The sequence below is a fragment of the Arachis stenosperma genome, chromosome 7, assembly GCF_014773155.1.
Source record: "Arachis stenosperma cultivar V10309 chromosome 7, arast.V10309.gnm1.PFL2, whole genome shotgun sequence".
In the NCBI taxonomy this organism is placed as follows: Eukaryota; Viridiplantae; Streptophyta; class Magnoliopsida; order Fabales; family Fabaceae; genus Arachis; species Arachis stenosperma.
Genome location: NC_080383.1, coordinates 30,641,826 through 30,713,914, shown reverse-complemented (window position 1 = coordinate 30,713,914; position 72,089 = coordinate 30,641,826). Strand labels below are relative to the sequence as shown.

General features: G+C 33.7%; 2 protein-coding genes and 3 pseudogenes across 3 annotated transcripts; all 5 read left to right on the top strand.

The window, feature by feature from the left end:
• The first annotated feature begins 3,391 nt into the window (after positions 1-3,391).
• LOC130940233 (uncharacterized) lies at positions 3,392-6,754 on the top strand (annotated as a pseudogene).
• Positions 6,755-11,296: 4,542 nt separating this feature from the next.
• Positions 11,297-13,556, top strand: LOC130941350 (probable NAD(P)H dehydrogenase (quinone) FQR1-like 3). 2 transcript variants are annotated; one of them, XM_057869825.1, is made up of 5 exons: positions 11,297-11,331; positions 12,114-12,177; positions 12,320-12,413; positions 12,535-12,800; positions 13,073-13,555. In XM_057869825.1, exons 2-5 carry the CDS (start codon positions 12,152-12,154, stop codon positions 13,296-13,298), a joined length of 612 nt encoding a protein of 203 aa, XP_057725808.1. In that variant the 5' UTR covers positions 11,297-11,331; positions 12,114-12,151; the 3' UTR covers positions 13,299-13,555. The 2 variants fall into 2 exon arrangements, with proteins under 2 accessions (XP_057725808.1, XP_057725809.1); XM_057869826.1 differs by lacking the exon at positions 11,297-11,331 and adding an exon at positions 11,508-11,525 and having other exon boundaries at positions 13,073-13,556.
• A 36,599-nt stretch (positions 13,557-50,155) lies between these two features.
• Positions 50,156-52,494, top strand: LOC130940375 (UDP-glycosyltransferase 71K1-like). The gene is made up of 2 exons (XM_057868488.1): positions 50,156-51,657; positions 52,262-52,494. The coding sequence occupies exons 1-2, from the start codon at positions 50,226-50,228 to the stop codon at positions 52,279-52,281; spliced, it is 1,452 nt and encodes a 483-aa protein (XP_057724471.1). The 5' UTR covers positions 50,156-50,225; the 3' UTR covers positions 52,282-52,494.
• On the top strand, positions 52,474-54,017 carry LOC130940377 (UDP-glycosyltransferase 71K1-like; annotated as a pseudogene).
• Positions 53,522-56,191, top strand: LOC130940376 (UDP-glycosyltransferase 71K1-like; annotated as a pseudogene).
• The last annotated feature ends 15,898 nt before the right edge of the window (positions 56,192-72,089 follow it).

Here is a 72,089-nt window from a genome sequence, read left to right as displayed (position 1 = left end):
CTAACAAAGCTGGTTATATTTCCAGATGCTTCCCCATCTGACACCTATCAGTTTTTCCAGTATGGATTAATTGATACAATTTTAATTTTTAATGACTTGAAAATTATTAGTGAGTTTCCTGCAGGATTCATTGATGCAGTAAAGAGATTTAAAAATATGATTGACAACGTAAATCCAAGGGATATATCCCTAAAATTTACGAATAGTCAACCTATTTTTAATGAAGAAGAAGAATGCTTGGTTCCAACACATCAAGTAATCTTCATGTCCGTCTTCCCAGGAAATTTTCAACCAATTGATCAAGTTCAAGATTTAACAATCTACAGTCATGAAGGAAGACTAGTCAGCACACTAGCAAGGGTCTTCGAAAGAACTCAAAAGATAACAAGGGAATCTCACACAAGAATCAATTATAAAAGCAGAAATACTTTGCTTGTGTCCAGTAAAAGGAATGAAATTGAAGAAAGAGAGATGAGACTCTTAGTGGAATTTGAATCAGCATTCTACAACTTATCTGGACTCTTAGAAAAGCTCTCCGAAGGGATAAAGAGGAATCTCTGCTATTTGATAAAAGACAGAGAAGACCACAAGTGCCAGCTATGTGTCTCAGAGTTATCTGAAGAAAGCAATAATGAAACGGGATCAAACCATAGAAAGCAGGAGGCTAAGAGTACTCATATGCTAGGAGAGCAAGGAGGAAGCTGCTGAGGCGATTCTATAGTTTGAAGAAGAATTCCCTTAGGAAAAACCAATTCTAAACTCCCCTCTGGAGTTAGTATCTACAATCTCCCCTCTGGAGATAAAAACATCTTATGTAAAATATACTAAATAAAGGAAGTTTTTCTCCAGAAAGGTACGCCTTTATCCTAATTTCTTAGTTATGAATTATTTAGAAAGCTTAGAATTAACAGAAGAATCTGATTATTATAGATTAACTGCTTTATTAGATAATGAAAGACAGGCTGTTCTAAAAACAGAATTAAATCTCAAATCAAATGAAAATTTCAATAAACAAAATCTTTTAAAAGAAGTTTTTAATAGAAAAAATTAATATACTATGGAAAAATTCAACTTGAAGCCCCTATAAAGATAAAATCCGCCAATGGAGAACTTGAAATAGCTTTGATAAATGATGAAGAATTGAGTAAACAGATTGAGAAAATTAAGGATCAACAAAAAAGATCTAAAATTGGATGGATTCATATTAGTACTATACAAGTTAATCAAATCTACATATATGAAAGGAATTAATTCACCAATAAGCTTAGCAATCTGTGATAAAAGAATTACTGATGACCAATAGATCAAATAATTGGAATTGTTCATGGAAACTTGGCAAACATAAATGTTAAATTCAATGCCCATCTCGGATATGCTATACCTTTATCAACTGAAAACCTTGGAAGATCTATAAGTTTGGCTTATAAATTTCATAGAAAGAATCTAATGGAACAAGACGATGAACCTTTTTCAATTACATATGCAATAAATTATGCTTTAACAAATAGCCATCATAGTATAATATTTAAAAACAGAGAAAGAATTTATGTTGATGAATTATTTCAGAAAATTGTAAAACAGAAATACCAAAATATAAAGCTATTGAAAACCCAGTTCTATTATTAAAAGAACCATCAGAAAAATTAGTTTCATCAAATTTTCAAATAAGAGAATCTAAAATTAATAGCCCTTTAAGTTTATCCAAGTTAAAGATTAAAGAAGAAAATTCTGAAATAAAAGAATTAACAAAAAAGGTCGAAAATTAAATGAAACCCTAAACATTAAATTATGACAATAAATAAAGAAAAAATATATGTAACTTATCAAGACAAGAAACAGAGCTCTTTGAAAGAGAAAATCAATTGAATTATTTACAGTTTTCTGAAATAAATCAAAGAGCATTTGAAGCTCTAAAATAATTTATGACAAGTTAAAAAGAGAAGTCGAAGAACTAGAAAAATTAATAGAATCTCTAGAAATAGTGATGAATCAATGATAGAATTTGCAGAAATTTAAGATAAATAATGAAGCATACAAGATTGAAAGACAAGAAAATAAAATAAATAGGAAAAGGGCGAAAAAATTAAAAAGTAAAATAAAGGAGTATAAAAAGGAATTAAATAATCTTCAGTTCGAAATTAATGACCTTATAATAAAAAGGATAGAAATAAGAATAAATATAAACAAGTTGGAGCTAAACTTAAAAAATTTATAAATGCCTGGAAAACCATATTATGACTTAAAAGAATTAAAGCTGTTGAAAGAAAAAATGGAGAATGAAGTTGAAAAATTAAAAAGATATTTAGAAACAACAGAAAGTGTAGAAATAAAAGAGGTTTTTGAAGATTTGAAAAATTATATTAAAGAAAAAGACAAACAGATAAAAAATTTTATATACAATAATCCATGCAAAAAAGAATATTATAAACTAAAACAAGATTGAAAAACTATAAAAATGAAATCAGAATTAGTAATAGTAGAAATTGTCAATACTTTTTATAAAATTGTAAACTATAAAGTACCACCAACCAAATCTATACAAATTATAAACTTATTCGAAGCAAAATATAAAGAGTTAATAGAAATTACATCTAAAAATTGGTATCAGAGCCAAGTTAACGATTAAGGGTAACACTTTCTCTTTAAGTAACACTTTTAATGATACGCTTTTTCAGTCACAAAAGGACAAAAATCTGTACAGACACATTGTACACTAGATGGGCCCATATATCTTTAATGGCACTATCATTTATTTATGTGGCATATCATCTCCTGCATTGGGCAATTACACTAGAAGACAAATAAATAAATAAATAAGAAGTTGTCATGATTATCTTTAGTCTTGTATGCTTCTAGCTAGCCGAGACAATTTCTAATTGCACAAGTTATTATGGCTTCGTGGAAGCCAGAAGAAGTGGACAACAACTTACTTGAATAATTGAGTTAAATTTTTGTTTATCTAATTTGTTTATATTTCCTCAGCTTTAGCGGTATTAGCGGTTGGTTATATCCCTTATATTTTCTTATATCGACTCTGAAAATTGAGATTTAAATGTCTCACCATGGATTTGCATTTTTCTCCTGGTGAGTGTTTATACTTGATTTAGTAAAGTTTTTATTTCTTAAGATAATTAGTTTTTAAATTAAATTTCTAAATATATAATATCTATAGTTGATAATTTAAATTAAAAATAATTTTTAATAAATATAAATAATAATTATATTTAATAAAATATTTTTTAAAATTTAAAATATAATATTAAATACAAATATAAAAATAAATTTAAATATTTATTAATATATGAGATTATAATATAATTTTTAGTTTAGATAAATAAGTAAATTTTAAAATGTTATTCTTCAAATATTTTTAAAAGTATCTCAAATTTTTAAAATTTATAAATACAATCATCTATTTAATATACCAAATATAAAAGAGGTATTTGTACTTTTAAAAAAGAGTACAAATATTTTTTCAAAATATTTTACTAAATCAAACCTAATTTTATACAACCATGACTAAAAATTAGCTGCTAACACTACAAAAAATATTTCGAGTACCGTCAAATTTAACGTCTCGAGTTACAGTCGAGTTTATCGACAGATTTATGAAAAATTTTGTTATAAAATTCGTTACATCAATTAATTACCGACAGATTAACTTTTTCGACGATAAATACGTGAGTAATACTTGGCAGAAAATGGGAGGGAATAGGCACGAACTTTAATGTCGAATTTATCGTCGATAAAATCTAACAGTAAGCTATTTTAACTAAATGTTGCGTTTCGGAGACACGTAATGAGTGAAATCTGACGGTAATTAATCAAACTTAAAATTAAGGGCGCGAACGCTCTCCCCCTTCATTTCAAAAAGACTCTCTCTCTAAATCCCTCTTCTCCGTTTCTATCTCTACCCGTTCTCACCGCCGCTCCAACCCCGATCTCTCACCACCACTTCTCCCTCTCACAGAAACCAGCCATTTTTCCGTCGTCATCCAACATCGCTACCACTGCATCTCCCTCCGTCGCCGTCAGGTTCCATGTATCTTCCTTTTATATAAATTATAATTTAAAATTTATTTACATGTTATATATTAATGGTTTAATTACTCTGTTGGTCCCTATAGTTTCGCGAAATTTTCAATTAAGTCCCTATACTTTTTTTCCTTTTAATTGGATCCCTGCACTAATTTTTTTTTCAATTAGGTCCCTAACGTGACCAAACAGTTAGATTTAATGGAATATTCCGTTCCTAAATTAAAGATTCTCTAACTTTTTCTTAAATCTCTAATTCTCTTTCACACTTATTTTCTGAAAGACCAAAATAATCCTCCCACACTTAGAAAAAAAAAACTAGCTAGCCCTCAGTTGCTCTGTGGAGATCGCATTCACTATCATCTCCTACGTCGGTCCATCGTCTTCATCCATCTGTGGCATCGTCTGCAGCGGATGCTTGGTGGTCGGCCGTCCGTCGCCTCCTTCTCTCTACGTTGGTTTGTTCTGCGTTATTCTGTTCTGAGATCTTCTGCGCTATTTTTCCATCTAAGTCATCACCGTCCCTCCCGGTGCTTTGCCTCGCCTGACGTCGTTGCGCCGTACCGCACTGCACCGAGCCTCGCCGTGCCTGACCTCCGGTCTGGCCTCTTGTCCCCGCGCCGCGCCTCTCCTCGATCTCCCTGTATTCGATCTGTCACAAAACAGGTAACATATAGCATTTAATTTTTTTTCCAACTTTTAAAACTTGATGTAACATGTTCATGCTAATTTTAATTTTCAAAAAATATGGCATTGGTTGAGTACCTAATTTTTGAATTGATTTCTGAATTATTTTGATATAGTAATTTAGGATTTACAATATGAATATTTATATACAAAAATTTTGTTAATTGGTGAATTGACATATAAATTAATTTTTTGATGATGATGAATTTTGTTTATTGTTGATTGTTGATTGTTGTTGTTGGGATGATGCTGCTTTATTAAGACTTTGTTTCTCTTTTTTTTTTTAATGTAGTGATGGGAGATTCGGATTTTATTATCATGGTGGCAAGTTTAAGGTATTTTTACTGAATTTGGGTTTTGTTGGTGATGCAACAACAAGTGATGATTGAATTTTGTTTTAGTTTTTCAACTGTTGGATCAGAGGAGATGAAGGGACCAGGTGGCATGTGGGAAGGAAACAGTCAGATGGCTTTTATTTGTTTGAATTGCAAAGATCGGAAACATGTGGGTTTCTGTCAGCGTTGGATAATAATTCTTCTTAATAATGTCTTCCTCCCACTATACTAAGAATGGGAGAAATTTTATGCTTAAAACAACTAGTAGTCAAACGGCATCCTCTCTCGATTCTAATGCTTCAGGTACAATGTTGAGAAATCTTGATTGTTAAATACCTCTAATTTTGCTTATGCTTATTTTTGGTTGTCGCTTGTATATAATTTGACTTTATTTGATTAGGTAACCAGCATCTTGAATGACAAGGAGAATCAATTGATCTAGTTGTGAAGCTTAGTTTGCTAAAATTAGTTTTAATTGTACTAAAAAATTTTGATTATGAGTTTTGATTATGTATTTTATCTGTAATTAATTGATTATGTTAGAAATAAGGAAAGAGGTGAGATTGGAGATAAGGTGTTTGATTAAATGCCTTTGAAAGAGTTGAATTAATTATGAGTTCTGATTATGTATTTTATCTATAATTAATTGATTATGAGTTTGATTGATCATTGTCATAGAGGCATACAGGACTCTCAGAGATCGTGGTTCCTATCCTGCTACTCAGGTCGTGAGAGATTTCTAAGGCAAATTTGCATTTATTCTGTTTGACAGTGGTTCTAAAATCGCGTTTATTGCTGCAGTGAGTAATCCTTGGTCTATTTATTTTGCTCTCATATTTATTTGCCAGTAATTGGCTTCTATATGACTATACCCTGGGGTACAATGCATTTTCCTGCTCTTTCTCAGGATGCTGATGGGTGTGTTCCCTTCTTTTGGAGAGCTGATGCTGATGAAAATCTTGTTCTTGCAGATGAGAAAGAGGTTGTAACTAAGAGCTGTGGGACATCTTCTGCACCATTTTCTAAAGGTAATATTAAAATGATTTTATGTGAAAAATTGGTGACTATTTTATGCCTGCTGTGCTGAGTATTTTCTGTGAGAATTCACGTTTTAAAGATATGCTCGCGAAAAGTGAATTAAGGGGAAGAAGAGAAATTATTTATCCTCCTAGTGGTTCCTTTTAAGCATCTTAACTGAATGATAAAAGAACCTATTAGCTTTTAAAGTTTTCATAACATTGAAATTATATACTTCTTATTTTATTTAGCATTTAGAAGGATGTTTAGGAATTCTAGAATGCTATATCAATATCCTTTCTCGGGAAAGAAAGAAATTAAGAGTTGGTAACCCAAGAATGGAAAATGTAGGTACATAGATATTTTCTTTTTCCTCACCTACCTTTGTTTTTTATGGTTTACTTTGCAATATCTGTCCCATTTCAAGATCCTCTTATTATTCCAAATTATACATCATGCGGCAAAAAATAACTTGTATTGCTGCTTGTTTAGGATTCTTCTTTACAACATCTGGAGGTTTGAGCAATTTTGAGCATCCACTTAATGAGCTGAAGTCTATCCCAAGAATTGACAGTTCTGGTCAGATGTGTGGTGCAACTTTCAAAGTGGATGAGGCTAAGAAGGAATCAACTGGCAAATCAAGGGTTGGGAGTGCTGCTAACTGGTCGAATAATATCTAAATATGAATTCTGTTTAAACTAAGGCTCTTATTATATGCTAGACTCGGTTGAATTTTCATGTTCTAGTACTAAAAAATATGTTGATGTCAGAGCTAGATCATATAATTGTCAAGCCTATACCATACTTGGCTAGAGATGGTTTTGGAGTTGCATTCTCTTTCTTTTATATTGAGCCAAATGTAATATTACATTATCATAATGAATAATTGAAGGATGGAACTGAATTATATATATTTATTATTATTTTTTTTATTTTATTTTATCCATTCTTTTTTCTATGTTCTTAAGATAAGGTATTTTAAAAATTAAAAAAAAAAGATATTTTTGATACAATTTATATATAAATAAGCAAAAGAATGATAGTGACAAAATAAAATAAAATATTAGAATATCTTTCATGTTGTAGAATTATTGAAAAAGGATTATAGAAATATCTTTTATTGAATATTTATAGTTTTACCGAATTTTCAATTAGGTCCTTATATTTTTTTTCTTTTTAATTTGGTCCCTAAGAGTATACAAGTAATTTCACAATTTACTAATATTTTTTTAACGTTTAACGTTAAGAGGGACTAAATTGAAAAAAAAAATAATGTATAGGGACCCAATTAAAAGGAAAAAAAAAGTATAAGGACCTAATTGAAAATTTCGCAAAACTATAGGGACCAACAGATTAATTAAACCTATATTAATTTAGGAATTTAGGAGATGATTATTATATGCTAATTTAAGGTTTAGGGTTAACTTAGTGTAGGATTTGCGCTTTGGTTATCATATGGTAATTTAGGTTTTATTCGTATTTGTTATTAGTTATTATAAAATAGGATTTGTATTGATTACGTTAGATTTGTGTTGATTATTTTGGTTATTAAATTGGTTTGATGATGAAAAAATTAAAAAAAATTATATGGTTTAGTGTTTGTTTATTTTACAAAGTTAGATTGCTTTGAATATTTATTAAATGTACTGTGTATTTGAGTTGAATAGTAAAAATGATTGAAGTCTCTTGGTGGGTAGATTAGAATTTCAACCTTTGTATGTTGGTTTGGATGGATATTTTGTTTGGATGAAACACTTGAGGGGTGGAAAAATTCGAATTTTAGGGGAGATTCTGTCAAAATTTTTATAAGATTTTGAGTGAAATTGAATTAAAATTATGTTTTCGAAAGTTTTAGAATTATATTTAGAGTTGATAGATATTTGTATTTTGGGTTATTTGTTATAATTATTTGTTATTCATACATTTTCTCATATTTGTTATTTCTTGAATTTCTTCTTATATTATTATTTATTGGTGTTTGTTACATTACTAATATGTTTACTGTGTTGATTGTATTCATATGTTTAGAGTTGGTGAATTTAATTGTGTTTTGATTAGTGTTAGTAATATATTCGCTGTGCAGACATGATGATAGGTAGCAGAGGTAGGTCGAGTGGGTCACATTGTCGTGGTAGAGGGTGGAGATATCGAGAGATTCTTACATGCGATGCCGTCAGCTCCAACCTGACGGAAAAACTAGAGTAGTTCGATCGGTTGCGATAGCAGAGGAGTATAGCCAGCAGATGCGCGCTGGAGGCAACGACGTTGTTGGTTCCAGTGGAGACATTGCTGGTGAGGCACCGACGGGCAGCATCTCCTCCGCCACTGCAGCAGGAGGACCACAACGCCGACGCCGACGAAGATTACTGGAATCCGTAGAATTTAGGGTTGTACGCATTTTTGTTTGTCTATTTCATTGTATTCTACATTTGTGACATTTTATTTCATTCAAACCATTTATTTTTTTATAAAATAATTTCTTGACTTCTAGCGACGTTAAATTTAGCGTTTATAAAATTAGGGTTTATAAAATTAACATTTACTCTATATGTGGCTTAACTGTGCCAAAAAAAATTAGGATTTATAAAATTAACATTACCATAGAATTTATTACATATTACTAAAATATAGCTATACTCTATATTATATATTACTAATTAATTTGATAACTAAAATATGTCACATGACACTCTCTTATTAAAATTGAGAGGAAATATTTTCCTCCAAAATTAATAAATTTTCTTTCTACATTCTCTTATCTACTTCTCTATCTTTTTCTATTTCTCTCTATCATTTTCACGCTATATATAATTTATAATTTATATTTTATATTAGTAATTTGACAAATTAAAATATATCACCAGATATTATTTTATTACAATTAAACCAAAATTTTTTCTTTTAAAATTAACAAACTCCTTCTCTCATTCTTCTTCTTTATTTTTTTCTCTTTTTTCTCTCCTTCTTTATTTTTCTCTACTTTTCTATTCTACAAAAAATAAAATTAACAAAATAATATAATTCAAACAAAAATTATTATTATTATTATTATTATTATTATTATTATTATTATTATTATTATTATTATATGTATATTTTTTTATTTCATTTTAAATTTTCATTGCTTATCTTTTTTAATATATATTTTCACTTCTCTTTCTTCAAATATTTATTACATATAATTTTGAGAAAATACTAATGTGATTAAAAGTTAGAACCAAGGTTCAATTGTGAAAAATTTTTTGAGTTAATGTTATAATCATCAATATAATTTTTTTAAGCTAATATCTAATTATATTTTTGTATACATAAAGAGAATAAATATTATTTTTAATAATAAGCATAAAAATTGATTATTTTTATTTGTGCAAAAGAGTAACACCTAATCAAATGTAAAAGTATACACAATAAATTTATTCAAATTTTAGATAACAAATATTAATACTAATTATTAGTATAAAATTAAACTCTTTCACATGAAAATAATAACTAAAAATATTATTATTTAATTTTTTTTATCTAGGGAGACTATGGTTTTTTAGTCAACGGAGACTTTTGTCCCCTACGATCTTTTTGTAAAAATAGTTTGATTATATAAATCTTTTATGTTATAATCTATAATGTCAAAACAAAACCAATGTAATTTTAAAATATTTATATTCTCGTAATATTATTACGGGTAAAAATACTAGTTTATTCTATATGTGGCTAAACTGTGCCAAAAAAATTTAGGATTTATAAAATTAACATTATTGTGGGATTTACCGTGGGATAAATCCGACGGTAACATGGCACCTAAACACGTGAAACAGCGCCAAAGTTACCCTTGAATTTATCCGACGGTAACCATCAATACAATCTCGCTAAATTCATTGAAAAGACCGATGAAAAATTTATCGATAATTAACGTCGGACAATATAAATCTGATAGTAAATAATTTCCGGCGATGTTTATAATGCCAACTCAAGGACAACGGTAAATTCGACCATATTCTATTTAGTAGCGGATTTATTTTATAGATTTGATGATAAATCCAACGATGCTCAACATTTTTTTTGTAGTGTAAATTACTAATCACATAAAATATATATTAAAATATAAAATATAAAATAAATTAAATAATATATTTATACACAAATATATAATAATTAATTTGTAAGTGATTTTTTATGTGAAAATAATATTTTAAAATTTTATATTATCAAATCTATAAACTACAAAATCAATATGAAAAATGTGATGCTTAATTTTAAACTCAAATTTTAATTTCAAAAATCGTCAAAAAAAGCCTATTTAATTTGTATTGGTATTTTTTATTTTTATTTTTAATATTTATATTTTTAAGTTTTGTGAAAACTAATAGAAAGATATATTTTTTTAAATATTGTTTTAAATTGTAAAAGTAGAAAGTAAAAAACCTATTAAAAATAAAAGTAAAATAAAAAAACTTGAAAAAAGAGACTAATTTTCTTTTATATAAAAAAATTATTAATATTTTATTGAAAATAAAATTATTTAATAAAATTACAGGTAGATAAACACGTGTTATAACTTGTAAAATATATGTTGAATACGTATCAACATTTTGATAATACGTAAAATATATGTTAAACACATACCGTTATCTTAACAATATACAAGATATATATTATACACGTATCAACATCATAACGACACAAAATACATACACATCCACAATCTTATAATATACATTTTAAATATTAATATTCAAACAAAATATCATATTTATCTTCATATTGTAAATAATTTATAGAAGAAAGAAGACTTCTTCGTTTTGATTCCCAGGCCCCAGCCCTACCCTCAATGATGTCATTTTCCTTTTATAATCTATAATTTATAACACGTCAACAAGCTACTTTCAGGCTCTACCTTCCACGTAAAGTTCAGTTCTTTATCCAATTTTAACTCACCTCAACATATACCGAAAATCTATATTTTTCTTAAATTTATTGAAAATTAAGACAAAGTTTAAGGAATTAATAATTTTATTAAAATTTGACAGTATTTAATTAATAAAAAAATAATTTTATATTATTAGATAAAATTTTATATTATTAATAAATATTAATAATAATTAATTAATAATTATAAATCACAAAATTTATTATCTAAATTTTTTAAAAATTAATATATTTACTATTTAGCCAAGTATCCGTATAAATATTAATTAATTCAAAAGAATATATATCCTGAGTCCTGTGTGCTGCCCTTTCCGAGAATAACCAGACAGCAAAGGTTTGTCTTTCTCTCTCATTTCTAACTTCGTTTTGTTTTATGATGATGATCCTCATGCTGATGCCCCCTCTTTTTCTTTTTTTCTTTTTTTTTTTATGATTTTTCCTTTTTTCATTATTTGTTTGTGATGCTTATATGTGTGTGGGGTGTGTGTGAAACATCATCTCACTATTGCATGCTCTGAAGTTTGATTGGTTGGGTTTCTATTTTCTTTTGCTTTTCCCAACGAGTGATCACTTCTTAACTAAACTATGTGGTTTATACCATAATTTTCTTGGATGGAGATAGCTTGATCATGCTTTTCTTGTGTTCAACACACTCTTTGTTCTGTATATATATATATATATATATATATATATATATATATATATATATATATATATATATATATATATATATATATATTGTTCTGGTGTTTTAGATGACACTTGTTAATTTATTGTTTAAATTAATTTATTTGCAAATTTCAGAGACATACTTATCAAGTTCTTGTTCAATTGACATTAAATAGATAACACAAGTTAGTTCATTGTTAAATGAATTCAATTCAGTTTGTAAAATTCAGAAACCAAAATTTAGCAGCTACATTCTTCTTTGTATAAGTTCTTGTTTCAATTATTAGTCTATTAACATTTCAAATGGGCCATGTTTCTTGCTATGTTTGGATTTTTCATTTGCTAACTTTATGTACAGCAATCCTAAAATTTTAATAATCCAAAAAATATTCCGTATTTTGGGGGTCTTTTTAATCCACTTCAAATTCATGTCTTTTGGCAATTCAGGGCTAGTTCTATTAAGCAGTTGAGGCAACACTTTGAAGATGGCTGTTACCAAGGTCTTTGTTGTGTAAGCATATCTTCAACTGGTTCAATCCAAGCATTCACCAAAACAAGATGATGACATTGCAGATTTGAATGTTTTGGTTTTTTTTCCCCTTTCTTCTTTTTTTTTATAACTCTCAAGTATCAGATCACATCAATTTTTACAGGTATTACTCCATGTATGGACATGTAGATACTATGGCCAGAGAAGTTCTCAAAGGTGCCGCGGCAGTTGAAGGTGTTGAGGCAACACTATGGCGGGTGATTAATTTTTCTCAATACATTTGTTGTATGATAATAGCATAAAGTGATGTCATTTAATCCGTGTATAACAAGTAATTAGATCCCTTTGTTATGATCCTTTTGAGTTTGCTAAAATCAGGTACCCGAGACTCTCTCCGATCGAATATTGGAAAAGCTGAAGGCCCCTCCTAGGCCGGATGATGTAACGGACATCAAACCGGAACAACTTCTGGAAGCTGATGGTTTTATATTTGGTTTTCCTTCTCGATTCGGCATGATGCCAAGCCAACTGAAGGCATTTTTTGATGCCACTAGTGAGCTATGGGCCTCCCAAGCACTTGCTGGCAAGCCTGCTGGAATCTTTTGGAGTACTGGCTTTCACGGCGGAGGCCAGGAACTTTCAGCGTAAGTAAAATGAACTCTAAATGCTTCCTACTGTTGTTATCATTTCAATTTAGAACATAACAAACTTGTTCATTTGTTCTATCAGAATTGTTTTGATCAAACAGATAATTCTCATAATGTTGCTTGTCATGCCTCTTAACAATTGTATCTTCACTTTTCCAATGTGACCAAGACTATGAACTATATTCGTTAGTGACTAGTGATTCTTATGCTATGAAATTATGAATTTATTGAATTTAGTTTTCAATTTTCCTCTAAATCTTTAATTGCAGATTGACAGCAATAACTCAATTAGCTCATCATGGCATGCTTTTTGTGCCCCTTGGATACACATTTGGAAGTGGCATGTTTGAGATGGATGAGGTGAAAGGAGGCTCAGCATATGGTGCTGGAACCTTCGCCGGAGATGGAACTCGGCAACCTACCGAGCTAGAACTACAGCAGGCCTTTTACCAGGGTAAATATATGGCTGAAATTGCAAAAAAGCTAAAAATCTAACCTTCTGCTAACAAATTTATTCAAGAATGTCCTGTAGAGCATGTTGACAAACCATTAGACACACACGTTTGTGTCAAACCTTGCAAGACATATTAGCAACGTGTATATATATATATATGTTCTCAATTTCAAAATTGTAGTTTGTACTTCAGTTGGTGAAACATGAGTTAGACGAAGTTCTATGTTCAGATATGAAGAAACAAGTTCATTAAAACAACTTGTTCATGTTCATTTTTAATACACCAATAGCAACAATTTCAATGAAGAACTTATTGTTTACTTGTTTTACATTGATTCAGAGGAAAGAACAACTCCAAGAAATACGACCCCAAAAAAAGTAGTTATCAATTGTTACCCACCATATGACCAATAAGTTCTCTAACAGCATTGAAAGGTGATCCACCATTAATAACAGTTTTCCTAGCTATCTCTTTCATCTCTTGCACCTTCTTGTGCACAATATTATTATCTCTATCCATCAATTGTTTCGACCCTTTCTCTATCTCATTCGCCTTTACAATAAGACCTTTGAACTGATTTGGCTTGTTTGGGATGGACCAAAGCTTCCTTTGCTCCCAAAACAGAGAAAAACAACAGAAGTAGCTTCTTGGTCATCAAGAAATCTCAGTAGTTTCTCATGCTGTAATTGGTCTAGATTTGGCTGATGGTGACCTTTGAGCTCAATCAAAGGGCCAACAGAATAGATTGGAGGAACTCCTGTTTTGCCGTCGGATAGGCGATAATGCATCAAAAGCATACCTCTCCAACTCCTAGAAGGTATTAACAATTATTCCTTTGGTGTTTGTAAACCTCTGAGCAAGCCTGTAATAAGCCAATTATCCGCCATCTCTATCCAATGCAGGATTAGGTAGAACCTTTGAAGCGACTAGATTGGAGATACCCTGAACAAAGAAATCAGGATCAGAATCCGTGAACACATCATCGGTTCCACGGTTCTTGAGAGAAAGCATAAAAAAATAACATTTTATATATATATATATATATATATATATATATATATATATATATATATATATATATGTTTAAAAGAAAGAGCTCAATAGAGTAAGTGGAGTATAAGAAGAAAACAAACAAAACAAACTAAAATAGTTAAAGCAAAGAAACCAACGCTAAGAACACTCATAAATATCCTCCTGTCATCTTCGCCATTGCCATCAACGACCAAAGGGATCTGCTCCTAGCCACTCATTATAGTTCATAAAGGACTGATGGATAATCATGTCAATCCCTTTTTTTTATTCTGAAAAATCCTTCTATTTATTTCTAGCCGAATGTTCTAAATAATCGCATAGAAACATACCATCCACCTCTTGCATTCCACCTTACTAGTTGGTAGCTCAGTCCAACTTTGAAAATGTTCCTTTAGCGTTTTCGGACACGACCATAGACTTCCAACAAATGACAACCATGCACACTAAACCTGCTAAGAAAAATCACAACCAAGAAACAAGCGGTGACTATATTCAACACCTTTGTTGCATAACATACATACATCTTCCTGGTTTACCACCCCAAATCGACTCAGTCTCTCCTTCGTATTGACTCTTCCAGTAGTCAACACAAACCAAGAAAATAATTCTACTTTTGGTGGAACTAGACCTTTCCAAACTATCCTAGTAAAACTGTAGCTTGCTATATCCTCCGGAATCATTTCTGCCTGCATCACCTACACAAAGGAGTTAGTAGAAAATACACCTTGTTTATCAATCATCCACACAACTCTATCCTCTCTATCATAAGCAAGTTTGAACAGTCTTAAAGTTTCATGCAACTGGTTCACTAAATCCAACTCCCATTGAAAAAGTTCTCGCCTCCATTGGAAGTTCCATCTCCACTCTAACCCGTCCCAAAACGCACAAACCCCATTAATGGATCATTTTTGGTTTGAAATTGAGAAAAGCCTTAGAAATTGATCTTTCAGGGAGCCGCCACGCATCCATACATTCTTCTAGAACTGAGTCCCTCTCCCATCACCAATCTCCATAGATAACCCATTAATCATCTTTTGTCTTATTTGTTGATCCTTGAACTGTATATGGCAAATATCCTTCCCCCCCTGGCGGATAGGTAACACCTGGGATGACAGCATCACATTTGGGTTCAGGTAAAGAGCAAACCACCTTCTTCTATAAGGGACAATCCTCATTCGAGAAACGCCACCACCACTTAAATAGAAGGGCTGTGTTGCGCACCATGGCATCCCCAACGTCCAACCCACCAAACATTTTGGGAGCCTGCACCACCTCCCACCTAATCATTGCCATACCATTCCTACCATCATCCTTACTCCATAGAAATCTTTTCTATAAGAAAATCAGTTTCTCTACAACAGCCTTTGGCATTTTATATAAGCTCAAATAATAGACAGGGAGACTGTTCAGAGTAGATTTAATGAGCACTAACTTACCGGCTTTATTAAGTACCTTGGTTTTTCATATGCTTAGCTTCTCTTCCACTTTTTCTATGATGGGCTTCGAAGTCTTCACTAATCTCGATTTTGCTTCTAACTGGGATCTCTAAGTATTTCACTCGAAGAGAAGCTACCTTGCAACCCAATGCCCTACACATATGTTGTACCCACTAATCATCACAGTTAATTGGGATAAAGCTTGATTTATCAAAATTAACAGTCAGCTCCGATATTAGCTCAAAACAACGAAGGATTCTCTTGTAGTTCTTAATGGTCTCTTCCTCTAGGGGACAGAACAGAATAGTATCATCCGCAAACTGAAGATGCGACAACTCAATATGATCTCTATCCACCAGTAATGGTGATATGCGCCCGTTTCTTACCGCCTCCCTAAACATTCTATGTAGAACATCAATGATAAGTACAAATAGAAATGGAGACAACGGGTCACCCTGTCGCAGACCACTTTCCATCTTAAACATCTTAGATGGCGAGTTGTTTATCAGCACTGACATAGAAAACGTAGTTATGCACTCCATAACCCAATTCCTTCATTTTCACCGAAACCCCATCTTTTGCAACACAAGGTCTACAAATCTCCACTTGACTCTATCATATGTTTTTTGAAAGTCTAGCTTTATTATCACCACTTCCTTCTTTCTCAATTTAATCCATTGAACTATTTTGCATGCAATAAGAGCCACGTCATGAATCTTCCGCCCTTTGACAAAAGCACTTTGTATTTCATCTACTAGCCGTGGCATTATTGCTCGCATTCTCCTAACCAGTATTTTTGAATGACTTTATACACACAACCTACCATGCTGATCGGCCTAAGGTCTTTGATTTTCTTTGCACCAGTAAACTTAGGGGCCAGTGCCACCCAAGTGAGATTCGCATCTGTCGGTAATTTGGAAGTCAGGAAAAAATCCAATACCGCTGTCGTAAATTTAGAGCCAATTTTAGCCGAACACCTCTTTATGAAATTCATGTTGTACCCATCACTTCCTGGAGTTTTGGATGATTTATAATCCCACACTGCTTCTCTAACCTTCTCAAGAGTTGGTTGTACCTCCAAAGCTAAAGCATCCTCTTCACCAATCATTTCTACCAATTCGTCCCTGAACCCCACCAATGGAGACTCCTCCTGATGATACAAATTCTTATAAAACCTTCATGACCTTTAAAGCATCCTCGCATTCTTCCTAGAGAAACTGTCAAGACCTTTAATTTATCTGTGAAATGTGCCTCATCAAGTCCTCTCTATTCTTCCTTGACCATCCTCAGGAAACCTTCATGAGTAAACCACAAGTCAATATTTTGGAACGGTCTCGACCTATCTCTTAGTCTCTTAACTTCCACTATAATAGGACAGTGATCAGACAAACCCCTTGGACCACCTCGTAACCAAGTTTTTAAAAACGTCTCCAGCCATTCCAAGCTAATGAGAACCATATCGATACGGCTATAGGATCAACCTTTGAACCATGTAAACTTGCAGTCAGTAATCGGCAAGTCCACCACACCCATGTCATGTATCCAATTCTTGAAGTCTTCGGCTGACAGGGATAAACTATCAGTGCCTCGTCTTTCCTCCACCTATACATTCTCATTAAAGTCTCCCATAAAACAACAGGGAACCTGGCATAATCCAGTTATGTAGCTCAACTCCTCCCACACAAGAAATTTTTCATCTCTAACATGTGCACCATAAACCAAGATAAACGCACAATTAAAATTATTTTTCAACAACTCTCCTTTAACACACAACCATCTCTCCCTTTTATAACTATTTCTTATTTTAAAAAAATCATCATCCCATATTAACAACAACCCACCAGATGCACCATCAGACTCAACATAGTCCCACCCCGTGCAACTAATTCCCCAAATTTTTGGTATATCAAATTTAGTCATTATCTGTCTTTTAGTCTCCACCAAACTTAACATGTTTAATCTATATTTCCTCTTCAGGTCTTTTACCATCCTCATATTTTCATCACTCTTCAACCCCCTAATATTCCATGAAGTAATAAGCATTTCAAAAAATTATTGCACACCTTTTTATGAGTTTTGGGACTGCTCCGTCTTGCTTTTGCCTTCTGTTTTGCCAGCCTTCTTTTCTGAGCAGCTTCTTCATTTTGTTGTTGAAGAATAGCCATTATGTCATCTTCTTCATTGTATAGCACTGCTCCTGACTCCCTTGCTAATTTCCAGGTTCTTTTGTTTTCTACAAGCTACTCCTCCAATGTTAAAACCTTATTATCACTAGCTTCACCAACATTGGCATGTGCTGCGTCCTGCAGGTTGTCCTCATCATCATCGTATCCATCTTCGTCATTAATTACCGACAAATTTTTGTCAACAAATGCTTCCATTCCCAGCCTTGCAATACTAAATCCTTCCTTCTGTCCGCCATTGTGTGCAGAGTCATCAACGTCAGCATGTCCCTTTTTTGAACTGTCGTCCACGCTCAACATCCCTTGTAGCAAATCATCCCCTCCATCATGCTTGAATAATCTGCATCCCCCCACCTCCTCCGCATGTGTCCATGCTCGAGCCTCCTTATGCCCTCGCATCATGTGCCAATACCGGCGCATCACAATAGACGTGTGGTTCGTCTTCCAAGTGGCACCCATGCACAGTCAGAGTAGCCGCACCACCCTAGTCAAGTCGCCCTCCTCCTTACCAGTTCGCTCCTTCACCATTTGCCCGACCATTAACCACCAAGCTTTGTTCTGGCCAATGCACAGCCTCTGTACCAGTCGCCGTCACAATTTTTTCACCAGGGAGATGTCGTGCTTCTCCAGCCCTTGAAGCCGCACCCCTAACGCGTGCAAATCCCTAGGCGAAGAGGCTTCCGTCGCTGGTGAGGCGCTACCCCGCAGGATCAACATTCCCTGACCCGCTTGCTTTCGGACTGGCCCAATGTAGACCCGACCCCTCCGCATTATAACTAGCCCCTGATGAACTTTCGCTGCTCCAAACTGATGAGCTGCTTTGGAGCTTAGGCCATCCAGGCCCATTACGTTATAACAGTTTCTCATTCCATTGGAGGGCCCTTATTAGGTTCAAGCCCATTAACCCTTATTGCTCCCATGTGTAGCCCATTAGATTTAAAACCATAGTCCCATGGAATAGTCAACTCAGAATCCACTTTATTACTCACCTCATATCCTATAAAATTAGCCATGCCTTCAATACCACCATTATTAGATTGATAAGTTACCAGTTTCAATTGATTGTGACTTAAATTTTCATAACTCCACTTGTTCAAAATTGTTTCTGAAATTACCAATCTATCATCATCTTCAATCTCCTCCCCCCACACCTCGATAACCACTTTCGCTGCCTGATCTGCATTGCCCGTCAAATTTGTCGGCCTTAGCGATGTTATAATAGCATCATCACATTCCTTTGTAGGTATGTTCCTTGAGTGGTCACTGCTTCCCTTGTCAGCTTCCATCATTTCCACCTTACCATTCTCTCCATATGTTTCGCGTCCCACCTCTTTTACCAAAACGTCAAAGCCGCTGATGCCTATTGTGATATGGACACATTCATTGATCACATCCATCACATAGGTATCAATTTGTACACAGTCGACACTAAAAAAGATGCACGATTTTGTCGCGTTATCACACCCAACCACCTCACCCTATTGGCTTTCTAATCATCTGAAAGTATCCATAGACCATGCATGTAATGGGACCCCAAAGCATTCTAGCCACACCTTTCAAGTTTCACTTCTCTCTGACTAGTCCCACCTCCATACACTATGGAACAACTGTAGTAGGCTATTCATTTTGAATGTGTAAGCCTCTTCTGCATTCAAGAGGCTGTCAAAGGTCAACAGAACTTTATATGCACCCATTTCGCGCACCTGGATAACTTGAGGAAAATTCTTCACAACCGATACCTTCAGTGATCTGAAGTCAATAGCCTTCGTCGTTCCCCCAACTAGACTTTTCTACAACCAGTCTAAGTTTTCTTTCACCACCGCCACTTCCACCTTCTTCGTCCACCCATTCCCATGCGGATCTTAACTTTTTTTTCTCATTTGTTAAATCTTTGTTGGAGGTAGCTGTGATTTTCTGAGTCTCTTTTCTTTCTTTTGGCGTTTGACGAACCATAGTATTTCGAGTTTCATCTCGTGGATGAATTCTGTTCATATCTTTCAGCTCGATCATTCTCCTATATTTAGCTTTCCCCACAAACATAACATTGCCTCTCATTCTCGTACAATTTATCTTCGCAATAGCCTTCAAGGCCCCTCCTTTCGTAGTGTAACGTATAAATACAAAAATGTATATACAACTATTCTTTTGTTTTTTCGATAAGTATATATCATTTATGCGTCCAGTTCAACTAAACAACTGAAACAATTCTCTCTTCGATATGTCTTTCTTGGAGATTGTCCACAAAAATTGAGAAGGACTCGTTCTGCAAACGTCGATACTCTTCTCGATTCTAAACTCCAAAATCCTTAACCTGACCTATCGTTCTACCTTTCCTTATGTCTTTCACCCACTTTCTCTTTTTCCCTCTCTCTCTCATCTCTTTCTCAACCAAACACGTTATATATTTTATAAATTTATTTTTAATAAAGTACAAATATTTCTCTATGTTGTGCAAAAAAAGTTGAAACACATAATTTGAGTTGGAAAGAATTTTTTAAAGGTGAAGTCTAGGGTGTAGAAGGAAAATATTTTCTATACATGTATGTTGTTGCTGTCACCTTAAGATTTTGACAAATGTCTAAATAAAAGTTGGTTGAAGACAAATATTGCAGAAGCAGCTGACATAAAGAACATTTTCTCTGCTACTGGCACGTGATCACCTATGCTAAATTATGTTAATTAGTTTAGTTTAGCGTGAGTAATTAATTTAGAAGATATTGGGCTAGGAGTGTTTGGGCTTTTTAATTGTCAGTGTGATTGTTTTTTGCCATAGTGGGATTTGGTTTTCTGTTGTCTGAACTTGTTTGTTGGCTTGGATCCTAACCCAAAAAAAAAATAAAACACGGTAACATTGGTTAAAAAAAATAACAGCTTGACATTACGGGATAAGGAAATGTTATGTGGGTTTGGTTTAGGATTTTGTTGCAGGTTTTGAATGTTGGTGCAAGTGGTTTCACCATCCGCCCAGATCGGAGTGAAATTGGGGGATTTCGGCGTTGTCATTGCAGAGGGTTGGGAGAGGGAGACCGGTTTTTTCAGCTGTTGTCCATCTCGTATGCGGCGAAGGAATGGAGGTATGTGTTTCTTGTGAACTCTATTTATTCTTTGTGTGCATTGATTTCCATTATGTATCGGTGGAAGAAGAAATATTTTGAAGTTATAAAATTTTGAAAAAGTTAAAAGGTTTAACTTAAAGGATGCATACTATTAATTTGGGTTGTGTCTTTGTTTTTTAATTTATTTTGAAAACGACGAAAGAGAGGGTTTGTCATTCCCCTCTTTCTCTAGTGTTAAAGCATGTGTTATTTGTGGGTGTATATTGCAAAATTTATTTTATTTATACATTCCAAAATAATGGGTTGCCATGTCTGAAGATTTACACATAATAACATTATATATTTGAATGTATCTACATATTATTTAGTTGTGTCATATATTTAAATAATTAAAGCACTTATGTTTCTAACCTGGACATAACGATTAGACTTTGGAAGGTTAATTGATTTTTTATTTGGAATGTGTAAAGTATGAATGATTAGATTAAATATTCATTAGGAAACTCCTTTATTGTTAATGTATGTGAGGTTTGTATGTGTATCTTGCATAATTGGTTGTGTCATAATATATATAATATTTAAATAATTAAACTATTTATATTTTTAATCTAGACAAAATAATTAGACTATCAAAACATGATTTCTTTTTTATCTGGAGCTTTTAAAATATGAATGATTAAATTAAAATGATGTGTGGTTGAAGGGGTTGGATAATGTTCTGTTGAGTAATGGGTGGTTTGCTAATAAATGTTGTGGCATGGTTAGTTGAATTTTTCTATTTGTGAAGTAGCATGTTTGTGTGGTTTCCACTTAAGAATAATTTTAGCATGAGTGTATAGCAGATTCCCAAGACTTTGCAATTGGTTTTTATGTTCTTGCAATTGATTTTAATCAGATGGAATTCACAAAAGGAAATAAGGGTTGCGACACGATGGAAGGAAGCCAAAGGGATGAGGGGTGTAGGCCTGATGAGGAATTGGATAATGCATGCGGCGGTGACAACATGAATGGAGTATCGGATGAGTATCCATCCGATTATGCTGATGTATTCGGGTTGTCAGAACATGATATAATGAGAAAGGTCTTTCGAAGTGAGGAAAGAGCATATAATTTTTACAGTAAATTTGGCAGATGTCATGGATTCGGCGTGCGCAAGGGTGATTATGGAAAGGATGAAGAAGGAAATTTGATAAGGAGAAGGTTTTTTTGTAATAGGGCCGGACTGAGAGATGAGAAACACTTGAACAGGTTGGATAGAAAAAGGGGACACCGTCCTGAAACAAGGACTAATTGCTTGGCGAAGCTGTCGATTTATCTGGATAGGGAAAACTCAACATGGAAGGTTCGCAAAGTAATCTTGGATCACAATCATGAACTGACACCTCGAGGGATGGTGCACATGATTCCAAAATTCCGTCGTATATCGGATGCTGCAAAGGCAAACATAGATGGCATGCGTGGGTATGGTGTTTCAACATCAAAGATTTTGGGTTACATGGCTGGGGTTGCCGGAGGGTACTCTTTGTTGGGCTTTACAAAAAAGGATGCATACAACTACATTGATCACATGAGGCGGGCCAAGGTCGTTAATGGTGACTCGAATGCCGCTATTGTATATCTAGAGGGAAAGGCAGCGGCGGATCCAATGTCAATGGCTAGGTATAATGTTACAAATGATGGAATGTTGGCGAACATGTTCTGGGCTGATGGACCTTGCAGAGTAGACTATCAGTATTTTGGGGATGTGGTCGCCTTTGACTCAACATACAAGAAGAATAAGTACCAGCGCCCGTTAGTGATATTCTCTGGGTCAAACAATCATAAGCAAACCACGATATTTGGATTTGGATTGGTGCTAGACGAAACAATAGAAAGTTATACGTGGATGTTGGAGAATTTGTTGGAGGTGATGTGTAATAAGCAGCCTTCTGTTGTTGTAACTGATGGCGATGATGCGATGATTGCGGCAGTCAAAAAAGTGTTTCCAGAAGCTACTCATCGGTTGTGTGCATGGCACTTACAGAAGAATGTAACCTTGAATGGAGGCGAGCAGATGTTTCGTGAGATATTCTGTAAATGGCTTTATACTGACATGGAGGTAGATGACTTCGAGCTTGAATGGGAAGAAGCTTCTGAGGAATTTGGTCTACACGAAAAATGTTGGGCAAACCAAATGTACGAGAAAAGGCACATGTGGTGTAATGCGTACCTTCGTGGCAAGTTTTGTGCTGGATATCGCACAACATCTAGGTGTGAGGGAATAAATTCTCACATAAAGGGATTTTTGAACTCAAGACATAGTATTTTGGAATTGGTGCAAAATTTGGAGTTAGTAGTCCGAGAATACCGCAACAACGAGCTGGTTGCGCAATTCAATTCAATATATAGCACCCCTGTTCTAACAACGTGCCTGGATCCTATTGAGAGGTGCGCTGCAGATGTTTACACGAGAGCTATTTTTATACTAGTTAAGAAAGAGATTGACGGTGTTGGAGCGGTTAATTTTGTGAGTAAAAGGAGGGTCTCCACAACAATTGTATACACAATGGAAGAGTATGGTCATCCCACTACAATAAATATGGGCTTTAGCAACGCTAAATTTTGCAACGCCTTAAAACCGTTCTCTTAGATAGTTTTAGACAACGGTTTTTTATAGTGTTACTGTTGAATTCAATTTTTCATTATTTTATAGCAACAAACTAAAACCGTTCTCTTTGACTATTTTAAAGAACGGTTTTATAACCGTTACCATGATTTGGTTTTAAGCAACAGTTTTTTATTATTGTTTAAATAATTGTACAAAAGAAACGCATAAAAACCGTTGCCAAAATGCTACACTTTAAAACCGTTCTATTAAATGGTCTTAGACAACGGTTTTTACAGTGTTGCTGTTGAAGTTCAATTTTTCATTACATTATAGCAACAAAATAAAACGTTCTCTTTGACTATTTTAAAGAACGGTTTTTTAACTATTACAATAATTTTTTATCAAACAATAATTTTCTAATATTATTTAAATAATTATACAAATTTAAATAATTTTTTCTATAAATATTAAATTTGTAGAACACTCAAAATTATTATTATAAATATATTACAAATATTATTTATAAAAGAAATAAATTTAAAATAATTTATAACAATTATATATTTTTTGTTTCATTCCCGCTCTAAAATTTAAGATAATATTTTTTTAACACTTCAAAAAAATTTCAACAACCTCTCTTCAAAACAAAACATAGAGACTTGTCAATTTTTCCTCTCTCTACTAGTCCTAGTGCTCCATAGCCCACACCACTCATCATTAGAGCCATCATCGAACAATGCTAAACTTGTAACAACCCAAGTTTTTGAAAAATTAAATAATAATTTATTTATGATTTATTATATTTGTTGATAATTTTATTTTAAAAAAATTATTTCACTAAAATTATTTAAATAAAATTTTATGATACTTTAAATTTAAAAATAATTAAAAATTATATATAATTTTTATAATAGTTGGAGTTTAAATTAATTAGAATTTTTATATAATTTTTATTATAATTAAATTTTTGTATAATTAAAATTATAATTTCGATAATTAAAAAATATATAGAATTGTATAATTTAATGTAAGTAACTTCTATTATGAATAATTTATGATTTAATTTGAGTTTTTTATTTTTAAAAAATAATCTATTAAGAATGATTAAATTGATTTTATAAATATTTTGAGTTTAAATTAATTAATATTCTTGTATATTTTATTGTAATTGGTTATTTATATAATTTGAAATTAAAATTTTGGTGATAAAAAAATAAAGAGTTAAATAATTTATTTAAAATAATTAATATTTCGAGTTTAAACTGTATTTTATAAAGTATAATTAATCTGTTTATTTCATAATTTAAATTAAAAATAATTATTTAAACTCAACGATATATTAATAAATAACATTTTTAAATAATTTTAATAAAATACATTTAATTTCTAAAATTATTATTTTATCCTTTAATTTTATAAAAAAAATTATTTTATTCTTATACCCTTACAAAACCTTAATTTTTAAATCAGAAACCTAACCCAACTCCAATTACACTCACGCGAATATAGAGAGGGGAAATAAAAGAAAGGGAAAGAGGGAAGTGGGGGCTCGGGGAAGAAGGAGAGGGAAGAAAGAAGGGACGACACCGCCTAGGATCGCCACCATCGCTGTCGCCGGGGGAGAGGGGAAGAGCTGCGTCCGGGACAGGGAGAACCAGAGGGACCGTCGCTGCCATCATCGTGCGTCGCCATTGAGCACACGGACGAAAGGGAGACGCGAGCAGTGAGCGAGAGGAAGCTTCGTCCTCGTCGCCGTTCCGTCGCCACCGTTGAAGCCAGCCTCGTCGTCATCGCCGAAAGTGCGCTGTCGATTAGGGAAGGACGAAGAGGAATGCGAACGACTAGAGAAAGGGGAAGAAGAAGAACGCATGGTGGTGGGTGTTTTCCTTGACGTCACCGTCGCAGTTGTTGAAGCTCACCGTCGCCGCCGTGAGAGACGCTCCTTGCTGGCGCTGCTACTAGGGGTTTGGAGAGAATGGCCCTGTTCTTCCTCTGCCTCTGGGTTCTGCAAGTTGCTAGAGTCCTCTGCCGCTGGGAACCAACACTGGAGCTGCCCTAAGGTAAACTAACCCCTTCAGTAATTTTAGTTTGGTAAACAAATTTCCAAATGAACTACCAATCATTGCTTTTGCTGTTTAATATTTGAATCTGGTCTAAAGCAAAGGTTGTTACGTTATGCAGCTAGTGCTTTGCTCTTTACTGAAAAGGGTGTTGATCCATTCCTTGTTTCATGGAATCGGTAAGCACTGAAAAAATTTGTTTACTTAGGAATGCCCTGTTTGTTTGTATGGTCTTCAATTCTGAATGTAAATTTGCAACATGCATACTTTGGTTTTGGGACATCTGTAAAACAACTCAGTAAATTTGTTAAGATTCTATAGAGTTCCTTTAAAAGAAAAGCTTGCAGTTTGAGGGACTATAGCTAACTCTTGCAAACCATGAAAGAGAAGGGGACTCAACAGACAAAGGAAGGAGACCAAAAACTTGCTGATGGTGGAACCATACTTATTGTGTTCATTAGACTGTGAACTAAAAGCTAATAGCATAGAACTCGTACAAATAATATCATTTTGGATGTGTTTTAAGCTAATCATGTTTACCTTTATTTATTTGAATCTAGTTTTACTAATGCAAGTAAAATTATTGGATAGATGCATAACAAACAATAATGAGTTCTATCTAGAAAAATAGAATTAAAGAAGAAAAAAAAGTATGAAATTGATATATAAGATTTTTTTTAGAGGACTGAATCAGGAATATATCTTGACATTTTTGGATATTTATAGCATAATTCTTCCACAGGGACCCTGGGATTGGAAAGATTTCATTATGTAAAGCATTAGCTCAGAAATTATCGATTCGATTTAATTCAAGGTGCACTAACAACACAGTTAAAATTTTAATACAACATCTTCCAATGAGACAAGTAAATAAATTAACAAAAACTCACCAGTTTATTTTGTACTCAGATTCCCACAGTGCCAGCTTATTGAAGTGAATGCACATTCTTTATTGAGTAAATAGTTTTCTGAAAATGGTAAGCTGGTATGCATGTACAATAGTTATTAGAAGTACCAATGCTTGAATTTCCAATTTGTTATCACTTCAGAGGTTATTAATAGATGAACTGTTATTATGTTGTATTGTTGCACTGAATGCACAATTGTGTTTCCTTGTTGTTTAGGTTGCAAAACTTTTCCAAAAGATTCAAGAAATGGTAAAGAAGAAAGCAATCTAGTATTTGTTTTGATTGGTGAGGCAGAACAAAATTTAACTTAATGCTATATGCTTGTCATGTGTCCGCGTTGGGTTAAGTGTGTGGTCATGCAGATGAAGTCGAAAGCCTTGCTGCGGCCAGAAAAGCTGCTATATCCGGTTCAGATCCTTCAGATTCTATTCGGGTATACCAATCTCTCTGGTCCTTCCTGCAGGAAAATACCCATTTTCTTCCCCACTATTCCTTTTTTTCTTTCTATGTTTTTTTGAATAGTGTGTGAGAATGTTAAATATCATTTAAAAAAATGCAACCGAGAGATGTTGGATTTTCTTGGGTATTTGCGTAGTGTGTTAGTAATCCTTAAATATGAATATTTCAGGTTGTAAATGCATTACTAACTCAGATTGACAAGTTAAAATCATCTCCAAATGTGATAATCCTAACCACATCCAACATAACTACTACTATTGGTAAGCCTAAATCAAACTTCCATTCCTTCAATTATTAGCATTAGGCTTAACATTATATTTAATTTGCTAATTTTTTTGTTTACAGGAAAATCATTATGAAGGAGAGAAAGAACTTAATCACACAAATTGTGAAGATCAAATACTAGAGAGTAAAAATCACCAATTTGTGAAGATGATGAAGAATCTATTTGCTATTGTAATATATCAATCTCTTTTCTTTATGATTAGATATGGTTATGACTTAGACTCTTATTATGTGATTTTAAAGTATCTTAGTTTATTTGACTTCTAAAATGATAAAATCTCTTTTATAGGTTACAAATATGTATGAATGTTATAGAATACTTTAAAAATCAAATTTGATGGTAAATATTCAATTAGTTTTCTTTAGTAATTTGATTCAAATAATTAAGGTTATTTATCGACACTAAATTAAAAAAATAGTTGGAATATTAATTTTAATGCAACATGAGAAAATTATTGTAAATAAAAAATATATAACTATAAAAAATCGTTGTCAAAAGTCACAAAAGGAATGGTTTAAAACCGTTGCCAAAAAATAACACCAATGGTAACGCTTTAAAACCGTTGCCAAAAAAGACACCAACGGTAACGTTTTAAAACCGTTGGCTTTGTAAATAATAAAACTACAACAGTTTAAAACTGTTGCCTATTCAGTTATGGTTTTAAACCGTTGGATCATGAAAGAGAACGGTTTAAAACCGTTCCTTATCGAGTAATGGTTCGAAACCGTTGTTTAAAATTTTCTTTCAAAACCGTTGTCTATACTAGTAATTTTGGCAACGGTTTTTTTATTACTGTTGCCTTAGGTAAAAAACCGTTGCCTTTGAGCATTGGCAACGGCCGCATATACCACAGGTAAAAAACCGTTGCCAAAGCGTTGCCTAAAGTTTTGGGAACGGTTTTTCAATCTACGGCAACAGTTTTTTACCATTGCGAAAACCCTTATTTGTTGTAGTGTCCCGGCCACAACATTGTTACCTTATTTGATAGGACCATGACCAGAATGGAATGTCGGTGCCGATTCTGGGAGAAGGAGGGCTTTCCATGCAGGCACATGTTCTTTGTCATGAAGCACGAGCATTTAAAGGATATTCCAAATCGTTTAATTCTGAAGCGGTGGAGGAGGGACGCCAAGGCAATTGAAGAGTATGGCGATAAGTCCGACAACATGTTGAGCGAGAGAAGTTTTCTATTGCGGCATGGGGCACTCCATGCGGCATCACAGTGGATGTTATACCTTGGTTCAAAGAATCGAACTGTATTTAAGACTGCAATGGAGGGAATTCGCAGAATTTGTACTGACATCCATGCAATTCTTGGTCAACCGAATGAGGGAAGAAAAGCAAATGCGAACGAGGACATTCGGGATCCTGTTGTTGTTAGAACTAAAGGTGCTCCACGGTCCAAAGGCAAAAAGGGAAAGAAGAGGAGATGTACGTTCTGCAAAAGGACTGGCCACACAAAGCGGACATGTGTTGATAGGGTACGAAACCGATCCAAATGGGGTTTGCAAGAGGATGAAGAATCTGTCGAAATACCAGGGGCCAATGAGGTTCGTGCTTTATTAAGTACAATCTGGTTTTTTTTTTTTTTTTGCAGAATTTCATGTAATTTTAGAAAAAATGCAGGTTTGAATATATTTTTCAATATGGAATTTCAATATTGCATCTTGGCCCTTCGTTTTCTTAATTCCTTGTTGCAGCATAATTTTTTAATTAGGCCTTCTAGTGACATAATTGAATGTTTGGATGAAACATGTCTCACAGTTTCTGTATGGGGTTGTGGGGAATGTGGACATAATTTGATATAAAATCTGGCATGTATTTTTTTTCTATATAATCCCATGAATGCTAATTTAAAATTGTAGGTTTAGGGTATATTTATTAATATGGAATCTCAATAGTGCACCCTTAGCATTTCATTTGATTGATTTCTTGTTAAAGGAACCTTCGAGCGACCTGATTTAATGTATGGATGAAACATATATCATACTTTTTGTATGGGATTGTGGGGAATGTCTCCCTCAACTACTTATGCTGGGAGAATTAGCATTACTTTTGCCTGCTAAGTGAATGAAATTATGAGATAATGTTTTGGGGTGTGAAGTTGTTTTATAGCCAGCATATCTGAATTAACCGTGGTGAATGATCATTTGGGTTGACGTTGCAGAACTTTATAGGGCTACATGAAACAAGTCTGCCTCCGAGGTCAGAATCGGTGTATTCACGAGATGGAAAAAATGTTTTGGCAGAATTAAAATCCGTGGGAACTCAGGAGAGGATCGTCGGAACTGCACAAAGTGAGATTCTAGCATCTGTTGCAGATGCAGGCAGTTGCGACTATCACCAACAGGTACTCCCCTCGATTGCATATAATATTTATCAATTAGATTGGACGTGTTCCATTTATTCATCGGTTGAAGGGATTCGCAGGTACTAGATCTCCTGAAATCGCTGAATGCAACAATAGGCTCAGATGGCATTGAGAAGTCCCAGTGATGCTTCAGTTAGTGATTTTGTTTGTTTTTCTCAGGAGTCGGTGGGTGTTTAAAAGACTCTTTTCAGCTTTCTGTGCAACAATGTTGTTTAGGTGCAGCGCAGTTGAATATGCTAAGTACATGAGTTTTATTATTTGGCTTTTTTTGTAATTACGTTAGACTTTCAATGGCAAAACTTTGCTTACTGAAAGCAGAGATCATTATAGCCTTTACTTTAATTCACCAGCCGATAGATATTGGTTTTTTATTTTTTTTCCCCAAGGGTCAAGTTATGATCTAATGCTATTTTTAATAACAAAGACAAAAACCCACATCCACCGACTGATTATGAAGGTCTTTTAGTTATGTTAACACCTAAAAGTGAGAACTACTAATGTAATTAAATAACCTTTATTAATACAATTTAGTCTTTACAGTACTGGATTAAGTTCTCTGAATTACAATATAATCCAATAATTTCAATTAATCAGTGGAAAATTTTTTTTGCCTTTTCATGCTAATGACTACTGCAAATAATTCTAAATCTCTAAATGTGCATTGCAAGAATCTTTTTCCTTTTAAAATTAAGATTCATAGTAACTAATGAATCAAATAATGTTACTTATTCCAATAAAGGTATGCTAGTAATATTAAAACTGTTATACACATTATATTTTGGGTTCTGTCAACAACATGATAAAAACGATTTTTTAATTTTGGACATGTTATATGTGAAGTTTGAATATCTAAAAATTAAAAATCTAATGCTACTTTCAAATAACATAATCACTTCGTTGAAGTTACTTAATCCGCAGGACGTTGTGAAATCTTAACAATTTGAAACAGCAAAGTTACAAGGTTAAACATTGTTGTTCCGTGCCAAAAATAGCCAGTAATTAAATACCCAAAAGAATCTCATACCCATACGCCCATGATCAGGAGAAGCGCACAAATTCCCAAAAGATACACAGCAGAATCCATGATCTTGTGCTGATCAAGACGGATTCCAATAGTAATATATACTAACACAAAGTGTAGCAATTTCTAGTATGATTATATACCCCTAATCTAACCAAAATGCATCATGTGACTTGTCCCAAAAAGAAGTACTCCTACGTAAGCATCATTCGGCATGGAACATGACCGTGCAATCCCTACACATTAGATGGTGATGCTTTGGCTGCTGCTGGTGGCCAGTGAAACAACTTCGGCGACAGATTCCTTCGCCGACTTCGTTCTCGTGGTGCTGGATTTTTGATCATGCTTGTCCCAATAATCAATAGCAAGTTTCACCACTTCGTCCCTCTTTTTGTTGGCTTTTGAGAAGAAAATGTCTAGTGCTAGACTCATTCGGGTAAGGTCAGTGACACCCTAAATTAGTGAGCAAACCATTGGTGACCATATCAAACAACAAAGTATGAAAATTGACTATCAAAGGTGTCATAGTTGCTATTTTCTCCCATGAATGTGTAGTGCTCACCTGAATATCATACGTGCTCCACAGATGGGAAAGTTGCATCCATTGGGCTACAAAGACTCCGCAATCTTTTCTGCATTTTGGTTAAAAGAAGACCCAAAGTAATTTAAAATACAAATTAGTTTGTGTCCATGAAGTATTCTTCGAAGTTGATGAAAATAAATTATGTTTCAAATAGAACTTACGAGTTGTCCTTTTGTTGTGTGACGAGAGGTTCTCTCAGATTGAACCGCGACACCAGCGGTGGGATACTTGCTTGGTTTTCATAAAACCTCTTGTCCGTCAGCATTGTCTCCAAGAAGAAAGCCTGCATCCACTTCCCAATGTGAGAATACATGACATTGGACGTCACGCCAAGAATAGAATAGTCCATAAGGGATAAAAATTTTGCACCGTACAACGTATGTCATCATCTGAACTCTGTGCGCCCGATCATCTGGGTCCTTCGCAGAGTCCAGGTAGATAAGGTCTCCCGAGTCGAGGTCAACGATCATGAGAAACCAATGCCTATCCTTATTGAGGGGGATGTAAATCTACATGGTAGGAGGAACATTGTAGACCCTTTGTTAGTGAATAATACATATACAAGGGTACAGAACAATATGGAGTTCTCAGTTCGACTAGCCTTTTTTATTTTGTCAGCTTTCTTAATCATGTAACGAGTTCGTATGAACTCTAGTGTGTCCTTGCAGTATGTTGTTGGGTTAAGGGCCAGTTGCTGAAGCAATAATTAGACCAAAATGTTATACACCTGATACGATTAACTCCATAAAGAAAGTAATTGCAGTGCATGGAAAATGTTTGTCAGGAATAGCATGCCTTACCGCAAATGTTGTGGGTAGCCACCATGCTAACTCATCACCGCGCTCCACAGTCAGCATTCTCACCAGTAGGTTAAGGATCTACGATTAAAGGGGATGAAAGGGTAAGCCCTAGTTTGAAGATAACAAAATACAAGGAAAATAATGAAAAAGAGAGGACAATGGAAATGCGAATCAAAGGAACTGACGTCGTCCACTAACTCGTGTTGTGGTCTAAGAGTCCAAAGGGCACATCGATCTCCTTGGCAATGCTCCTCTGGGAACAAAATCTCTCTTTGGCGAGGACACGGCGCAGCAAACGTTACACACACCAAAAAAAGGAACATATTAATTCAAATTTGCACAGAAGTTGCGCAATTAGAAGATATAACAAAGCATGTAGTTTCTGCAAGTGCATGTCTAAAAAGGTAAGAAAGATAATACGAAACAACACAATGCCAACATCATGCACAAGCAAGACATAAAACCCTCGGCCCGAGATAATGTTTTGTGGAGGCCCAAGATATTAATTTAAAAAAAAATCAGTAGGCAATGTAAACAGTACCGTTAAACCTTGTTTATTTTTAAGTCTTGGACATGTACGTTGTCACACCTGAAAGAACTCCATAATGGATCATGTAGACCCATGAAGAAAAAAAAACTTCCAAACCATAAAGCTCCCAAAAGGCCTAAATAATTTCGAGCCAAGACAACAAGCCCAAAAGATGGCAATTTTATTGAACAACAAGGACATATGCAGCTCGTAAGAGAAATGATAATTCCATTTGCGGTTCCATGGAACTCACCTCTGATCCAAGTCAACAGCAAATATATATGCAGCAACCGCCATTTCGGTAGCCCCAAATCGATTCCCTTGTGGTGGCCGAAACACGACTTGGAAGAACTGTTGCAGTAAAATAAAATAGTTACACAATAACCACATAACCCACTACGAGGATGTGACAACATGCATGTTAACATACTTTACAGGAAGTGTTAATACCTCAGGTAGCTCCCCAGAATCCATATACTTCCAATGAGCAAGTCTAGTTGAGAACGGGGATCCATCCTCAGCAGCACCAGGGCCTTCAACAAAGGGCTTATGCGACCCCTCACCTGAATCATAATCTAACTTCCTCTGTCGTGAAGTAGGTAAAGCAAAATGACATGCATAGATGTTAGGAAGCCTATCGTCACCAGCATTATACATAGAAAAAAAATTGGAGAAACACTACTAAAACCATCAAAGGAGGTTCACCTTCAAAGGTTGTTCCAGCCTAGAACTCCTTCTTCTACCAGCATTTTTATGCCACTGGTCTTGCCTTTTCTAACCTTGTCAACATGCAATAATGCATGGACGTTCCAGTTAGCCTTAGTGGAGGAGCCCTGCTTTTTCTGCTGTTTCTTTCCAAAATGGTGCACCTGTGGATCCAATGTCTTCGCCTCATCATGGAATGACCGAGTTTTCTTCCTCTCAGCATGGGAGGCGCACAACATCTCTAATATTGTTGTATGGCCACCAACAATGGCCATCAGTTTGTTGATTTGTTGTGCTTGGGACTCCAGAATGGACCTGCTCACGTTGGCGTTCTCCACAACCGACTCATCCACCGATGGGAGCTTCCCATTTCCTCCTTGATCACCTTCTTTGTTTGGATCCATGTTTACCAACCTTTAGGCGATGGGTACTGGCACCAAAGAAAACTACAAGTGAAGGATTGTGGATCAAACACTTGGATATAAAATACCCCCACAAAAATCAAAAGACATCGAAACATGTTTATGTATTGGGTGGGCCCACATGCATTCAGCAAAAGGAATGGGAAGGCAGAAGGAAATACCAACCCACATCATAAAGTGACCTCTTATGCTAGTGAGTCGTAAATACAAATTTTATGTTTTGCTATATTCCACAAATCTTACCGGGGAAGCCATCCCTGATGTGAAGAAGCTTCAGAGGCGCGCTTCGATATCTGCACCAATGAAAGGACAGCAACATTGCAGACTTGACCCTACAAAAATGCAGCGCCGATTAGGTAGCCGTTGAAAAAGACCAACAATTTCTATCACAAGTACTACATTTATCATAAGTTAATGCCCAAAATTAATTATTAAACTGTACATGAATAAAAATTGATTCGGAACATAAACGTTACTAAAATAAAATCTGTTAGAAAGACACTGTATCCTCCATCATTTAAATATTAAAGGTGGTCAATGCCTACCTAAAAAAGATACACCATTTTAGATTACTCAATGCATATTAGTGATAATCATTCATCCACCTCATCACATAAATCAATGACAAAATCGTTCATCCACTTCATCACATAAATCGTTCAATTTTTTAAACCCTTATATTAATAAGCCATTTAAATTTAATCTTGTACATGATGCGTATTCTAAAAAAGACTCAAATATAAGTACACTATGGTTATGGGACTACATCATTCACATAAGACACACCAGATTGTAATTTAAATCGAAAACTTCGTTAAAGGCAATGACAAATATAACTACATGCTTTATGAACTATAATCCATACTGGGCATATAAACTGAGATTTCTTTCCAGTGAGTTCTTCTAACTTGTGACTGCCGTAAACTACAAACACCATCCTACATCCCACACACAAAACAAAACACAAAATTCATATACAACGAAGCACCGATACACCACATACCTTCCTAAGCAAACCACGCATTAATCACCTTCACCCTTAATCACCCAACATTTCCTCAATCATTTTGACCTGGTGCCTCAGTTCAGCGTTCTCCTCCTCAAGCATCCGAATTCGCTCAAACATCGACTGTGGCATCTCATCCTTCATCTGGTGTTGCATACGACCGAGGACTCGATAATTATAGTCACAAATGCTCTTTCCACTAGCATCGACCAATTTCTCCAGCATGGCGAAAGAAACTTCTTGCGTAGCCACCTTTTCCTCTTCAGACTCTGGGCCATATGCCACAAGTTGTAATCCTCTTGCATTGCTTGGAAGGAAAACAATGAATCGAAACATCACACACCCTCTGACGACTTGCTGTCTTGAGGCACGAAGATTGGAGCTCCAATTGCAAGAGTCGAACAAGCTCGCATGAGCATTAGTTCAAAGTCCTCCACATACAAAAATCCAGGATCTTGGGTCTCGGAGACCACTTCTCCGCCTACGAAGAAAAAGTTCCACTTGAAATTGTACAACGGCCAAGAAAAACATTATAACTGTTATGTAAAGAAGAAAAAAACTACCTGACGATGCGGATGTGCCATGACTACCACCACCAACGAAAACACTGCTAGGAGAATGGCTCAAGTATTGCACTTTTTGAGAAGAAGGGCTTGCATATACAGAAGCCAGAGGTAGATGTTGGGAACACCCACCACCTCCAAACGCGTTCCCTCCACCTCCATAGAAGCAACCTCCGCGGCGCATATATTCTTCAGCCTCTGCACGAACATGAAACCCCTTGTATTCGTTCTTTTTAAACCCGTTTACTTGTGCGCTGCATTCCTCCCATGGCAGGTAAATTCCTGGAATTCGTCCCTTTTTGACGGCATAAAACCTATACCTTCCATTCTCCATGGAAGTCACTGCAAGTTCCAGAACGGCAACGAAGACTCTTCGAAAATCCAACCAACATGAGAAGCACTCTCCCACTTAGTGAATCTCAATCGATGTGGGTTATTTTATATTTAAAAAATCAAAACCCCACTAAAGACCTATGAGTCTATGACACACATGGACTGATGACTATCCTATTTTTTTATTTTCTATAATACAACTTTATTATTTTCGGATAATACAACTTCATGTAACTATATACATACGATTATACTTTTTACGATACGCTTTTATATATATAAGCCTAATTAAGATCGTATTATATTCCATTTTTTATACAAATAAAAATTTAGATTGTGCATGCATCTCAACATACATATTAATAGGAACTTTTAATTTAAATTTATTAAATATTATGTTAACTAAAATCTGTAATATGTTTGAGATTTACGCTTTTAAATTAGCAATTTAAATATTTTTTTAATTACAAAGTTAAAATTTATATATATATATATATATATATATATATGTGTGTGTGTGTGTTTTGGCAAAATAATATTCTTCGGTTGTTGAATTCATTTTTATTTTTTTGCTTTTATCTAATTTTATTTAAATACTTTAATATTCCAAAATTATAAAATTATAAAACTGTAAATTTCAAATCTAGGTTATCATTATTTAAATTAACGATTTCATTTGATCTTATTTTTAACTTATCTATATATATAGACAGCGACATATACATACATAAAAAATATACGTATATGAATAAAATATCTATATGTATATCTTAACAACACGTATATAATTTTTTCAACAAATTATGAACTTGAATATAATCGTAGATTAATAAAATAAATAATCCAGATATATATATATAACTTTTAAATATAATGAAATTTTGAATATTCATACTTGTTGATCAATCGGTCAATTTTAACGCTGCAGCATGCTTACTGTAAACTCAAAAAAAAATATCTGCCATCAAATCATGTCATACCTACTCTTTGTGACCCTTGTGAACTAAACTCTACTGTCCCACCCACATCAACCCTATAATATACATCTGGCATTTTCACAGTAACAATCTCACCCAACCAACATGTGAATCATAAGATTTTCTATTTAAATAAATTAAATAAATCTTTAATTTATTGAAATAAATATTTTTTAAAATTATTACAAAAATAATTTATTTAATCAGAGTAAATGAGATATATATCTTTTTTCAAATTTCATAAACCTTATATTTTTTATCAAATTTTATAAACATTATTTATAGTGTAAATAAAATACATACAAATTTGGTGTAAACGAGATGTGTATTTATAAATATAAAAATATAAGTTGTAAAAATAATAAAAAATATTAATAATTTAAATTAAACAAAACTCTTAAAAGTAGAATATTTCCTATAATAAAAAAGAAGTGCAGTTTTAAATAATAGAGAAGCTAGACAATTTTAAAATAGCACATTATTTAAAAATTAGGACGCCACGTGTCACTTAACATGTAAAAAGGTTATTCATAATCAAAATAGTCCCTGAAAGTTCAGACGTAACTCATTTTCATCCTTAAAATTTTAAAAATGAGCCAAATTAGTCCTTATATGATTTTTTTATGTTGTCTTCATAATATTAAATCGAAAATTTTTTTGTTAGTACTAATTTGAATATTATTTTTAGACCTTAATAAACAATTTTTTACATAAAATAATAAAAATAATTAAATTATTATACAGTTATTTCACATATATTTTAAAATTTTACCTTTTCGAATTGTAAATTTTTTATAATAATTTTTTTATTTAAACGAATTTATCAAATTATTGTTAATTATATACTCAAAATTTAATTTTTTAAATCTCACTAACTAATATAGTAGTTATCTTAAAATTTAAATCTTTTAATTTGTTGAAAGATCTTTTTAAAAATTAAAATATTTAAATTAAAAAAAAACTACTATATTATTTAGTCAAATTTAAAAATTAAATTTTTGAATATATAATCAACAATAGTTTCATAAATTCATTTAAATAAAAAAATTCCACTATAAAAAAATTACAATTTAAATACATAAAATTTTAAAATATAAATGACAAAATAACTTTATAATAATTTAATTCTTTTAATTATTTTATATAAAGAGAATTTTGTTTATTAAGGTCTAAAAATAATATTCAAATTAGTACTATGAAAAAATATTTTAAATTTAATATTATGAAAAAATTTAAAAATATATATAACGACTAATTTGACTAATTTTTTAAATTTTAAGGATGAAAAGACATACGTCTGAACTTTTAGGGACTATCTTGATTATGAATAACTTTTTTACATGTCAAGCGGGGGCGGCGTGGATGTTCCCTTCCGCCTTCCCCCTCTCCCCTAGAAACAACACTCCCCGCCATCCAATGAGCGACTTTCCCCGAATCCCATCCCCAACCCTGCTTTCCTTTTTTTTTTCCTTTTTTTAATTTTATATTCTTTTAGTTAGGAGTAATTTGGTAATAAAGATAAAAAATTTCGTAAAAATGACGATTTTAAAACTAAGTTAAACCTTCCAGATCATTTTGTAACAAAAAAAAGTCGACAACGAAATACATTTTCGACTTTTACGTTAAGAACCAAAATTGTATTTAACCCTTTATAATAATAATTATATATATTTTTTATTTTAATCTTCTAAAAAATTTATATATTTTTATTAATTATTCTATAGAGTACACAGAGACATACACTAGTATATTACAATAACAGAGATGCATATTTAAACATTATATGTATTATATAAATTATTAAAATAACTCTTTTTCTCTTTATCTCTTTACTTTACTCTGATTACTCTGTTCTCTGTGTTTCTCTACTCTGCTCTGAAACAGTTTAACTTTTCATATTATACCTAACACTAGTCGCAACTCAAGTACTAACTAAGTTGCCCTAGTTCGTTCACTAGTCTCTGTCTGTTTTTCTGTTATTAAAACCTTACAGACTTTTCTTTAATTTTATCTTTTCTTCAACTTTTTATCTTTCTTTTATCTTTGCCTCACTAATATGTTCTTACCACTCCCTAAGTGTTTTATGAAAGTAATTATGAGATTCTGCACTTAAAGTTGTCTTTCTAAAGCTTTTACAGAAAACTGCCTTTTTCGCATTATTTTATTATTATTATTAAAATATTATTTTTAATTAAATATTATTATGTAATATTTTATTATTATTATTTTATTATTAAATTTTCGAAAATTACCTTGCCTTTACCTTTTAACCTTTAAAATTAACTTTTACCCCCGTAACTTTTAATATTTCTACTTTAACCATCCTAACTTTCAAAAATTACCAAATAACCCCCCAAACACCAAATTAATTACTTCCTTGCCCTTTTATGAATCAAAAGGTGTTCTTCATTGTTCTTCACCACACTCAAAGTGTTCTTCGTGTTCTTCGTAAATTCTTCAAATTCTTTCTCTGTTTTTACCCGTTTTTCAGTCTTTTCAGCAAACGATTTTTACCATAATTCATAACAAATTAGCAGCCACTAAAACCCCATCTTTTCTACATGATTTTAACACAAATTGAACCCCATCTTCAAATTTGTAGGGTGAGTTGTGATTGGTTGGCTTGGAGGTGGGTTAAAATAATATTAAAATATCTCAGGTGTATAACAACTAAAACTAAGTGTATCGGAACACTTGTAAAAATATCTCTAAAAATTATTTTCTGAGCTACTAGCATAAATGACACTAGTAACATATTTAATATGATAATAGAACATGTATAATGAGGCCTTAGCATTGCTAAAGTCATCAGAGAGTGCTGGTGCTAAGCTGCACCAGTAAACCGTAAATCCGGTTAAACCGATTTTCTGTTTTTAACAAAAATAGACCAGGTAACCTTATAATATCATTCAAGCATTTTATAATACTAATATAATGATAATATTATACTATTATCTCTCTCCTCTCATGAATCGAGTCCGGTTCATCAAACAGAGACTATTTACGAAAGTCAAAATCAAAACTACCAACCGATACGGTTCAAAAACTAGGTTCTTCGCGATCGAGCTTGCCTCAGAGGAGGTTCTAGCTTAAGGATGACATAATGATAATGAGGATTGAGATGCTTGATGATATAACAGAGGTGTTCCCTTTACTGATCTTCCGGAGAAATTCGTACCTTCAGAAAAGATCTCGCATACTCGAAAATCAGGGTTGTTACACTGAATTAATGACTGTGCTGTTTGATTGTGTGGTTGGTTTCTGATTGAGATTTGCTTATGAGAAAGAAAAGACTTTGAATTTCTGAAAATGTTAAATACTGCCTCTTTGAAAAGGTTTTAAACGATTAGCTATTGGATTTTAGAAGTGTTTTTAAGACAATGATAATCACAGAATCTGAAAACAGTTTTCTTATTGAATATCTTCTTATGACAACTTTGAAACTTCGTGGTGAGACCGTGTGGTTAGGTTCTCACCCCCCTACAGCTTTACCTTTTCAAGAACCGGATGAAGAAGCGTTAAGAAGAGTTATACTGCGTTTGGTTGATATGTTGTTGTATTAATTAGATTATTTTATTCCCTCGTCTTTGTTATTACAAATTTGTAAGAGGGATAGGAATTGTATGTTTTATATGTATATTATATTATGAGTTATTATGTAAGGAGTCTTGTATATGAATCTATGCCTGTTTGTATTTTTATTAAGATATAGTGTTTATTTCCGGTTTTCAAGGAAATCAGTGATACAGTGTCGAGTCACAGGCTCCTATTTTAGTATTTAGTATGTAAAGTAGTCGTAATACTCCTTGCTATCAGAGTAGCGCAGCTGGAAGCGTGACTTCTAATAGTGAGGGTGTTACATACGTTATATATAAAATACAACAAAAAATAATTAAATAAGAATATTAATACTTTATTTTCGGATAAGTTACTTAATTGAATTGTTTGGAATCTAAAATTATCAGAATATAAGTTTTTAACATTGTAGACGTATTTTTAATATTTACATATCTATAGAAATTATTAGACGGTGTAGTGGTTTCAAATTTAAAGTGTAGCAATCGATGTGAGATTGAATGCTAACTAGAAATTGCTAGAGGATGTAGTATTTTTTAAAGAACATGAATTATAAAAAAAACTGCGAGAAGTTATCACTATTATGCAATTACATATAAATTGTTATAGGATGTATCGGTTTACTTTCCAACTTGAAACCACTACATCCTATAGCGACTTCTATAGATATGTAAATGTTGCAAATTCGTCTGCAGTATTACAAAATTTTTATTTTAGTAATTTTCAATTTCAACCAATTTAATTAAGTAACTTGCCCTTTAACTTATCATAAGAATAAATTTATTACTACTATTTTTTTATTTAAATAATACATACTTTAAGTTACATATAATATAAATGAAAGTATTAACGTGATTTTATTTCTAAATTCAAAACCCTAAATAATAAAAAGAGGCACCAAATTTACTATTGTACTATAAACCCTAAATAATAAGAAGAGGCACCAAATTCACTATTGTACTATAAACCCTAACTCTTGACATCAAAGCACAATTTTCAGTGCTACACTCAACCTCTTAAACCCTTAAACCCTAAAATCTTATCACTCGACACTACACACTGAAGTCTAAATCTATAAACTTTAAACCGTAAATCTCAAACCCTAAATCTTAAACCGTCATTACTCAACCCCAAACACTAAATCCTAAACTATCAACTCTAAACATTAACGTATAAACCCAATAGCACATGCCTATTAATGTTAAATCTTACGTCCAAAATTTTAAAACCACGCCATTTACCTTTTAACACTAACTACTAAAACCAAAACCCTAAATCCTTCACCCTAAATCCTAGACCTTTATTCCTAGACTTATACTCTAAATCTTAATCTATAACCCTTAACATTACTATAACCTAAATGTTAAATGAATTACTCTTCATCATCAACCTCTAATTAAACTTCCAAAACTCAAGCCTAAAATTTAAACACTAAATCATACGCCATAAATAATAAAATATACAGCATAAAGATTAACTGTTAAATCTTAAACTATAAATAATAAATTTTTAACTCTAAATACTCGATTCATATCATATCCTATTATATACCGTTAATTTTATTTTATTGTCAAATAACTCTAAATTATATACTTTAACCCCTAAATATTAAAATTCAACCACTTAGACCATGCACTCTAAATCATAACATGTATATCCTAACCCTATAAACTGTATAAATCCTCAATTCTATACTCTAAATTCTACATTAAACTATAATTCATAAACCTTATATATTTGACTAATAATAAAAGTAATAGTTGTGGACAATTTACCATAGTTATTATTATTTTTGTTATATTATTCTGGTATTATTATTAACTTCTAACATTATTATGAATTTACTATGTCTATCAATATTATTTTTATTCCTTTTAAAAAGTATCGTTAACTTTTTAATTTTATTAATATTTATTGTTATAAAAATAAACAACCATATAGCGTGAATTAATTATTATACCAATTACTGTTATTATTATTATACATTAACACCATATACTAAGAACTACTCATAAATTATCGTCAAATATGTTTTTTTATTTTTTTTTTTTGGTTTTAACTTTTCTTTTTTATGTCACTTTTTTTTGTATTCTTTTTTGGACTAAAGTCAAGATCCATTACCTATATGTCTCATAATCCAAAAAAAAAAATTAATACCCAATCAATAATATTTATAAACAAAGCCTCATTCTTGTAAAAAAAAATACTAAATGCTCAAATAAACTTAACTGGCCCAATCCATAATTTACAAAATTCTATGAAAAACAAAAACAATCATTTTTAACCAAGGCCCATTCTCATGTCACATTAGTACTAATCAAATCTAATTCAATCAACTTTACAAATTAAGCTGAGCACATGCATAAGGAAACAATATACTGTAGCTTACTGAAATAGTTCAGAAATTGTCTTTGAAATTTTCTCACTCTAGACACTTGTCATTAATATACTTGGACAACACATTAATATATGTGTAGAAAATTTTTTTTGTCTACACCATAGAATTCACCTTTTTTAAAATGATCTCAACATTCAAAATTAAAAAAATTTAACAATCGAAGTCAGAAATAACTCAGCAATTGAAATAAAAAAAAGTTCATCAGTCAAAGTTAAAGATAATGTGCATGTAAATTAGGCCATGGTTAGAGAAAACAAGAATGATTAATTTTAGTGGTCAAGATAAAGTATGTTTGGTATCCAAATCTACTTAAAGTTTAAATTACTAAAAAACTTAAGTGTATTTGAGATTCAAAATTATTTAAAGTCTAAGGCTTAAAGTTTAAATTTCCTTAAAATTCAAGATTATGCCAAATAACTTAGATTTTCTTTTATAAACAAAATTATTTTCAATAAGTTATAAAAAACTTTCGATGATTCACATACTTACACACCCTCAAAATTTCAGTTATTAATGCACAAAAATATGAATCATAAGTCTATATAAATATTGAGAGATTTTATTATTTTTCTTTCAATCATTTCAAGCCTATTTAATTTTATTATTAAGATGAATTAGAAAAGGGAAAGTATGAGGAGTCAATGAGATATTTATACAATGTGTACAATGGAGGTTTATAGAGTATTAGAGATATAATTATTAGTGTTACATTTTCCCATCAGCTGAAGCTTTTGGGATGAGTGGTATCATGACATGGTATTAAAGCGCTAGATTCGAAAGGTCAAGAGTTCGATCCTTGGTGAACCCAAAAATTAAACTAATTTTTCGAGAAGATGTTTATTATCCTTTGTACTCGGATGGTTATTCTAAATAGTATAGGGGATGTTCATTTCATAACTCAATAGCCATTGTACACATTGTACAAATAGTCCATTGTCTCCCTAGCGGGATCCGAAACACAGGCGATTGTAAGGTAAGAAGGGGAATCGAGCAAAACATAAAATAATAAATGTTAATTCTATAGTGTTTATGTGTTGATATCTAATTTTTTATTAATTTATCTTTTATAGTAAATTTTAAATTTTTAAAATTATTTATATATATACTTTTTAAATTAAATATTAAATTTTTAATTTATTTTGATAATTTAAACATCATATTTTAAGTACCATAACAATCATCAAAAACAAATATACAAGAGTAAGTAGTAATGATTAATTCTCTTTGAAAAATATCAAAAGTTTTTCTATTTTTAAATTATAAAAAATTATAATATTACTATTTATTAAAATTTTTAAAATTAATTTATAAATTTTAAAAAAATTATTACAATATAAATTTTTATATTTTAAATTTTTTTAAAAAATTAATTAAATTATTTATCCAAATTAAATTTTAATTATGTGAACATGGCTACCAGCTTGATGACCTTTTGTCCATAAATGAATGATATGGAGTGAATACATTAGATTAGGTCACTTCTTCAAGTTGAGGGAAAAACTCAAAATCACAAAAAATAAAAAATAAAATAATATTTATATTTTTTCTATTTTCTTACATTTTTAATATTATAAAAGATGATATTTTTATTTTTTTATTTTTATATAAAAATATATAAAAAAGTATACAAAAAATTATATATAATATTAGTATTAAAAAACTTTTTGAAACTTATTGGGTATCGGATTCGATGGTCCAAAACGTTTGGACCATTAAATGGTCCCATAATAAAACATGATTTTAAAATTTTTTTAACAACTGCTACATAGTCCTTTAACTAATTTTAATTACAAATTAACCCCGTATATTTTATTTAATTATAAAAACTATTTTTTATTTTATAAATTATTATTTTATTAATCATCTATTATGTTTATTAACAATCAAAAACAAAAACAATAACGAATTATATCTTCCATTGATTGTAATAAAGCTTTTCGCCATTCCAATAGATTAAAAGTTTATATTTGATCCGTGACGCTCGTCCCGGGTTGCGAAATCGTGTTTCCTTGAAAACCAATCGATTGAATTATAACTCAATCGATTGGATTACAGTGTATTACAAAACAATCAATTGAAAATTGCAAGGCAGCATGGTTTTCGCATAAATCAATCGATTGGTGATATGACCCAATCGATTGAAGGATGAATAAAAAGTGGATTTTTGTAATTCAATCGATTGTTTATACTTTCCAATCGATTGAATGCTTGAAAACAACCTGAGGTCTCACAATTCAATCGATTGTTTTTGTTACTCAATCGATTGAATTCACCAAAACAATATGGATTGACCAAATTCAATCGATTGGTTGTGTACGTGAATTCCAATTCAATCGATTGAATTGTGTACTACGCCGTTTTAAACTCTGTTTTAAACTTTCTTATCGTTAAAAAAATAATTATCTTATTATTCATCTATCTTATCTTTAAAATTCTATCTTCAATTTATAAGGTTTTATTTTAATTTAGATACTCTAATCTTATCTTTTCCTTAATATTAACATTATAAATTGATGAATAATCTATCACCAATTATTCAATTCCACCATTGGAATGGTGTATCAATCTCTTTGATTATAAAAAATTTCATTGATTTATGCAAAAACCATGCTGCCTTGCAATTTTCAATCGATTGTTTTGTGATACACTGTAATCCAATCGATTGAGTTATAATTCAATCGATTGTTTTGATAATCTAATCGATTGGTTTTCAAGGAAACACGATTTCGCAGCTCGGACGAACGTCACGATCAAATATAAACTTTTAATCCATTGAAATGGCCAAAATCTTTATTACGATCAATGGAAGATATAATTCGTTATTGTTTTTGTTTTTGATTATTAATAAACATAATAGATGATTGATAAAATAATAATTTACAAAATAAAAAATAATTTTTATAATTAAATAAAATATATGGGGTTAATTTATAATTAAAATTAGTTAAAGAATTATGTAGCAATTGTTAAAAAAAACTTTAAAAATATATTTTATTATGAGACCATTTAATGGTCCAAATGTTCTGGGACCATCGAATTCTCCAACTTACTGTATTTTCTTTCTTTCAGATGCACTCATTTAAAAGAAAAAAATTAGTAATATTTAAAACTCATGGTAAAGAACAACAAATTTTGTAAATAGACAAAGACTATGTTATAACGAAGAAGAAAAATAATAAGAAAATGAAGATTCGTTTTTATAGATAATTAGAGATATTTTTTGATCGATGAATATCTCATTTATTTATATTATTTATTAAAATAAATTATACACACAACACCATTGATTTTTTTAAATAAATAACAAATGTTTTATTTATCAAAATATATATTTGTAGTATTTTTACGAAAATTCATTATATGTCTTATCTCATTTATGGTATAAATGTAATAAGAATACACATATCTCGTTTACACTATAAACGAGATAAAGCATAAAACGATGTGGTCGTATCACGTGTTTATACACGTGTTATGTAATATCTTAGAGTACTTTTATAGAATTAATATACAATATATATTAGGTAGATGAATGAATTGATACCAAGTGTTAACTGATATGGTATGATTTTAGATATTAGTAAAAATAATTTGTTGAGTAAATATTAATTTAATTTAATTTTTATTTAAATTAAGTTGTTAACTAGATGTTTATTAATTTTGTTATTAATAAATATATTTATTTAAATTGGTTTATTAACTCGTTGTTCATTAATTTAGTTATTAATTATTTAATACAATGTTTTTATTTAAATTAATTTATTAACTAGATATTTATTAATTTAGTTACTAATTATTTAAGTAAATATTTTTATTTAAATTAGTTTATTAAGTAAAATGTTTTTAGTTTTATGTTAAATTAATTTACTTATAAGTTATATAAATTAATTTGTTATGTAAATGTTTATTGGAAGTTTTTTTTTTGTTAACTTTGATAGCTTTATAGATTTCTTATTAAGGTTTTTATTTTTTATCAGAGGCCTAACCTGCTTCTCCTTAGGCGAGTGAGTCACACACCCTTACCACTAGATGCCATTATTCTCTACTTGATGGAGGTTGAATTCGGCGACATAGTGCTACTCAGGAACTTCGTGTTTGACAACTCTCTAATTATGGAATTCGTTGAGCGCTGGCATCCTAAGACCCACACTTTTCACCTGCCATGGGGTAAGTGCACCATCACTCTGTAGGACGTTGCGTACCACCTCGGGCTACGCGCGCACAGAGGGCTAGTGGGTAGGTGCTTCCGTGATTTCTACACATGGTACGGGACCAAGACTTGGGAGTTGGTGAAGCGGCTACTTGGAGCGCTTCGACGTGGAGTCTAAGGAGGAGGCTGAGTATCACCAACAGGAGGAGCACAGTGATATGCCATTAGACCAGGATGACTCACCGCCTCCACCACCACCACCACTCTCCTCCACCTCCACCACCACTACTATCGAGGTCACATTCACAAGAAGGTCGGGACGATTGGGATACTGCCCTGCCTAGATGGCATGACCTCAGGGCATCTAACAGTCATCACGAGGCATCGATGGTCGAGGAGATCCAGTTTGAGGATATATTCCAGATTCATACCACCGACCAGCATATGATGCAACGCATTGCGGAGCAATTCCGTACAGGCAAGGAGCAGAGCATAGGCATATACATCAGCATTCGTCTGCTCCAATGTCTACCTCAGTGTGGGTACTATACATTTCACCAGGGTCTGACTCTTCATACGGCACACATCTTTGACCCGGCGCTCAATATGCGATATTGCCATCGGTGGACTATGGTCTCTTGATGACGGCATCCTAGCTGATGCCGACACCACCATGCTGTCCACCTGGTCAGCCTCAGTATCAGCCCCATCCGTATGCCTATGTGCCTTACTTGAATAGTTACGTTGTCCCTCAACATCCACTGCCATCATAGCCACCACCTCCGTTACACGATCCCTCTCGTCACCCATAGCCTCCTTCAGACCCACGTCCTAGCAGACCTCACCGACAGGCACATCTTCCATCATGTGGCACCGGACATCGCCTGCATTACCTGGGTGATCAGCACCGATGATGTTGCTATTAGTGTTGTATTTTATTATTTCATATGTTATTAGTGTTGTATTTTAGAACGCTATTTAAGTTTGTATGCATCGTTGATGTAACTTGTGCTATCTCTGGTATTTAGTTGTGACACACTATTTATGTTTTATGTATGGATGTTTTATGTAAATGTGTTATTGTATTGAATTTTAAATTTTAGAAAATTCTTGTACAATATAAACGACGTAAACAAATAAAATAGTATTCACGTACAAAATAATCAAACTAAACACACATCACATAACATTCAAGTACAAAATAGGCTAAGTAAAAATAGAGCAAAGTGAACAATCAAAGAAACTACACAAACAACAACCGCAAATAACGACAAACAAAGTGGCGACACTAAGCTAAACCTCATTTGTAGGTTGGTTTGGACAGCCTCTCCGGATATGCCCGGTTTGTCTCCATAGATCACACCTCTTCTCTTGGTGCTCACCTCATCTATCTCTTACGAAATCTGGTGAAAATAGATTTTCCAGTAGACTTCCTGTGCATGGCTGGATTAGAACGCAGTCATGTCCCATACCACTCTGGCAAAAGTTTTTCTCTTGGTATAAGTGAAAACTCTGCTTCATACACCTTGAACATAGTCTCCTACCTGTACACCGGATGCACGTAAAGACCCCATTCAACACTTGCGGCGGCACAGGCGGCAAGTTCATGACGACATGGGAAATGGAGTGACGGGAAAAGGCCACAGTCACACGTGCCCGCCATCAACCGAGCACGGAATGAACTTTGCGACCAACCCTCAAAAGGCTTTAACTCATCAACCACAAACACTGAAGCCCGTCTGTCGCAGTGAGTAATACGTATCTTCGAGATTCTCTCTTTGTTCTTCTCAATAGCAGCTATTAGCCATTGGGATTGCACATGGTACTTTAATCGATCCGACTCCACAACTCGGTACTCAGTACTTCTGCGAATACTATAATTCTTCACACCCTACATTACTACATATCTGTTTTTGAATCTGTAGCTAACCCGAAACTCTACACCATTGTCTAAGTTGTAATCATCTTCATCAGTGTTGGAAAATGGAATTTTCTCGTGCATCGCATCTAGATCCAATGTATGATAATGACTGGATACAACTGATAAGGCTAAAATTGGGTGAGGGGCAAGTAGAAGATACTGAATTGATGCCTCAACCGACGTTTCTAGTACAAACTCCTCCTCCTCATCATCTTCAGAAGAACCACTATCGTTGCTATCCACAACATACTCCTTGTCGGAGTCATCACCATCAACGTCCATATCTTTCATTGGACTAGCAACTTGTTGTGGTGGTGGTACAAGAGGTGGGTCATCCTATACAAATTTTGAGTGGCCAGATCCACCGCCACCAACATCACTTACCTCCGCAGAAAACTCCATCACTTGTTCTGCTATGGTTCTCCCATGGATATCAAACATGAAGCACACATGCTTGTCGCCATTGAGTCAAAATAGACGAAATCGAAAAAACTCAATTTTTCATCGGTGCTAGCAACCTATACCCCACCCTTCTGATCTCTTTTCTCCCGCTACCACAAACACTACTCAATATTAGACTCTTCAGCTCATACAAAAAAATTTACTCGCTGGGTGCATAACAGAATGAGATTCTCACACTCAAATATCACCGCCAGTATCACTGTTTCTCATATGGCAATTAGGATACACACTTACAATCATATATCCACTACTACTAGACATTTTGGCTTATTTTTCGGAAGAAAAATAGAAGAGAAGAAGTAAAATATTTGTGGAGAATACAAAAGGTTGCGCATCCTTTTATACCTGTTGAACAATTTGTTGGAACGTATCTCGTTTACACTATAAACGTCATAGATCTTCACGTATTTCGTTTGCAGTGCAAATATAATAAAAATACACGTATCTCGTTTACACGGTAAACGAAATATACACATCTCCCATTTTGTGCCTTATCTCGTTTATGATATAAATGAAATACGTGTATTCTTAATTTTGTAAACGAGATAAGAAATATGATAAATTCGTAAAAATACTACAAATTATATATTTTAATAAATAAAATATTTTTTATTTATTAAAAAAAATTCCGACACTACTCTTCCTTCTTTTTCACACAAGGTGAGTTCTGTGGTGTTTTATTATAGTGCTTAAATTGCATAACTTACCTTTTAAAATAAAAAATAAATTATTTAAAATAAAAAATAAATCATATAAAATTTATTAAATATTATTTATTTATCCTTTTTAGTAATTTAGATACAATGTATTGGCATTATAGTATTCATCCTCACACAAACGGGAGTGGATTTTTTTCGGTGGAAAAAAAATTAGATAGTATCCAGTGAAAGATCTCACCTTTCATTGCACTCTCTCATTTATTTCTGATTCCATTTATAGAATTAAAGATGGAAGATTACACTTTATTCTCTCCGATAACAAAAAAAAAAAAAAAAAAAAGACACAAACACTTGTTTTGTAGATCATAGAGAATTATCCAATAGAATCCCTCGCCTTCGCCTTCCCCTTCCCCTTCCCCTTCCCCTCTTATCTTTAAGAAAGAATTGGTTAAAAAAAAAAACAGAAGAAAAAGAAAAGAAAGAAATGGCAGAGGACATCAAGATGAAGAAGAGGAAGATGGCACATCTTATGTTCATTCCTGTTCCTGGTGCTGGCCACTTACCTTCTATCCTCGAATTCGCCAACCTCCTTGTCAACCGTTTCAACAACATGTCCATAACCGTTTTCACTAGTAAATTCCCATTTTCTCCCTCGCCACCTTCACTCACCTCTTCGCACCCTCAAATCCAACTCATTCCTCTCCCTGAAACTCCAGAACCTCCATCATCACAGCAACTCCTACTGAAGGCGCGTGAACTCTACGTCGTGACCTTCATCGACTCCCTCATACCCCACGTCAAGTCAGCAATCCAAACCATTCTCTCTTCATATTCTTCCAACTCTGATGAATCAAAGCCACTCTTTACTTTGGTTCTTGATTTCTTCTGTGTTTCAATGGTTGATGTGGGAATTGAACTTGGCATACCTTCTTATATCTACATGACTTCAAATGCTGGGTTCTTAGGGTACATGTTTTCCATTCTTGAACGTCAAATTGATGATGTTTTCAATTATTCTGATCCTGATTTGTTGATTCAAGGTATTTCAATTCCAGCTCCTTCTAGGGTTTTACCTGATGCTTCTTTTAACAGTGATGGTGGATTTGTTGGGTATTATAAGTGTGCTCAGAGGTTCAGAGACACCAAAGGAATTATTGTTAATACTTTTTCAGAGTTGGAGAATTATGCTATTGATGCATTATTATCAGATGGAGGAAGAAAAAGAAATCCTCCTATTTTTGCTGTTGGTCCTTTGATTAATCTCAAAGGACAGCAAAACCCGAATTTAGATCAAAATCTCCATGAAAAGATTATGAAATGGCTTGATTTGCAGCCAGATTGTTCTGTTGTGTTTTTGTGTTTTGGGAGTAGAGGAAGCTTTGGTCCATCCCAAACAAGGGAAATAGGGATGGCGCTTCGTCATACCGGAGTTAGGTTCTTGTGGGCTATGCGTTCGCCACCAGACAAAGTTATCGACGAGGAGAGCGCCTTGCCGGAAGGGTTCTTGGAATGGATGGAAGGGAAGGGAATGATTTGCGAGTGGGCGCCACAGGTGGAGGTTCTTGCTCACAAAGCAATTGGTGGGTTTGTTTCACATTGTGGTTGGAACTCTATTTTGGAGAGCTTGTGGTTTGGGGTGCCAATATTGACATGGCCTATTTATGCAGAACAACATCTTAATGCTTTTAGGATGGTTAAGGAATTTGGATTAGCAATTGAGCTAACATTGGATTATAGATTTGGTAGTAATGATGTTGTAACGGCAAATGAGATAGAGAATGGGTTGAAACAATTGATGGACAGAGATAATGTTGTGCACAAGAAGGTGAAAGAGATGAAAGAGATGGCTAGGAAGGCTCTCCTCAATGGTGGATCTTCTTTTAATTCTGCTGGAGAACTAATTGATAATATGTTAGGTAGCTACTGAAAACAATTGTTGCATTTCATAGGTGAAATATTGCGCTTCCTTAGAATCGTGAATAGAGAGATGTTGACAAGTTTTATATTGAAATGTGAAATTCTATCAGTTTCCTTTTCAATGTTTGCTTAAAGAACTCTGACTTTTCTTTCCAAATTTTTCTTTTTCTTGTAATATCGAACTTATTTATTCACATTATCAACCTCAATTAATGGAAAAATTGAGATTGGCATAAGTCATACAAAATACTGATCAACATTTTTTAATTGAAATGTACTAAATTAGATTTCAAGCAAAAACCACAAATTCCCTGAATTCGTGGGTGCCTATTTCTTCGTGTCTCTCATTCTTGTTCTTTTTCATGTGATTGATAACTATTCTAAACGATATGCCTTCAAATAAATCATATTTTAAAAATAAAATTTGGTTCTTAGCAAGCTGCCAGTTGATTTTATATTATCAGTGCTTCAATTATAACTTCAGATCACATGCAAAGCATCAAGAAATGTTCTTAAAAAATGATCACTCATAATAATACTGGTTTAATTATGTTCTCAGTATTGAAAATAACTTCATTTTTTTTATTACTTATGTCCTTGCAGCTTACAGAAGTCCTAGTTGACCCCCATCAAACGAACAAAGAAAATGGTGGAAACTGAGATGAACAAGCAAGATAAGCCAATCTTCATTCCCTCACCGGGTATTCACCAATTATCTTTGGCTCTTGAATTTGCAAAACTCCTAATCAACCATTGTAATCACCTTTTCATTACAGTCCTTTCCATGAAGCTCTCATCAACTCCCTCTTCTGATTCATACATCAAATCAGTTTTTTCATCACAACAACATATCAAACACATTGATGCCCCCGAAGTAGAACTACCTCCACATGAGCTACTTCTGAAATCTCCATTATATTATGGCTGGACTCTGGACATTCATGTAAAGCCTTGTGCCACAAGTCAAAGACACAGTGCAGAGCATTCTATCTTCCTATCCAAACTCTAATTCGAAACCAGTGGTTGCTTTGTTCGTAGATTTTATATGCACTTCCATGATTGACGTAGGAAAAGAGTTTAGCATCCCTTCTTATTTGCTCATGCCAACAAATGCAGGATTTCTCAGTCTCATGATTTCCCTCCAAACCTGTTGAATCGAGGATGTGTTCAACGATTCTGATCCTGATTTGTTGATTCCAGGTATCTCCAAACTAGTTCCTTCAGTGGTTTTAACTGATGCTCTTTTAAACAAAGATGGTGGATATGTTGCATGTTATAAGCTTGCTCAAAGTTTCAAAGGCTCCAAAGGGATCATTAACACTTTTTCCGAGATCGAGCAGCATTCTATTGATGCATTATCTAAAAGTCAAACCCCTCCTATCTATGCCATTGGTCCTTTGATTGATCTCAAAGGTCATCCTAACTCAAATGTAGACCAAGCACAATGTGGTAGTATACTGAAATGGCTTGATGAGCAGCCATCATGTTCTGTTATTTTTCTGTTTTGGGAGTAGAGGAAGCTTTGGTCCATATCAAACAAGAGAAATAGCACTGGCACTTCAGCATTGTGGAGATAGGTTCTTGTGGACTATGTGTTCTGTGCCAATGTGGGCTATGCGCTCTCCACAACTGACCAAGGTCAACGACAAGAGTAACTTTCCAGAAGGGTTCTTAGAATGGATGGAAGGTAGGGGAATGATCTGTGAGTGGGCTCCCCAAGTGGAGATTCTCGCTCACAAAGCAAGTGCCGTGTTTGTGTCGCATTGTGGTTGGAACTCTATTTTGGAGAGCTTGTGGTTTGGGGTGCCAATATTGACATGGCCTATCTATGCAAAACAGCAACTGAATGCTTTTCTGATGGTTAAGGAATTTGGATTAGCATTGGAATTAAAACTGGATTATAGAACTGATAGTGATGTTGTAATGGCAAACGAAATTGAAAAGGGGCTGAAACAGTTGATGGACAAAGATAGTGTGGTGCACAAGAAGGTGAAATAGATGAAGGATATGGCTGGAAAAGCTGTCCTTAATGGTGCTCTTCTTTGAATTCTGTTGAAGAACTAATTGAGGATATTGTAGGTAGCAATTTATAACTATTCTGTAGTGTTTCATGAATATAGTTTTCCTTTCTTAGAACCAATGAATAAATTAGTGTGGTAGAGAATTTTCTGACTAATATAATATAAGTTAGAAAATTAAATTATTGTAGTTGGTCTATCAATTTTTCTTAAACTGTTGCCAGATCTTTCTATTCCCATATGCTCTATTTTAATGTTGATTAAACCTCTATGATAATGATGCTATTAGCATTAGCACTAAGTCATACTTATTAGCATTAGTGGAAAATTATAAATTACAATGTGCCCTTTTGTATTTTGCTATTAACTATTGAGTTGTTGAGAGCCAATCGCATCTATAGTATTATTGGTTTGACTTGGTATATATTAAGATTTAATATATTATAAATAAATAAACAAACAGATAGTACAATGTTATCAAGTATGCAAATTGCTACCAGGGTCAGACTTTTGATATGCACTATTTTCTTAAGAAAAAAAAAAAATCTTGGTAGGTTATCGTGTGATTGATATCTATCTATCTTAAACAATAAACAACTACCTATAAATAAATCATTTTTGAAAGTGTAATGTTTGAGTCCCTGCAGCCTGCAATTTAATTTTATATTTCCATTATGAATTAGACCCTACATTGATACACTCAGCATCTAGAAGATTATTGAAAAACAAGGCCACCGCATCATCCATAGCCTCATCTAGTTCCGTGTTCTTGTTGAGAACTTTGTAATTATTGTTTTTAAATTCCTCATGCCTTTTAATTGTTGCAGAAGCCTAAAAGACTAAGAAGAACAAAGAACATGGATGACACTGAGCTGAATAACAAAGCAAAATTGATCTTCATTCCTTCACCAGGAATTGGTCACTTGTCTTCAGCTCTTGAATTTGCAAAACTTCTAATCAACCGTTATAACCACCTTTCCATCACAATCCTCTGCATCAAGCTCACTACCACCTCCATTTCTGATTCATATATAAAATCAGATTTATCATCACAATCACAAATCGAACTTGTCAACGTCCCTGAAATAGAACCACTTCCACCAGAGCTGCTATTGAAAGCTCCACTATACTATGTCTTGACCTTTTTGCAGAACCTTGCGCCGCACGTCAAAGAAACTGTGCAAAGCATTTTATCATCCTATCCGAATTCTGGGTCGGAACCAGCTGTTGCGTTGGTTGTAGATTTCGTTTTTGCTTCGCTGATTGATGTGGGAAGAGAACTGAGCATCCCTTCTTATTTATACATGCCATCAAATGCAGGATTTCTAAGTCTCATGCTTTCTCTCCGCAATCGTCGAATGGAGGATGTTTTCAATGATTCTGATCCTGATATACTGATTCCAGGTATCTCAAATCTTGTTCCTTCAATGGTTTTACCTGATGCTCTTTTAAGCAAAGATGGATACGTTCCATGTCACAAGCTAGCGCAGAAGTTCATAGACACCAAAGGTATAATTGTTAACACTTTTATGGAGATAGAGAAGTATGCTATTGATGCATTATCTGATGGGAAAAATCCTCATATATATGCTATTGGTCCTTTGATTAATCCAAAATCTCATCCAAACTCAAAGTTAGAACAAACCCAATATGATATGATATTGAGATTTCTTGATAACCAAGAAACTTCTTCTGTTGTTTTTTGTGTTTTGGGAGTAGGGGAAGCTTTAGTCCATCCCAAACAAGGGAAATAGCTACGGCGCTTCAGCGTAGTGGAGTTAGGTTCTTGTGGGCTATGCGTTCACCACCGAACAAAGCCAATGATGATGAGAGTGCCTTGCCAGAAGGGTTCTTAGAATGGATGGAAGGCATGGGAATGATTTGCGAATGGGTGCCACAAATTGAGATTCTTGCACACAAAGCTGTTTGTGGCTTCGTGTCGCATTGTGGTTGGAACTCTATTTTGGAGAGCTTGTGGTTTGGGGTACCAATATTGACATGGCCTATCTATGCAGAACAGCAACTGAATGCTTTTAGGATGGTGAAAGAGTTTGGATTAGCATTGGAGTTAAAACTGGAATATAGAACTGGAAGTGATGTTGTAATGGCAGATGAGATAGAGAAAGGACTGAAAAAATTGATGGAGAAAGATAGTATTGTGCACAAGAAGTTGCAAGAGATGAAAGATATGGCTAGGAATGCTGTCCTTGATGGTGGATCATCTTTCAATTCTATTGGAGAGTTTGTTGATAGTATATGAGCTTGTGTTACATGCACTCAAAAGTCAAAATTTCTTGTACACTCAGTTGATTCACTTTTCTTTGCTATATTGTGTAGTAGAATAAAAGTAAGCTGGCTCAATGTCCGGAAAAAAAAAAAAAAAAACTAGTATAAAAATAATTTCTAATGTGATATCATAAGCAGGTAGCAACTGACGATGACTATGGTATTTCATTGATATACGTGTTCCTTGCTTAGAATCAGTGAATAAAGAACCTCAAAATGTTTATTTTCAGTATCCATAGACTATCAAATACTATCAGCCTGTATGAATCATAAGACTATTACTAGTTACTAGTTACTAGTTAAAGAAGAAAGAGGGGGGAACTCCAAACAATAGTTTCTTAGTTGTTGAGAAATGTTATTATTGGAACACTCCATAATTATTTAAGCAATAAAATTACTATTAAATAAATGTCCTTTTTTTTCTTTCTCTATGTTTAATATAGGAGTAATAAAAGTTATTAAATTTTCCTAGCTAGCGTCCTATCTTTGCCGCATAGGTTAAGAAGGTTGAAATGGAGATACTTCAACCATTCAATGATTCAATGCATTCAGTGTCTTTCTTTTAAAATAATTTTTGAATTTAATTTTGATCATCACAATATAAAAGTTTTATAAGTACGAGTGTGTAAGAATTAAGTTTTGAATTTAATTTTGATCATCACAATTATCTAAAGCCACATCATTAATTTTATATTGATTGCATAAATAAATTATCTAAAATAACAATTATTATTATATGACTGTGTAAGATATTAAAATTAAACTCAAAATTTTTATATAAAAAAATTCGAATCTTAGATAAAAATTAGCGAAATATAAAATTTATGAGTTTTATTCTTAATTTAATAAAAAATTAAAGGTTACGTGTATGCTAAAATTAGTCACAAAATCAATTATTATATATTTGTGTATAAACACATGTATTATTTAATTTATTTTCAATGTGTATTTTGTATGTCAACATATGTTTCATACTAGTGGCCTATGATGCACAAATACTAATACTAATACAAACACGGGAAACGACACGACATGAGTCAGACACAAATTTTAGATTCTTATAAGACTCAGGGATACGACATATACATACATACATACATACATACATACATACATACATACATACATACATACATACATATATATATATATATATGATATTTTGATATATATTAATATTAAAATATAAATTAAAATTTTAACTTTTTTTAATATTTTCAAATTAGATAAAGTATTTAAAATATTTTTTATTTGATAAATTATAATATATATTAATTCTAAACTCATTTTAAGAATATATGTTAAGAATATAATTAAACATGCTAATATGTGATGGTATTAAGGTGTGTCTAAGTGTGTCTAGTAAAAAAAGTTTATTTTTTTTTATCAAGATACAGTTGGATATAAAAAGTGAGTATTGATGGTATTAAGGTGTGTCTAAGCGTATCTAGTAAAAAAAATTTATTTTTTTATCAAGACACGGTTAGACACAAAAAAGAGTGTTGATAGATATTGTATTTGAAATGTGTCTGGCATATAAATACAACTATCTAATAAAGTACCTTTATTTTATAGCCAATGATTATTTTAGTGACTAATTTTAGTATGATTATTGTAATACCCTACCACACAGAGCTTTATGCTTATGACGTAAATTAAAAGTGACGAGGTGCTACGACCTCTAAAAGTAAAATACATACATACATAACAAGGATAAAATAGCTAGGAGCCTTAAAAGAAAAAGGTACGATCAAAACAAAACCGAAGATGCATCACTAACGAAAAATGATAAGACAAAAGCTTATACAGAAAATCAAAAGACACACTGATGAGCGGATAATTTATACGCTTTTTGGCATTATTTTTAGGTAGTTTTTAGTAGTATCTAGCTACTTTTAGGGATGTTTTCATTAGTTTTATGATAAATTCACATTTCTGGACTTTACTATGAGTTTGTGTATTTTTCTGTGATTTCAGGTATTTTCTGGCTGAAATTGAGGGACCTGAGCAAAACTCTGATAAAAGGCTGACAAAGGACTGCTGATGCTGTTGGATTCTGACCTCCCTGAACTCGAAATAAATTTTTTGGAGCTACAGAACTCCAAATGGCACGCTTTCAACATCGTTGGAAAGTAGACATCCAGAGCTTTCCAGCAATATATAATAGTCCAAACTTTATTTGTGATTAGACGATGTAAACTGGCGCTCAACGCCAGTTCCATGCTGCATTCTGGAGTCAAACGCCAGAAACACGTCACGAACCAGAGTTGAACGCCAAAAACACGTTACAACTTGGCGTTCAACTCCAAAAGAAGCCTCTGCACGTGTAAAGCTCAAGCTCAGCCCAAGCACACACCAAGTGGGCCCCGGAAGTAGATTTCTGCATCAATTACTTACTTCTGTAAACCCTAGTAGCTAGTCTAGTATAAATAGGACATTTTACTATTGTATTAGACATCTTTGGTCTCGGTTTTATTCCATTATTCATCTTAGGAGACTATTGTTCACGTTTTGGGGGCTGGCCATTCGGCCATGCCTGGACCTTCATCACTTATGTATTTTCAGTAGTGGAGTTTCTACACACCATAGATTAAGGGTGTGGAGCTCTGCTGTACCTCAAGTTTTAATGCAATTACTACTATTTTCTATTCAATTCAGTTTATTCCTATTCTAAGATATTCGTTGCACTTCACCATGATGAATGTGATGATCCGTGACACTCATCAGCATTCTCACCTATGAACACGTGACTGACAACCACCTCCGTTCTACCTTAGACCGAACGCATATCTCTTAGATTCCTTAATCAGAATCTTCGTGGTATAAGCTAGAATTGATGGCGGCATTCATGAGAATCCGGAAAGTCTAAACCTTGTCTGTGGTATTTCGAGTAGGATTCAGGGATTGAATGACTATGACGAGCTTCAAACTCGCGATTGTTGGGCGTGATGACAAACGCAAAAGAATCAATGGATTCTATTCCGGCATGATCGAGAACCGACAGATGATTAGCCGTGCTGTGATAGAGCATTTTGACCTTTTTCACTGAGAGGATGGGATGTAGCCATTGACAACGGTGATCCCCTACATACAGCTTGCCATGAAAAGGAGTAAGAAGGATTGGATGAAGGTAGTAGAAAAGCAGAGATTCAGAAGGAGCACAGCATCTTCATACGCCTATCTGAAATTCTCATCAATGATTTACATAAGTATTTCTATCTTTATTTCCTGTTTATTTATTATTATTATTCGAAAACTCCATAACCAATTATTATCCGCCTAACTGAGATTTATAAGATGACCATAGCTTGCTTCATACCAACAATCTCCGTGGGATCGACCCTTACTCACATAAGGTTTATTACTTGGACGACCCAGTGCACTTGCTGGTTAGTTGTGCGAAGTTGTGAAGAAAGTGCTGAGTTATAAACGCGCATACCAAGTTGAATGCCATTATTAGAGATCACAATTTCTTGCACCAAGTTTTTGGCGCCGTTGCCGGGGATTGTTTGAATCACAATTACGTGCAACAACAGCGCCAAGTTTTTCTGATCTGGCAACAGCACCAAGTTTTTGGCGCCGTTGCCGGGGATTGTTCGAGTTTGGACAACTGACGGTTCATCTTGTTGCTCAGATTAGGTAATTTTCTTTTTGTTTTATTTTCAAAAAAATTTTCAAAAATCTTTCAAAAAAATTTTACTTCTGTTTTCAAAAAAATTATTCTAAATTTTTAAGAATGAATTCTAGTATTTCATGAAGCATGTTGTAGCCTGGTTGACTGTAATGCCATGTCTAAATTCTTTTGAACTGAGTCTTCCTCTTCACATGCTTGAACTATGTATGCTAAAGCTTGGCTGGCTATTAAGCCATGTCCAATTTCTGGACCAGAGCTTTAGACTAACATTGAAAGATTCCTGGAATTCTTATTAAAAATTTTGAATTTCTTATTTTATTTTTCCTATATGTTTTCGAAAAAAATATACAAAAATCCAAAAAAAATTATAAAATCATAAAAATAAAAAATATTTTGTGTTTCTTGTTTGAGTTTAGAGTCAATTTTAAGTTTGGTGTCAATTACATGTTTTTAAAATTTATGCATTTTTTGAAAATTCATACATGTGTTCTTCATGATCTTCAAGTTGTTATTGGTAAGTCTTCTTGTTTGATCTTGATATTTTCTTGTTTTGTGTTTTTTTTGTTGTTTTTCATGTGCATTCTTGCATTCATAGTGTCTAGGCATTAAAGATTTCTAAGTTTGGTGTCTTGCATCTTTTCTTTGCATCAAAAGTTTTTTCAAAAATATGTTCTTGATGTTCATCATGATCTTCAAAGTGTTCTTGGTGTTCATATTGACATTCATAGTGTTCTTGCATGCATCATGAGTTTTGATTCATAATGTTCATGTTGTGAGTCCTTTTTTGTTGTTTTTCTCTCTCATCATTAAAAATTAAAAAATTCAAAATATAAAAAATATCTTCTCTTTATTTCTCTCAAAATTTCGAAAATTTGAGTTGACTTAGTCAAAAATTTTTAAAATTAGTTAGTTCTTATAAGTCAAATCAAATTTTCAATTTAAAAAAATCTTATCTTTTCAAAATCTTTTTCAAAAATCAAATCCCTTTTACTTTTATCTTATGATTTTCGAAAATTTAAAACTATTTTTCAAAATCTTTTTCTTATTTTATTTCAAATTTTTGAAACTTAACTAACAAGTAATGCGATTGATTCAAAAATTTGAAGTTTGTTACTTTATTGTTAAGAAAGGTTCAATTTTTAAATTCTAGAATCGTATCTTTTAGTTTCTTGTTAGTCAAGTAATTAATCTTAATTTTAAAAATTAAATCTTTTCCAACCATATCTTTTTAATCATATCTCTTTAAAAAATTTGATTTCAAAATATCTTCTTATCTTCTTATCTTTTCAAAATTAATTTTCAAATCTTTTTCAACTAACTAATTGACTTTTTATTTGTTTCTTATCTTTTTCAAAACCACCTAACTAATTTTCCCTATCAATTTTTTGAAAATATCTCTTCCTTTTCAAAATTCTTTTTAATTAATTAATTGTTTTAAATTTTAATTTTAATTTTATTTCACCTTTAATTTTCGAAAATCATTAACTCCTTTTCAAAAATTATTTTCGAAAACTTTTCTCTCTCATCTTAGTCTATTTATTTATTCATTTACTAACACTTCTCTTCATCTCAAATCTCTGCTCCTATCCTCACCCTTGTGTTTGGATTATTCATTCTTCTTCACTCTTATTCCCTTTCTTCTTCTACTAACATAAAGGAATCTCTATACTGTGACATAGAGGATTCCTCTTCCTTTTCTGTTCTCTTCTTTCTCATATGAGCAGGAATAAGGAAAAATGCATTCTTGTTGAAGCTGATCCTGAACCTGAAAGGACTCTGAAGAGAAAACTAAGAGAAGCTAAACTACAACAATCCAGAGACAACCTTACTGAAATTTTCGAACAAGAAAAGGATATGGCAGCCGAAACCAACAACAATAATGCAAAGAGGATGCTTGGTGATTATACTACACCTACTTCCAAGTTTGATGGAAGAAGCATCTCAATTTCTGCAATTGGAGCAAACAATTTTGAGCTGAAACCTTAACTAGTTGCTCTAATGCAACAAAACTATAAGTTTCATGGACTTCCATCAGAAGATTCCTACCAGTTTTTAATTGAGTTCTTGCAGATCTGTGAGACAGTTAAGACTAATGGAGTAGATCTTGAAGTCTACAGGCTCATGCTTTTCCCTTTTGCTGTAAGAGATAGAGCTAGAACATGGTTGGACTCACAACCTAAGGATAGCCTGGACTCTTGGGATAAGCTGGTCACGGCATTCTTGGTTAAATTCTTTCCTCCTCAAAAGCTGAGCAAGCTTAGAGTGGATGTTCAGACCTTCAAGCAAAAAGATGGTGAATCCCTCTATGAAACTTGGGAAAGATACAAGCAGATGACCAAAAAGTGTCATTCTGACATGTTTTCAGAGTGGACCATGATAGATATATTCTATTATGGTCTGTCTGAGTTCTCTAAGATGTCACTAAACCATTCTGCAGGTGGATCCATTCACCTAAAGAAAATGCCTGCAGAAGCTCAGGAACTTATTGAAATAGTTGTAAATAACCAATTCATGTACACTTCTGAGAGTAATTCCGTGAATAATGGGACGCCTCAGAGGAAGGGAGTTCTTGAAATTAATGCTCTAAATGCCATATTGGCTCAGAACAAAATGTTGACTCAGCAAGTCAACATGATTTCTCAAAGTCTGAATGGATGGCAAAATGCATCCAACAGTACTAAAGAGGCATCTTCTGAAGAAGAAGCTTATGATCCTGAAAACCCTGCGATGGCAGAGGTAAATTACATGGGTGAACCCTATGGAAACACCTATAATTCTTCATGGAGAAATCATCTAAATTTCTCATGGAAGGATCAACAAAAGCCTCAACAAGGCTTTAATAATGGTGGAAGAAACAAGTTTAGCAATAGCAAGCCTTTTCCATCATCTTCTCAGCAACAGACAGAGAATTCTGAGCAGAGCACCTCTAACTTAGCAAATATAGTCTATGATCTGTCTAAGGCCACTTTAAGCTTCATGAGTGAAACAAGGTCTTCCATAAAAAATTTGGAGGCACAAGTGGGCCAGCTAAGTAAGAAAGTCACTGAAACTCCTCCTAGTACTCTTCCAAGCAATACAGAAGAGAATCCAAAGAGAGAGTGCAAGGCCATTGATATAGTCAATATGGCCGAATGCAAGGAGGAAGGGGAGGACGTGAATCCCAATGAGGAAGACCTCATGGGACGTCTCCCAACCAAGAAGGAGTTCTTTATTGAGGACTTAAAGGAATCTGAGACTCATATAGAGACCATAGAGATCCAATTAAACATCCTTCTGCCATTCATGAGCTCTGAAAACTATTCTTCCTCTGAAGAGGATGAAGATGTAACTGGAAAGTAAGTTGCTCAATATCTAGGAGCTATCATGAAGCTGAATGCCAAGTTGTTTGGTAATGAGACTTGGGAAGGTAAACCTCCCTTGCTCATTAGTGAACTAGATACATGGGTTCAGCAAACTTTACCTCAAAAGAAACAAGATCCTGGTAAATTCTTAATACCCTGTACCATAGGCACCATGACCTTTGAAAAGGCTCTGTGTGACTTAGGGTCAGGCATAAATCTTATGCCACTCTCTGTAATGGAGAAGCTAGGGATCATTAAGGTACAGCCTATCATATTCTCATTGCAAATGGCAGACAAGTCAGTAAGACAAGCTTATGGATTGGTAGAGGACGTGTTGGTAAAGGTTGAAGGCCTTTACATCCCTGCTGATTTCATAATCTTAGACACTAGGAAGGAGGAGGATGAATGCATCATCCTTGGAAGACCTTTCCTAGCCACAGCAAGAGCTGTGATAGATGTTAACAGAGGAGAATTAGTCTTTCAATTGAATGGGGACTACCTTATGTTTAAGACCCAAGGGTGTTCTTCTTTAACAATGGAGAGGAAGCATGAAAAACTTCTCTCAGTACAGAGTCAAAGAGAGACCCCACAATCAAACTCTAAGTTTGGTGTTGGGAGGCCACAGCCAAACTCTAAGTTTGGTGTTGAATCCCCACATTCAAACTCTAAGTTTGGTGTTGGGAGTCCACAACATTGACCTAATCACCTTTGAGGCTCCATGAGAGCCCACTGTCAAGCTAGTGACATTAAAGGAGCACTTATTGGGAGGCAACCCAATTTTTATTTATCTTATTTTATTTTTCTTTTATTGTTATTTTATGTTTTATTAAGTTCATGATCATGTGGAGTCACAAAATAAATATTAAAATTAAAAACAGGATCAAAAATAGCAGAAGAAAAAGCACACCCTAGAGGAAGGGCTTACTGGTGTTTGAACGCCAGTAAGAAGCATCTGGCTGGCGTTCAACGCCAGAAACATGCTACAGATGGGCACTGAACGCCCAAAACAAGCATCAATCCGGCGTTCAAACGCCAGAATTGCATGCAAGGCATTTCACATGCCTAATTAGTGCAGGGTTGTTAAATCCTTGACACCACAGGATCTGTGGTCCCCACATGATCATATCAGGATCTGTGGACCCCACAGGATCCCCACCTACCTCAACACACCTTCTATCCTCTTCACACAATCCAATAACACTCTTCCCCAAAACCCTTCACCAATCACCTCAATCTCTCTTTTCCATCACCTCTTCACCACTCACATCCTTCCACTCTTCCCCATAAACCCCACCTACCTTCAAAATTCAAAATCTCTTTCCCACCCAAACCTACCCTAAATAGCCGAACCTTAACCCCTCTCCCTCCACTATATAAACCCCTCCATTCTTCTTCATTTTCACACAACACAACCCTCTCTTCTCCTCCTTGGCCGAAACACAACCCTCTTTCCCTCTCCTCCATATCTTCTTCTTCTTCATCTATTCTTTCTTCTCTTGCTCGATGGCGAGCAATATTCTAAGTTTGGTGTGGTAAAAGCATAGCTTTTTTTTATTTTTCCATAACCATTGTTGGCACCTAAGGCCGGAGAAACCTCTAGAAAAGGGAAAGGGAAGACAAAAGCTTCTACCTCCGAGTCATGGGAGATGGAGAGATTCATCTCTAAAGCCCATCAAGACCACTTCTATGATGTTGTGGCCAAGAAGAAGGTGATCCATGAGTTCCCTTTCAAACTCAAGAAAAATGAGTATCCGGAGATCCGACATGAGATCCAAAGAAGAAGTTGGGAAGTTCTGACCAACCCCATTCAACAAGTCGGAATCTTAATGGTTCAAGAGTTCTATGCCAATGCATGGATCACTAGGAACCATGATCAAAGTGTGAACCCGAATCCAAAGAATTATCTTACAATGGTTTGGGGGAAATACTTAGATTTTAGTCCGGAAAATGTGAGGTTGGCGTTTAACTTGCCCATGATGCAAGGAGATGCACGCCCCTACACAAGAAGGGTCAACTTTGATCAAATGTTGGACCAAGTCCTTATGGACATATGTGTTGAAGGAGCTCAATGGAAAAGAGACTCCAAAGGCAAGCCGGTTCAATTAAGAAGACTGGACCTCAAGCCTGTGGCTAGAGGATGGTTGGAGTTCATCCAACGCTCTATCATCCCCACTAGCAACCGATCCGAAGTTACTATGGATCGGGCTATCATGATCCATAGCATCATGATTGGAGAGGAAGTAGAAGTTCATGAAGTCATCTCCCTTGAATTCTACAAAATAGCCGAAAAGTCCTCCACCATGGCAAGGCTAGCTTTTCCTCATCTTATTTGCCATTTATGTTACTCAGCTGGAGTTATCATAGAAGGATACATCCCCATTGAGGAGGATAAGCCCATCACTAAGAAGAGGATGGAGCAAACAAGAGAGCCCACTCATGGATCCCAAGAGACGCATGAGGAAGCTCATCACCAAGAAATCCCAGAAATGCCTCAAGGGATGCACTTTTCTCCCAACAATTATTGGGAACAACTCAACACTTCTCTGGAAGATTTGAGTTACAATGTGGATCAATTAAGGGTGGAACATCAAAAGCACTCCATCATTCTCCATGAAATTAGAGAAGATCAAAGAGCAATGAGGGAGGGACAACAAAGGCAAGGAAGAGACATAGAAGAGCTCAAGGATATCATTGGTTCTTCAAGAAGAAAGCGCCACCATCACTAAGGTGGACTCATTCCTTGTTCTTATTTCTCTGTTTTTCAATTTTTAAGCTTTATGTTATCTATGTTTGTGTCTTTATTACATGATCATTAGTATGTAGTAACTATGTCTTGAAGCTATGAATAATTCCATGAATCCTTCACCTTTCTTAAATGAAAAAAGTTCCTAATTCAAAAGAACAAGAAGTACACGAGTTTCGAATTTATCCTTGAAATTAATTTAATTATATTGATGTGGTGACAATACTTTTTATTTTCTGAATGAATGCTTGAACAGTGCATATTTTTTATCTTGTTGTTTATGAATGTTAAAATTGTTGGCTCTTGAAAGAATGATGAATAAAGAGAAATGTTATTGATAATCTGAAAAATCATGAAATTGATTCTTGAAGCAAGAAAAAGCAGTGAAGAACAAAGCTTGCGAAAAAAAAATTTTGTGAAAAAAATATAGAAAGAAAAAGAAAAAGCAAGCAGAAAAAGCCAATAGCCCTTAAAACCAAAAGGTAAGGGTAAAAAGGATCTAAGGCTTTGAGCATCAATGGATAGGAGGGCCTAAGGAAATAAAATCCAGGTCTAAGCGGCTAAATCAAGCTGTCCCTAACCATGTGCTTGTGGCATGCAAGTCCAAGTGAAAAGCTTGAGACTGAGTGGTTAAAGTCATGATCCAAAGCAAAAAGAGTGTGTTTAAGAGCTTTGGACACCTCTAACTGGGGACTTTAGCAAAGCTGAGTCACAATCTGAAAAGGTTCACCCAGTCATGTGTCTGTGGCATTTATGTATCCGGTGGTAATACTGGAAAACATAGTGCTTAGGGCCACGGCCAAGACTTATGAAAGTAGCTGTGTTCAAGAATCAACAAATTTAACTAGGAGAATCAATAACACTATCTGAAATTCTAAGTTCCTAGAGATGTCAATCATTCTAAACTTCAAAGGATAAAGTGAGATGCCAAAACTGTTCAGAAGTAAAAAGCTACAAGTCCCGCTCATCTAATTAGAATTAATATTCATTGATATTCTGATATTTATAGTATATTCTCTTCTTTTTATCCTAATTAATTTTCAGTTGCTTGGGGACAAGCAATAATTTAAGTTTGGTGTTATGATGAGCGGATAATTTATACGCTTTTTGGCATTATTTTTAAGTAGTTTTTAGTAGGATCTAGCTATTTTTAGGGATGTTTTCATTAGTTTTTATGCTAAATTCACATTTCTGGACTTTACTATGAGTTTGTGTGTTTTTCTGTGATTTTAGGTATTTTCTGGCTGAAATTGAGGGACCTGAGCAAAACTCTGATAAAAGGCTGACAAAGGACTGCTGATGCTGTTGGATTCTGACCTCCCTGCACTTGCAATGGATTTTCTAGAGCTATAGAACTCCAAATGGCGCGCTCTCAACGGCGTTGGAAAGTAGATATCCATAGATTTCTAGCAATATATAATAGTCCATATTTTATTCGTGATTAGATGACATAAACTGGCGCTCAACGCCAGTTCCATGCTGCATTCTGGAGTCAAACGCCAGAAACACGTCACGAACCAGAGTTGAATGCCAAAAACACGTTACAACTTGGCGTTGAACTCCAAAAGAAGTCTCTGCACGTGTAAAGCTCAAGCTCAGCCCAAGCACACACCAAGTGGGCCCCGGAAGTAGATTTCTGCATCAATTACTTACTTATGTAAACCTTAGTAGCTAGTCTAGTATAAATAGGACATTTTACTATTGTATTAGACATCTTTGGTCTCGGTTTTATTTCATTATTCATCTTAGGAGACTATTGATCACGTTTTGGGGGCTAGCCATTCGGCCATGCCTGGACCTTCATCACTTATGTATTTTCAACGGTGAAGTTTCTACACACCATAGATTAAGGGTGTGGAGCTCTGCTGCACCTCAAGTTTTAATGCAATTACTACTATTTTCTATTCAATTCAGTTTATTCCTATTCTAAGATATTCGTTGCACTTCACCATGATGAATGTGATGATCCGTGACACTCATCAGCATTCTCACCTATGAACACGTGATTGACAACCACCTCCGTTCTACCTTAGACCGAACGCATATCTCTTAGATTCTTTAATCAGAATCTTCGTGGTATAAGCTAGAATTAATGGCGGCATTCATGAGAATCCGAAAAGTCTAAACCTTGTCTGTGGTATTCTGAGTAGGATTCAGGGATTGAATGACTGTGACGAGCTTCAAACTCACGATTGTTGGGTGTGATAACAAACACAAAAGAATCAATGGATTCTATTCCGGCATGATCGAGAACCGACAGATGATTAGCCATGCTATGACAGAGTATTTGGACCTTTTTCACTGAGAGGATGGGATGTAGCCATTGACAACGGTGATGCCCTACATACAGCTTGCCATGGAAAGGAGTAAGAAGGATTGGATAAAGGTAGTAGAAAAGCAGAGATTCAGAAGGAGCACAGCATCTTCATACGCCTATCTGAAATTTCCATCAATGATTTACATAAGTATTTCTATCTTTATTTCCTATTTATTTATTATTATTATTCGAAAACTCCATAACCAATTACTATCCGCCTAACTAAGATTTATAAGATGACCATAGCTTGCTTCATACTAATAATCTCCGTGGGATCGACCCTTACTCACGTAAGGTTTATTACTTGGACGACCCAGTGCACTTGCTGGTTAGTTGTGCGAAGTTGTGAAGAAAGTGCTGCGTTATAAACACGCATACCAAGTTGAATGCCATTATTAGAGATCACAATTTCGTGCACCACACACACATACACACACACACACACACACACACATATAGTTCCAATGGATAAGTATAATCAAGCTCTAAACTCGACTTACAAAATCAAGGCTGTCTAGAATATATATATATATATATATATATATATATATATATATATATATATATATATATATATATAGACACACACACACACACACACACACACACACACACACACACACACAAATACAGCCCTCAAAATAGCAATAACAGAAAAGTCCTGTTTTTCCAAAATAATCCTCTAAAAGAGATGATATACAACATAAGGTACAAAAGTGGAGAATAAAATACATAAACTAAAACAGAATATAAGTCCCAAAAGATAAGTCTTCGCTTCCAAGAAAACAAATCCAGCACGCTCAGTAAGGTGTGTCATCTCTTGCATCTAAAAACAACAAAACATATATGAAATGAGAATCAGAGGTTCTCAATATGGTAAAAGTACCCACATAAATAATAAATGATGTCCCGAAAAGCCAGAAGCATTCCAAAACTCCAACCACCCATATTGATCCTAAAATTTTCACTAAACCAGAATAAGGTAACTATAACTAAGGAATCTAATCTAACTCTTCACTTTCCATTCTCTGCAAACCTCCATTTTACCATGTGGAATAACCCTCAGCGTTTTCTCCACCAGCATGACGGATCTCTCAGAAACAAACACAAACAAGACAAACAAGAAAAACATAAATATATAAATAGATATGGCAAATAGATCAAATAGTAGTTAGTTATAGATAAGCAATTAGGCAAGCCAAATAAATGCATACTCAAACAAAATGTACAAGTGCATATGATGCATGACTGCTCTATGGCCGATGATATCATCTGTCGGTTATACAACCAAACCTGACATGTTTGGTAGCGAACCCTGGACAGAAACACCACCTCGTGGAGCAAGTGAAACTAAGCCACAACCCTTGCATACTACCCGCTTAATTTAGAGCAAGTGGAACGAACCACTACTCCTGCATACTACTCAAGCGGGTGTTTACAAACTCAACCCGGATCAAGTGGAACAAACCAGAATCTTGCATACTATCCAGGCATCTCAATAACTAACCTAGAGCAAGTGGGACAAACCATAACCTTTGTTACTGCCCAGGTATCTCAGTTACTAATATAGAGCAAGTGGGACGAACCACAACCCTTACATACTGCCCAGGCGTCTCAGACATTAACCCGAAGCAAGTGGGACGAGACACAACCCTTGCGTACTGCCAAGATATTTCAATCATTAACCTTAATTCCTTATCACTCAATCAACTTCATTCGTAATCATAATCACGTTTATCATCACATCTCAATCTCATAATCATTCACATTATCCTCATAATCATAATCAATCATTCTCATTATCATATTTATCCCTTTCATAACTCAACATCTCAATATTCATAGATATGCTCACAACATAATTCTCATCATCATCACCTCATTCAACAATATCATAATCGTCTTCATCACATAACTCGTTCAGCATCTCATTTTTAACTCAATTCATTACTTCACAATCTCCTTCAATCTCAATTTAACTCGCTCAATATATATTCGCTCTTATTCCGAAACCTAAAAAAAACTAGCTATCAGACCTTAAACAGGGATTATGAAAATTTACAAGTTTTTCTAAAAGGTCAAACATTTAAAAAATAGAGTTTTGTGTGAAAAATAGGTCTTGTGTGTACGCATCATTGCTATGCATACGCACGCACCAGAATGAATTCCCAGCCTGTGCGTAAGCATTATTGCTATGCGTACGCACAACTTGTAAATTTCCAGGGTGTGTGTACGCACAAGTCTCGTCACATGTCTTGTTCTGTGCGTGCGTATGATAGGGTACATGGGCACCCAAACTAGAAATTCTGGTTTTCTGCAATTTAGAGCATTCAATCCTATCCTATGACAACTAGCCTAAGTTTTCACGCAACATTATATATCATCTACAAGAAACCAAAATTATATCTTGGCCGATTTCTCCCAAAGCTCAAAACACCAAACTTCAAGCTTCCAAAACTCTCAAACAACTTCCATAAGTTCCAGCCACCAAAGCTTTGTTCGAAGTACTCCAATTCACCAATTTGGTTTCAATCAACATAATATTCACCCTAATTTCATATAATTTCATCTTATCAATGCTAGGGTTTACCAATTCATCAATTCACAAGGGTTTAGAGTATCCTTACCTTACCTATTGATGATCGGGTAAAATTCAACAATTATCTAAGGATAGATTTCACCAAAATAATGAGAATCACTTAATACCCTTAACCAAAATGCAAATTCTGAATGGAAGAGAAAATTGAAAACAAAATATAAAGTTTCTTACCATTTTGTTTGGATAAAATTGAAGAGGACCTCGAGACGATTGCATGGCCACAAACATCTCGTTAATCGGAACTCCAAATTAAAAGTTATGTGAAAATAAAATTGGAGGTAAAAAGAAATTAGGTTATTGCTCTTCTCTTCTCTTTCTCAGCGGGAATAATGAAAGAGAAGGCGGAAAAAAGGTTGATGGAGACTATATATGGAGCTAGGTGAGTAGGCTTGGGCCTATTTAAATCCGATTCGTTCGATTTAGTCTGTTAACCCAATTTTGAGTCAAAATTTTTAAAATTAACGTTTTAATTCGTATTTTAAATATTTTTATTTTTTTAAATTATAAGATTTAATTTTTTAATCTTTTTAACTTATAATTAATTATTTATTAATTTACCTTATTTTTATAATTATAATTTAATACTTGTTATTAAGCCAAGATATAAAAAGAACGGAGAAAAAAATTGCCGTGACAAAGAAGAATATTTTCCAACAATAAGTATCTAGCCAGGTAGGATTATACTTTTGTATCTAGCCAAACAAATAAATAAACAAGATTTCAATTCCATGTGGAATTTAGAATTTTTTTATTTAAATTAATAAAATATAATTTTTATTAAAAAAGGTAAATGATCAATATATATATATATATATATATATATATATATATATATATATATGACATATTCTAAATACTGAGACTCATATCACAGAAGAAAATATAAAGTACCTAATTAATGGAATATGACTTAAGTTTTATGTTATAGATTTTGAGTTAATATTTAAAATGATCTTTAAAATTTGACTACTGACTCAATTTAACCTTTTAATTTTTAATTTACTCAATTTATATCTTAAAATTTTAAGGCGTGATTCAGATTAACCCTTTCGTCTAACTCTGTTACCAGAATGATGACGTGTCATCCAAATCTTACCACATGTCTCTCTTTCTTCTTTTTATCATCGCCTCACCACCTCCCCTTTACCAATATTCTCTCTCCTCCAACAAACAACAACATTCACAACTCACCAACATCCACACATTTTTACCGCCATAGTTTTTAAGAGTATAACACGTACATTCACCATTTTTCATTATTGCAAATAGACAGCAAATCAATGAACATGACATCGTTAGAGGCAACACCATGAACCACCATTTATGAAAAGAGCTGTAATGCTTACTTACCGTGACCATTCATCGCCATGCCACAAATAACGACACCCCAAGAAATAACATCCTTATGCACAATCATATTGAAAATCTTGAACCCCATTTTCATGTAACCACACTTAGCATACATGTTGAGCAATTCATTCCCAATATTACCA

What these genes read in the sequence shown, in the direction of transcription:
- LOC130941350 (XM_057869826.1), top strand. Translation starts at nt 12,152, where the DNA reads ATGGCTGTTACCAAGGTCTTTGTTGT. An exon ending in GTTACCAAGGTCTTTGTTGT is followed by an intron (nt 12,178 to 12,319) that starts GTAAGCATATCT and finishes CAATTTTTACAG; the next exon opens with GTATTACTCCATGTATGGAC. An exon ending in TTGAGGCAACACTATGGCGG is followed by an intron (nt 12,414 to 12,534) that starts GTGATTAATTTT and finishes TGCTAAAATCAG; the next exon opens with GTACCCGAGACTCTCTCCGA.
- LOC130940375 (XM_057868488.1), top strand. Translation starts at nt 50,226, where the DNA reads ATGGCAGAGGACATCAAGATGAAGAAGAGGAAGATGGCACATCTTATG. An exon ending in ACTAATTGATAATATGTTAG is followed by an intron (nt 51,658 to 52,261) that starts GTAGCTACTGAA and finishes ATGTCCTTGCAG; the next exon opens with CTTACAGAAGTCCTAGTTGA.